The 72,089-nt window shown below is 45.9% G+C and overlaps 1 protein-coding gene across 2 annotated transcripts; it reads right to left on the reverse strand.

Annotated features, from left to right (window-relative positions):
- Positions 1–17,830: 17,830 nt before the first annotated feature.
- polr1f (RNA polymerase I subunit F) lies at positions 17,831–39,920 on the reverse strand. Of its 2 annotated transcripts, XM_078538858.1 has the most exons (5): positions 39,599–39,920; positions 36,331–36,408; positions 35,804–35,945; positions 33,986–34,188; positions 17,831–18,771 (listed from the first exon to the last, which is right to left on the reverse strand). In XM_078538858.1, the coding sequence occupies exons 1-5, from the start codon at positions 39,829–39,831 to the stop codon at positions 18,438–18,440; spliced, it is 990 nt and encodes a 329-aa protein (XP_078394984.1). In that variant the 5' UTR covers positions 39,832–39,920; the 3' UTR covers positions 17,831–18,437. The 2 variants fall into 2 exon arrangements, with proteins under 2 accessions (XP_078394984.1, XP_078394986.1); XM_078538860.1 differs by lacking the exon at positions 36,331–36,408 and having other exon boundaries at positions 39,599–39,874.
- Between the last annotated feature and the right edge of the window lie 32,169 nt (positions 39,921–72,089).

Raw genomic sequence — 72,089 nt, forward strand, 5'->3', positions numbered from 1 at the left:
ATCTTCAGCCAGAAGTGCCGAGTGGATGATCTACCTCGGCATCCTCTGGAGGTCCCCAGCATCACAGATGCCAGTCTTCAGCCAAGTCGATTCACTCCACGTGATGTCAAGAAATGGCTGAAGGTACTGGATACTGCAAAGGCTATGGGCTCTGACAATATTCCAGCAATAATACTGAAGACTTGTGCTCCAGAACTAGCCGCGCCCCCAAACAAGCTGTTCCAATACATTTACAACACTGGCATCTACACAGCAATGTGGAAAATTTCCCAGGTATGTCCTGTACACAAAAGGCAGGGAAAATCCAACCCAGCCAATTACTGCCTCATCAGTCTGCTCTCCATCATCAGTAAAGCAATGGAAGGGGTCATCAACAGTGCTATCAAGCTGCATTTGCTTAGCAATAACCTGCTCACTAATGCTCAGTTTGGGTTCCACCAGGGCCACTCATCTCCTGACCTTATTACAGCCTTGGTTCAAACATGGACAAAAGAGCTGAACTCCAGAGGTGAGGTGAGCGTTTGACTGAGTGTGGCATCAGGGAGCCCTAACAAAACTGGAGTCAATAGGAATTGGGGGAAAACTCTCCGCTGATTGGAGTCATACCTAGCACAAAGGAAGATGGTTGTGGTTGTTGGAGGTCAGTCATCTCAGCTTCAGGACATCACTGCAGGAGTTCCTCAGGGTAGTGTCCTCGGCCATCTTCAGCTGCTTCGTCAATGACCTTCCTTCCATTGTAAGTGAGGATGTTCGCTGATGATTGTACAAAGTTCAGCACCATTCAGCACCGCCTCAGATACTGAAACAGTCCATGTCCAAATGCAGTAAGACTTGGACAATATACAGGCTTGAGCTGACAAGTGGCAAGTAACATTCACACCACACAAGTGCCAGGCACTGACCATCTCCAGCAAGAGAGAATCTAACCATCACCCCATGACATTCAATGGCATTACCATTGCTGAATTCCCCACTACCAACATCCAGAAACTGAACTGGACTAGCCATATAAATACTGCGGCTACAAGAGCAGGACAAAGGCTCGGAATCCTGCAGTGAGTAACTCACCTCCTGACTCCCCAAAGCCTGTCCACCATAAACAAGGCACAAGTCACGAGTGTGAGGGAATACTCCCCACTTGCCTGGATGAGTGCAACTCCCACCACAGTCAAGAAGTTTGACAACATCCAGGACAAAGCAGCCCACTTAATTGGCACCACATCCACAAACATTCACTCCCTCCACCACCAATGCACAGTAGCAGCAGTGTGTACCATCTGCAAGATGCACAACAGGAACTCACCAAGACTCCTTCGACAGCACCTTCCAAACTTACGACCGCTACCATCTAGAAGGACAAGGGCAGCAGACACATGGGAACACCACCACCTGGGAGTTCCCCATCCCGACTTGGAAATATATTGTTGTTCCTTCACTGTCACTGGGTCAAACTCCTGGAACTCCCTCCCTAACAGCACTGTGGTGTACCTACACCACATGGACTGCAACTCATCAGCATCTTCTTTAGGGCAATTAGGGATGGGCAATAAATGATGGTCTAGCCAGCGATGCTCACATCCATGAATGAATTTTTAAAAATGTTTGGATGGCTCAATTCTGGGGAACTAGCTTCTAATATCCATGTAATAAAACTTAGATTTTGCAATTCATTGTAAAACCTTAAATCAATACGTTTTCACAAGATCTATTGAGCATCTCATTGTTCATATGAATGGTTGCATTAGAAAGTACTGTTTCACCTTTTCTAAACTCTATGCAACCTCAGAATATGTGACTCTAAAGAATAATGGACATTGTGGAGGAGGTTATAAGGCTATAATTTAATAAAGAGGTTTGGATAGTGTCCTGATTTGCGAGTGCTTTGAATGTTGTTTTATACAATATAAACTAACTGCATAGTCAACTACAGTTCACAAACACAAGCCAATATATTTCACGTGATTTAACCACAAACATTTCTGTCTCATGGACTTGGCAGAAAGCTTCCTTGATTGATTTGGAAAAGCCACCCCTCCCCCCACCCCACAGCAACCTCCCATACCTTCACCCCACCCCCCAGCAACATCCTACACCCTCCCCCCATCCCCCCATCCCTCCAGCAACATCCCACCCCCTTGCCCCACCCCCCAGCAACCTCCCACATCTTCTCCCCAGCAACCTCCCACTCCCTCCCCCCACCCCCCAGCAACATCCCACCCCCCACACCCCAGCAACATCCCACACCCTCCCCCAACCCCCCAGCAACATCCCACACCCCAGCAACATCCCACACCCTCCCCCAACCCCCCAGCAACATCCCACCCCCCACACCCCAGCAACATCCCACACCCTTCCCCCACCCCCAACCCCCCAGCAACATCCCACACCCCAGCAACATCCCACACCCTCTCCCCACCCCCCCGCCCAATAAACTAGATATCTCTCTCCACCTCAGATATCCTACTCAATACTGACAAACTGAGCACAATCTGAAACTTAAGTACAAGCCATGGCTAGGATCCGATTTCAGTTTTATTAATTGAAAGTCCAGTATTTCAGACCGATAACTACTAGGCTATTTTAGAAGGATGAATGAAAGAGGTTTATGCTGTGGACTTGTATTTTAATGAACTCCCTGTTCAGTTGGTGACAGTTTTTTTGTTTGAAAATATGAGTTTTGTGCATATACAAATATACAACCTTCAAATTGAAGCAAATCTTTTGGCAATTTTAATCCCCAAAATGGGTGACTTTGGGTTGGGTGGAGAGCTGAAAGGTTAAGAATATGAAGCAGGAACAGCCCCCCCTCCCTGCGCCGGCCTCAAACTTATCCACTTCTGGTTTTAGTGGAGACAGGACGAAGGGTGGGAGGACAACCAGCCCATTCCCAAGGCGTATGTTAGTTATTGAAACCCGTCAAGGAGGCTGCTCACCTCCAATTTAACCCAACTTATGGGAAGAATTTTACGGCTCCGTTTCAGCAGGGACGGGGCCATAAAATGCGGCGAGTCATTATAATCCCCATTGACTGCATCAGGAACATAAAATCCCGCTGCCATAAAATTCTGCCCTATATTTTTAACCAAAATCGGCTGGGTTTCACAGACCTCAAGAAACCCATATGAGAAGGGTTGTGTCCATCTGGTAAACCTCTTTACAGCATTGCTTGTGGGCCAGGAGCAGCAGGAGCATTTCCTCACAGCTCAATAAGCTTACCTATAAATCAAACCCCCAAACACCTTCACAATCTCCCATTACACCCCACCCCATCACCAAAATTCCTGTGATCAACAACCCCCGCCACAATCACTGATCCCCAGCTCTGCCTCTCCCAACTGCCCCCCATCTCTGCTCTCAATTTCCAACATCTGACCTGATCTCTCCATGATCTTTCTCCATCTTCACACCCCCAGAGTCACTCCTGACTCTCTCAGCCATGATCTACCCCACCCTAACAATCTCTGCATGTATTAAATGCACCAGCAACTAGTCTACAGGCTTCTCTGGAGCACTACCCATCCAGCATGCAGCCAAGCCTGTCAATCATGCTGGCTCCTGGGTGGAGGGCCTGTTAAAAAAAAAACACAAATGCCATGGACTTAAAACTCCACGGCTTAATTGGGCAAACCTTGGCTTCCAGGTGCCAATCATAAACCCTGTTCTCCACCACGCCAAAGCCCAGTAAATATCGGGGCCTTTGAATCTGTTTCTAAAATACACATGCTCAGATAAACCATTTCCAGCTGCTTCATCAATTAACTTCCCTCTGTCATAAAGCCAAGAGTGCGCCTGTTCAGTGATAATTCCCCACTGTTCAGCTCTATTTAAAACTCCTCTGATAATGAAACTTGCTGTTCTGATCTACAGCAGGAACTGGATAACATCCAGGTTTCAGCATAGAAATTAGTTTTGGCCTGTTTTGATGTGCCAAATGGTCACAGGGAATGAGCCTTGCACCTGCCCTATGCCTGAAGCCAGAGGCCCATGGGTCACGACCCTGGGCCTTGTCTACAATATCACACCAAGCTGCCAGTGCCTGTCACAATTCCTCAGGCAACTTATCTGACTGAAAAATACAATTTCAGGCCACTTGCCTAGCTGAAAGGGACCCTCAGACAGATCCTGATGGAGGGATGGTGGGACCAATTGCAGACATCAGACATGTTGTGGAGCCAGGAGGAGTGCACTTGCTTTTCCTGGATCGACATAAATATTAAAAAATTCCAATTACCTTTCAGCTGCTGTCTAGACTGGTCAAAATCCAGAAAACCTGAGGAGACCGATGCCTGTCATGGTAGCCCAAGTTGACAGAATGGCCCTTAACCAATCATTTGCATGTGTTAGCATATGCGAGGAGACTAAAACCTGTTTTAGCTACACCCCTGATCCAGAAAAGTGATAACATTTTTTTTCAGAAGTGTCCTTGGGGCCTGGCTATAAAATGGGCACAGCAAGGTTTGATTTCTACCCCCACGGCTGAAAGGTGGCAGGCAACATTCACACCACTTAAGATCTTGAACAACAGGAGACCCAGCCACTTCTCTTTGACCACTATCACCAACTCCACCACCATCAACATTTTGAGGCAAGCTGGGGGTGGGTGGGGATGGGGGTTGTCACCATTAAGCAGAAGTTTCACTGGGCCAGCCATATCAACACCATGGCTACTAGAGCAGGGCAGGGACTGAGTATGCTGTGATGAGTTGTTCACTACCTGACTCTCCAAAGCCTCTCCAACATTTATTTTCTCTACAAAGTCACTGAAAACGCCAGCAGATTTTCTTTCTGAACCAATGCTCCATCTTGTGGCAGAAGTTAGAAATTATTTTAAATTAATTTATTTTCTTTTTAGGTTCCCATGAGAAAGGCAAAATGAGTAAGCCATTTATCATAGAGTACTCAGTCTCTACTCTGCTCTTATAGCTATGCTGTCGATCTGGTAGGTTCAGATCAGTTTCTGGTCAATGATTCTTTTTTTCACTCTTTCATAGGATATGGGCATCATGGGGATGACTAGCATTTGTTGCCCATCCCAAATTGTCCTTGAAAAGGTTGTGGTAAGCCACTTTCTTGAACCGCTGCAGGCCATTTTGTAGAAGTTTCATACAACTGAGTGGCATGCTAGGCCATTTCTGAGGGCAGTTAAGAGTCAGCAACATTGCTGTGGGTCTGGAATCATGTGTAGGCCAGATGAGTTAAGGATGGCAGATTTCCTTCCCTAAAGGACATTACTGAACTAGATGGGTTTTGATGAGCTCCAGGATGGTGATAAAGACAATAAATTCCAGAAATACTCAGCAGGTCAGGCAGCATTTGAGGTAAGGGAAAGAAACAGAGTTCGTGTTTCAGGCTGATGGCCTTTGATGAAAGGTCATCATCCTGAAATGTTAACTCTGTTTCTTTCTCCAGATGGCTGTCTATGGTTGTCAATTACCTATTGGTTGTGGACCTGCTTAGTTCTGTCTGTAGCCTGCTAATTTTGATGATTGGAATGCAGGTAGCCCTGTATTGTGGCTTTATTAGATTTGTACATTTTCCTAAGGTAGGCTTGCGGGTGTTGCTTTTATAATGCTTTATACTATAGTTAACAAATAATTCCCAAACCATTATTTTCAGCGTTCTGCCAAAGATGAAGTGCTGAAAGGCAAATGATAAAAGCAGAAAAGAAAAATCTTGTCAAAGTTTGCAAATGGTAGTTGAAGTTAGATGGAGGAAAAACTCATTCTGCATGAAACCAGAAAGGTAAATGCACTGTTAGTAGGACCTAGTGCTAAATTTTGGAAAGGATGTCAAACTGTCCAAGTATCAGTTGATCACTGACAGAAGCAGTGTACTGGCTTAGATGTTATGCTGATAATTAGCTGGCTGGCAATTCAGAACCATTTCTGTTCTCAGACCTGATCCTTGCTCTCAGAGTTATTCCCACTGTAACACATGACTGACATCATCATTCACAACATTCTCCCAATTTCATAGTCAAGCTGGCCCTTCACAGCTGTCACTGAACATGAGATGTTGTTACATGCATTCATAGAAATGCAAACATTCACAATTTACATTGTATAGTATTCTTGTCAAACACGTGCAGGATAGAATCACATTGTAAATAAGCCTGTCAGACAAATTGGCTGCATCCACACTCTAATGCAAAGATATTTGGGTAGATCTTGACTCTGTGCACTGGGGTAAAATAGATTATAGTAAATTGACAGCCCATTTTACATTTCTTCCATTTTTTAATTTCCATTGGAGTCAAGTATGCCAACATTTTAGTGAGATTGTTATTTGATAATTAATCTGTTTTGTTTGGTATGGACTAACCAGATCCCTATAAGAACACAACAGACAACTTAATCATATTTCCTTTAATTTTTGGCTTTCTATTTTAATGCTCTCCATGTTTATTTTCCTTTTTACCTGCCTAACCAGCTGTTAACCCATTCCTTCAATTTCTCTGTTCTGTCCTATCTAAATTCTTCCTTGTCCATGAAAAATACTACAGGACATCAATTTGGATATTAGAATCCTCAATGAAATTATTATTTGTTTGCATCAAGGAGTCCTAGTGAAACTGGAGTCAATAGGAATCAGGGGGGAAACTCTCCACTGGTTGGAGTCATACTTAGCACAAAGGAAGATGGTTGTGGTTGTTGGAGGTCAGTCAATCTCAGCTCCAGGACATCACAGCAGGAATTCCTCAGGATAGTGTTCTAGGCCCAACCCTCTTCAGCTGTTCATCTGTTTCATCAATGACCTTCATTCCATCATAAGGTCAGAAGTGGGAAGTTTGCTGATGATTACACAATGTTCAGCACCATTCACAGCTCCTTAGATACTGAAGCAATCTGTGTCCATGTGCAGCAAATCCTGGACAACATTCAGGATAGGGCTGATAAGTGGCAAGCAACATTCACACCATACAAGTGCCAGGCAATCACCATCTCCAACAAGAGACATTCCAACCGTCTTCCATTGACATTCAATGGCATTACCATTGCTGAATCCCCCACTATCAACATCCTGGAGGGTTACCATTGACCAGAAACTGAACTAGACCAGCCATATAAATGCTATGGCTACAACAGCAGGTCAGGGGCTGGGAATTCTGCAGAGAGTAACTCACCTCCTGACTCCCCAAAGCCTGTCTAACATCTACAAGGCACAAGTCAGGAGTGTGATGGAACTTTCTAATTGCCTGCATGAGTGCAGCTCCAACAACCCTCAAGAAGCTCGACACCATCCAGGTGTCACCAGCCAAGGCAGAAATTGGATAGGCTAGGGTTGTTTTCCTTAGAACAGAGTAGGCTAAGAGGTGACTTAATTGAGGGGCTTAGATAGGGTACACAGGAAAGACTTGTTTCCCCTAGCTGAGGGCTCAATTACCAGATGGCATAAATTTAAAGTGATTGGTCGAAGGATTAGAGGAGACATGAGGAAAAACTTTTTCACCCAGAGGGTGGTGGGCGTCTGGAATTCACTGCCTAAGTTGGTGGTTGAGGCTGAAATTCTTAACTCATTTAAAAGGTACCTGGATCTGCATCTGAAGTGCTGTAAGCTGCAAGGCTACAGATCAGGTGCTGGAAAGTGGGATTAAAATAAGCAGCTAGTTTCTTTTTTCTCTTTTTGGCCAGCGCAGACATGATGGGCTGAATGGCCTCTTTCTGCACCGTAACTTTTCTATGGTTCTATGGTTCTAAAAGATAGTCGTTTGGAGGTACAGAACTTGAGTGTTGTTGAAAAAAGACATTTTGTTGAAGCTTTTCCTCTTGCACTCATCAGGACAATCGCAAGAATAACAAAATCAGGGGAAGCAACAACTTTATACTATGAGAAGAGAGTGCTGATTGGTTGACAAGTGGATTCTGATTGGTAGAGGCATGGCATGGAGAAGGGCAAGGTATCTCAAAAATTTGAGCAACAGGTGAAGCTAGCTGTTTCACGCTGCTACTATGCAATAGCAACATGAGTGGTATTCACCACTAACTTGATGCTGCCATCAAGCCAAAAAGACATTCGGCCTACCTTACAAATGAGTAATGTGCTATATGAATTTCAGTGCCAGTGTGATGTTAGGTATGTAGGCCAAACGTCCCAAAGATTGGCGGATTGTATCAAACAGCATGTCCCTTCCGGTGTTCGCAATGAGTAAGGTACGGACCTTACCCAACCAGCCTGAGCTTGCAAAACGCAAAACGCAGTGTCCAACATTAGCTGTGATTGGACAACATTTGCTAAATAACCCTCAGTGTGCTAAAAATGACGATGACAACCAATTTAAGATTGTCAGTCAGGCTCGCAGTGCAGTGCATTTGTGTGTACTGGAGGTTACATATATTAATACACAGGCCCTGCTCTTTGCAGACAGGAAGAACATGTACAGACATTACATTTGTTGCAGCTAAACAAATTAAGTGCTAGCCACTCGCTGGTTCATTCCTCAGGCAATGCCTTGATCAATTAGAGTCAAGCTGCCTGGTTTAAATTTTAAACAATGCTTGGCAGTTAACTGTCAGTCACAATTAACTGGTGCATTCTCCATGGCAATGCCTCTACCAATCAGAAACCATTTGCCAACCAATTAGCACTCTCTTTTCATTCAGGATAAAGTTGTTGCTTCCCCTGACATTGGTATTCTTGCAATTGTCCTGATGAGTGCAAGACAAAAAGCTTTGCCAAAATGTCCTTTTTCAGTAATACTAAAAGATAATAAAAAGGCAGAAAGCAGAGTATGAGAAAAAGTGAGCTAATAATATAAAAACAGACAGTAAGAGTTTCTACAAGTATTTGAATGGGAAAAGAGTAACTAAAGCTAGTGTTGGTCCTCTAGAGAGTGGGGCTGGGTAATTAATAATGGAAAACAAAGAAATATCAGAGGCATTGAACAGATATTTTGTGTCTGTCTTCACGGTGGAAGACTTAGGAAACTCCCAAAGATTAATGGAAATCAAGAGGTGATAAAGAGGGATGAATTTAAACAATCACCATCAACAGGGAAAAGGTGCTAGGAAAACTATTAGAGCTAAAGACCGACAAGTCCCTAGGACTAGATGGCCTGCAACCTAGGGTCTTAAAGAAAGAGGCGGCACAGATGGTAGATGTATTGGTTATAATGTTCCAAAATTCCTTAGATTCTGGAAGGGTCCCAGCGGACTGGAAAATAGCTAATATAATACCTTTATTCAAGGAGGGAGGCAGAAAGCAGGAAACTATAGGTCAGTTAACGTAACACCTGTCACAGGGAAAGTGCTAGAATCCATTATTAAGGTTATACCAGGATAATTAGAAAATCATAATGTGATCAGGCAGAACCGACATGGCTTTTTGAAAGGAAAATCGTGTTTAATAGAGTTTTTTGACGGAGTAACATTCAACGTAGGTAAAGGGGAACTGGTAGATGTGGGTAACTTGGATTTCTAAAAGGCATTTGATAAGGTGCCACATCAAAGATTACTACACAAGATAAGAGCACCTGGTGTAGAGGGTAACATATTAGCATGGATAAAGAATTGATTAGTTAACAGGAGGTAGAGAGTAGGGATAAATGGATCTTTTTCAGATTGGCAAGCTGTAACTAGTAGATTGCCACAGGGATCAGTGCTGGGTCCTCAACTTTTTACAATCCATAACAGCTACTTGGATGAAGGCGCCTAATGAATGGTACTTATATTTTCCGATGACAACAAAGTAAGTAGGAAAGTAAGTTGTCAAGAAGAGACAGAAAGCCTACAAAGGGAATATAAAAGAGGAAATTTTACTGCAGCTGTACAGGGCCTTGGTGAGACCACATCTGGAGTAGTGTAGTTTTGGTCTCCTTATTTGAAAAGAAAAATTTGCTTCAGAAGCAGTTCAGAAAAGGTTCACACAACTCATTCCTGGGACCAAGGGCTTATCTTATGAAGGAAGGTTGTACAGATTAGGCCTGTACCCATTGGGGTTTAGAAGAATGAGAGGTGACCTTATTGAAACATGTAAGATCTTGAGGGGACTGATAGGGTGGGTACCCAGAGGATGTTTCCTCTCATGGGAGAAACTAGAACTCGTGGACATAGTTTAAGAATAAGAGGTCTTTTAAGATGGAGATGAGAAGATTTTTTTTTTCTCTCTCAGAAGGTCATTAGGGTGTGGAATTCTATTGCCCAGAAGATAGTGGAGGCTGGGTCTTTAAATTTATTCAAGGCTGAGTTAGATAGATTTTTTAGACACAGGAGTCAAGGGTTATCGGGGACATACAGGAAAATGGAGCTGAGACCACAACCAGATCAGCCATGATCTTATTAAATGGTGGAGAAGGCTAAAAGGGCTGAATGGCCCACTCCAGCTCCTAAGTACCCCAAAATCTAATGCTATGACACTCACACAAATACACTTGAGGAAAGTAAAGTTGAAGAGAATAGAACACTTTTACAAGCTACAAACAAAAGGAATAGTTCATAATTCATGTGATTGTCCTGTTCTAGAAAACATGAGCTGCAGGCATGATGGAAAAGGCATCTTCACTCCTGAAGTGCAGTTTAGGTAGGTTCAACAGCTGGAGTCAAAGCTGGAATCATGTGCCAAAGTCATTTTCAGGATTCTCTTGAAGGGATGTACTTTCTGCAGGTCACAAAATTAGTTGCTTGTAGTCACGTCACCAGGAGGTCAGTTTGCTGTATTGGTGCGCCTGAAAAGGAACGGGCTTGGAGACCTTGCAATATTACAGTCTCTGGTTCTTAAGGCATAGATGTTATGGCTCTTACTACTCCTGTGTTTTTCTGCAGGCAGCACTTAAAAGTTTAAAAGGGAGACCAACATGACTGCCCTACCATATAGCTTCTCACAGTCCCCTTTTCCAAATATTGTGTTGGTCTTAGGTTGGTTAACCACAAACTGGTTTATTGTTTAAAGACTTTCATGCTGAGGGGGATTGAGACAATCACTGTCTGTGTTTCAGGAAAACCCATTCAACTCAGGGATGTCTTTTGGATGGTGTCAGGGTATGGGTGGTTGACACCTCTTAGTTTGGAATGCATCCTTTTGTCCTTGTGAGACGGGGTAGCAGTTTTTGAATTCACAGATCAGGTCAGATGACCGTCTGTGGCCATCTTTTGTTGACATATTGTCTATTTTAAAAGAAAAGCTCATTCCAAAAGATTCCACACTGAGTAAAGTTCATGTTTTAAGAATTATGAATGTAACACGTCTTTACTGGGCATGACAACACAGATCATTAACATTAGAAATAGTGCACCAGAACACAGGCCTGTTTCAAAGCATGTTAGCATTATTGGAAGAAATAGTGACCATAAATCATCTATGTGCTGTCTTAACACAAGAAGACCGCTTCACCTTCAGGAATTAACTTCACCACATGCAGAACCTTGGAAACAGAATGTTATTTTTATGCTAGGTTGATCCCAGCTAATTCCATGTTGTTATAATGCAAAAAGCATTGTTCTTGTTGCACTTATAATTTAGGTTCTTTTGATTTATATTAATGTACTACTTCATGCTATTTCAAAATTCATGATGGTACTAACTATAGTATACTAGAGCCAGTTCAACACTGCATGTGTTAAAAGCACATCCCATGTTAGTCCTGGATGTATAAGATAAGCTATGAATTAAATGACACTTTTGACTATTGTCCTGCAGTCTTACTGATTGACATAGTAGTTGGGACTTTATAATGTGTATTGCTTTCCAAAATGTATCATTGAGTCAAATTAGCCATCATATATAAAGCCTTTTGATGGAATCAAACATCCTGATTTATTTGATGAAAACAAAATATTGCAGATACTGGAAATGCAGTTCCAAAGGAGTCATATTCAACTCGAAACGTTAACTCTGCTTCTCTTTCCACAGATGCTACCTGACCCGCTAAGTATTTCCAGCACTTTGTTTTTACCCTGATTTAGTTCTTCTATAAGCTATTAACTGCCCTTCAATGACTCCCAAATCTGGTATAGAAAGGTTTGAATATGTCAGCAGTTTTAGTAAATGCACCTCTAATTCATCTTGATTTAGAAGGGCATTTGACCCTGTTAATAGATAGAGTCAGTTATACAGCACAGAAACAGGCCCTTTGGCCTGTCATGTCTTTGCCGGCCATCAAGTACCTATCTATTCTAAACCCATTTTTCAGCACATGGCCCATAGCCCTGTATGCTAAGACATTTCAAGTGCTCATCTAACTACTTCATAAATGTTGAGGGCTCCTGCCTCTAAAACCCCCCTCAAGCAGTATGTTCCAGATTCCAACCACCCAGGTGTAGGAATTCAAGACACCCTACCAAGTAATAGGGGTCAATTGTGAAGGCAGATTTTTAGTCTGCTGTGGTGGTTGGATCCACTGAATCAAGCAGAAACCCCACCATACCTATCAAGGATCCCTATGGATCCAAAGAACCATGTCCATAAGATCTTTACGATTTTTAGTATGCTTTGGTGGTTGGATCCACTGGATCAAGCAGAAACCCCACCATACCTATCAAAGGATCTCAATAGATCCAAAAAATCATATCTATGAGCTTTACAGAAATATTTATTCATAAATATCAATTGATTTTGTAGATTGGTGGAAAGATTCCCAATAGTCACTTGGAGAAAAGGTATCCAAACAGTTATGTCTATGGACCAAATGCTTATGTATCATGGAGCTGCAGTGAAAGACATGGGAAGCTTAAATCCCATGGGCTGAATTTTACAGGCCAATCATGGGCAGGAAAATAGGCAGTTGGACCTGTAAATTAGGATGCTATGCCATCAGTGGCATACCCATGGCAAGTACACCCTCCCTGCCGTGATTTTACAGGTAGCTGGGGAGGCATCGGGTGGTTGCTGATTTGTGGCCCAATTGAGGCACTAAGTGTGCAATTAATGCCCAATTAAGGGCCTCATCCCACCACTGTTCTGATGTAATATGCAGCAGGAGAGGCGTATGCCTCTTTAACTTTGCAGGTTGCTGGCCAGCGAAAGACGGGAGGGGGTGACTGAGAGGTGAATCGGAGGCCCCCTCCCAATTTTGCCTCCCCACATCCACTTGGCCCCTTGCCCTGTCCAAAATCCAACCCTGTCTCTCCATGAGCCCAACATCTTAGACTTACCTGATTGCCTGAATCTATCACTAAATGCCACCTCCTTGACCTACCTGTAGCACCAGCAGTGGCCACTGCTCCTGCTTGGTGCTGCAGCCTCCAATTGCCCGACAGCTCGGTCAGGCGGGGCACCCTCCTGCAGATGAACAGAAGTCCTGCCTCGTACTCATTAAAGGGCTGTCCCCTGAAAAATTAAAGCTGGGAGAGCCGGCTAAACGGAGGAGGCTCATTCCCTAAATTTATGCTGGTGTGCAGGGAGCCCACCCTCAGTGTAAAATCGAGCCCCATGTTTTTTGTTAATCTTTAGATATCTCAAATTGCTTATATTAACTGCTCTAAATGTTTCCAACCCTTGAGTACAAATACAACAAACAGATCATGTGCAACTAGAATTCAGTTGTCTAGCCTGCAAAGGACAGATTATCGACATGCGAGGGCTGCACATAGCCCTAGTTACAGGTTGGGATATCCTGATTTAAAGAATGTGTCAATGTTAAGCAATGACAAAGGTATATTTGATTTTTAAATAAGCACTCAAAATTGAATCTATGGTCATAAGTCAAAAGCATCACATTATTCAAGTAACTAAAGAGTAATGGGACTATATACCAGATGTGTGGTTATAAGACACCTACCCTGGAAGACTTCCCACAAAATTACACCTATCAGCCGGACTTTTTCTCATTCTTGCATTTTACAACACTCCCTCTCCATACAGCTACTCAAGTTTACATCCGAAAATCAATAATTATTTTTACACAAGATTGAAGTCACAAGAAGGATCTGTAGTTGCTCATTCTGCTTAGTTTTCTTCTTGAAATAGAGGCAAAATATTTTCCTCTTAACAATGATCCACTCCTAACATAAAAACAGAAAATGCTGGAAATACTCAGAAGGTCAGACATGATCTATGGAAAAAGAAACAGTTAACATTTCAGGGACGACGACCTGTCACCAGAACTGGAAAGAGATAAAGATGCTTCAGGCTTTTGCAAGCACAGAAACAAGGAAGTGAGTGGTGATTAGGACAAAATGTAAAGTCTGGCATTGAATGGAAAGCAGGAGAGATAAAATTGCAAAAGAGGTCTCAAGGAGGTCAAAAGGTACCAACAGAACAAGGAAAGAAACAAAAGGAGGATCTAGACAAAGTGTAAATAGGAAAAGCAAAATCACCAACAGCTCATGTCCAGAAAACATGGCGCAGAGGTTATGATCTGTAATTTGTTGAATTCAATGACGTGTCCAGAAGGTTATAAAGTGCATAATTGATAGACGAGGTGCTATTCCTCAAGCTTATTTTGCGTTTTATTGGAACAGTGTAGAGGTCCAAGGGTGGAGGTAAGAGTGGGAGTAGGTTGGAGAATTTAATTAAATTCATTGTTTTATCCCCTTTTTTCATCCTTTTTCCCCCACCCCCAAAAGGCCATCTGTTACTTGTTCTATGTTATTCTTTCAGAGTGCTCACCCTTGTTCTATTAACACATTCTGCTTTCTTACATTTATAACACTATCAGCACCTCCTTTAGTCTATACCACTACCATTAACACTCCCTTTGTCTTTTCATCCATGACATCTTTGTCAATCTCTCCTTAGCCCCCACCTATCGCTGGCCTTCTTTCCAGTTTCACCTGCTCCATCCCCTTAAACAGTATAAATTTCATCACATTTCTACCTCTCTTTAGCTTTGAAGGGTCACACAGACTCAAAATGTTAACTCTGTTTCTCTCCCTGCAGATGCTGTCAGACTTGAGATTTTCTAGCATTTTCTGTTTTTATTTCAGATTTCCAGGATCCGCAGTATTTTGCTTTTATGGAGAATTTAATTGACGGGCAACCAAGTAGCTCAAAGTCACACTTGGGACTGCACAGATGTGGTCCACAAAGTGGTCACCCAATCTGCATTTGGTATCCCCAATGTAACACAGCCTAAGTTGTGAACAACGAATTAAGATGTTATAGTAAATTTAAAGAAGTATTAATAAATTGCTGTTTCAACTGGAAGGAATGTTTTGAGACCTAGATCATGGGATATAAAAGGGCAAACATTCTATCTGCAGCACTGGCATGAGAAGGTGCCATGAGAAAGGGGAGTGGGTAATGGGGTTGGTTGAGTGGACCAGGGTATCTCAGAGAACAGAAGAATGGTGAAGGGGGAGAGGAAGATGTATGCGTTTAGTGCTGGCATCACACTGTTAAAGGATCATCCTTCACCTTTTCTGCCAACTCCAGCACAATGCCACCCTCAAACACATCTTCCCTTCACTCCATCGGCATTCCGTAGAGACCGTTCCTTCCAGGACAGCCTGGTCCACTCCTCCATCACCCCCCCCCCCCCCAACCCCAACACGGCACCTTCCCATGCAATCGCAGAAGGTGCAACACCTGCTCCTTTACTTCCTCCCTCCTCACCGTCCAAGGGCCCAAACACCACTTTCAGGTGAAGCAGCGCTTCCCCTGCACCTCCTTCAATTTGGTCTACTGCACCCGCTGCTCCCAATGCGGTCTCCTCTACATTGGAGAGGCCAAGCACAGACTGGGTGACCGTTTTGCGGAATACTTTCAGTCTGTCCATAAGCACGACCCAGACCTTCCTGTCGCTTGCCATTTCAACACACCATCCTACTCTCATGTCCATCCTTGGCCTGCTGCAATGTTCCAGTGAAGCCCAATGCAAACTGGAGGAACAGCACCTCATCTTCCGATTAGGCACTTTACAGCCTTCCGGACCGAACATTGAGTTCAACAGCTTCAGGCCATTGAACTCTCTCCTCCATCCTCACCCTTTTCAATATTTATTTTTATCCACTCATGTTTATTCATAGGATAAAAGCTGGGGATAAAACTATTTTAGATTTTTTTCCCACCACCGTATCCTCCCCCCCACCCCACCCATCTGTCATTTGTTCATTCGAAGGTGCTTACCCCCTTGTCCTATTACCACATTCTGCTTTCTGACCTTAATGCCACCATCAGCACCTTCTTTAGCTAGTACCACTACCATTAACACCCCATTTGTCCCTTTGTTCATGACACCTCTGTCAATCTCTCCTTTGCCTCCACCTGTCACTGGTCTTCTATCCAGCTTCACCGGCTCCACCCCCCTTAAACAGTATAAATTTCATCACATTTTTACTTCTCTTTAGTTCTGAAGAGTCATATGGACTCGAAACGTTAATTGTCTTTTTCTCCACAGATGCTGTTGGACCTGCTTTGTCCAGCATTTCTGTTTTTGTTTCATCACTTTACTATATACATCTCTGAATAAGTACAGTATATTAAGCAATATATTGAAAAGGTGTGTATAGCTTAACAGTGGAAATTATGGGAGTCTCAGCAATGCACACATTTTTACCGGTCATACTGATTACTGCCGTTTCTCACAATTGAAAAGAAAATTACACTACAGATCAACAAAACTTTATTTAAGGTACATAATACAATTTTCTTTTGTGGTCACTTGTCTCTTACAGCATGAGAAACAAAAGTTACAACTAAACTTTTTGCCTCAAGTACACTGGTAATTGCATTAAAATTTTTTGCAAACTTGAGATAGTTAGCATGTACATGTTTACACTGTCTCCACATGCACTCTGATACCACACTATTATTGGTTATTTCCCCTTCCAAACTTCAGCTGCATTTCAAACTTTTTGAGTACTATAAGAATTGGGTGAGGTAGTGGTTATGGAGATGAAAGAATTTTTTTCTCAGAGGGTCGTGAATCTTTGGAACGCTTTCCCTGGAGAGCAGTGGAGACAAATTTTAAGGCAGAGGTAGATAGATTCTTGACTAACAAGGGAGTCAAAGGTTATCGGGGATAGGTGGAATATGGAGTTGAGGCCACAATCAGATCTTGTTGAATGGTGGATTAGGCTCAAAAGGCCGAATGGCCTACTCCTGTTCCTAATTTATATGTTTTTATGTTTGTCAGTGGTGGTAATGGGAGGCAATTTGGGACAAATTAAAAGAACCACAACACATTTAACACCATATAAAAATATACTGGCTACAATATAATTTTTCCTATAGCACATTAATTCCAATATGCTGGTACACACTGCAGATGCTTCTTGGTTTTGTTTTTGAGTAAGAAAAACTGCTTTACCTATGTACCTCATCCAAGTGTAATCAGATAGGAAATGACCATTCATTACATATTCAAAATTAAAATAATCTTAGAAATATAAAAAGCGTGGAAAAATACACAATGCATGTAATTCTCCGATATGGTCCCATTGTAGATCATTTGTTTGTGGAAGGAACTCAGTAAAGAGCATTTTGTCAATGTAAGAGCAGACAAAAAATTACTAACTAAAAGCTTAAAGCTTTAAGAGTAGGCAGAGAAAGAATACCAGTGTAAAAGGGGTCTCCAGTAGGCACATCATTTACAGGGAACACTGGTAATTCATTTTTCTATTGCAAGTTAGCTCAAAATACTGTGCTAACCTGGAAAGAACTGTGCCAGTTTTTCAAAATATTCAGATATTTTAAACATAGATAAAATGCTTTGTGCAATGTTATACAGTTGGCTCAGAATGACTGGATGGAACGACTGGATAATAAGTTTCTAGAAAACAGAAGCAACCTTAGAGACAATTTTCAAAGATGAAACTGTAAAGTATGGATAATTAACTACTTAAATGCTGTAAACTGCTAACCACAAATTTGCAATATTTAGAATATATAAATAGTGCAATTTGCAGAAGCACAAGGAGGTACATGCAGCTACTTTTTAATAATTTTTCTTCAGTCAAAAACCAATAACTATAAAAATCACATCACTAGATTATTTCCTTAACATTTGACTCCATCCTTGGAGCACGAGCCAAATGCCCCTTTCCTTGAAACGCAAACATCACCAAAGCAAAAACATTTTTTTGTAGAACAGTTAATACTTGTTTCAGCACATGTCCAACCTAGTGCAAGAGAATGATACAATGAGTGAATCACAAAATAAAAATGCAGGGTTTGGGAATGTTCTGCAAGGCAATATTCAGTTTTCCAATTAAGCCTTTGGTTCCCATATTTTGGTTTTTCGTGTTTGAAACATTGATAATAGTAAGCAGGTACATGGTATAAATGCTTCATATTAGGCCACTATAACTTGTAACATAGGTTAGTAAGATGGTTCTGTAGCTGGAAACGTAATAAAAAGTTTTAATTTATCCAAGTACAATAAAGAACAGCATTCCAGAGAGTCGGTTATCAGAATGAAATGGTCTTCCTTTTCTCACTCCAAGGAGGTGCTACGGCATCCCTGCAGTAGTCTGATGAAGCAGTTTTTAAGTATATATTTTTAAATCATTTTCTTTTTTTTGAGTTTTGGTTTTTGTGCATAATCAGTGGGTTCTGAATCACCCTCAGACAATTTTCTTTTTTTTTTTAATTGCTTTGTCACTGTGGTAATCACTGTCATCCCTCCCACGGATTTCAGTGTCGTCTGCATTTAATTCCACAGTACTCCGCTTTCTCTTTTTGGATTTCTTACTGTCTAAAATTATTTCAGCATTTCCCATTCCATCTTTATGATGACTCTCATCTGAAATCTCATAGCTCTCAGCCTCTTCAGCTGTCCCTTCTCCAATACATTTTTCACCTTTCTGCTTTTTCTTTCTCTTCTCTCTTACGATATCTTGTTCTTCACTATTCTTTTCCAGCGGTTCTTCAGAATCCACACCATATGTTGCCTGCAAACTGGAATTTAATGCAACAAATCATTTCAGTATACACCAAATAAATCAATAAGAGAACATTTTTAGTTTTTGATCATAACTCAGTCACATGACAATAAGTAAACTTATCCATGTTTTTGAGCTCTCATTGGCTTTGTTCCATGGCTAGCCTGGGGCCCAGGCATATGTTCAATATTCTAGAATTAAATAGCAGGCCTGAATACATCAACAATAATAGTTTCCATATGGTTAAACTGGTAACCAAATGAGCCAATAACAAACTCTATAGCATAGAGTCTATTTTTAATCTTGGGTTATGAACTTGCTAGCATTCTGTTAAGAATCTTTTCTGCTCAGTTTGTAACTTGCTTTGTCCATATCCAAATCCTTCAGAATGCAACTTTTTCCATTGGCAATGAAAAACATAAATTTGTTTCTTATTAAATTCATTCTCTGGAGGCACGACGTGCATTTATTGCCCCTCCTGATATGTACTGAGAAAGTTGGGGAGGTGGGGCTGCTTCTCGAACGACTGAGTTAATAGTTGGTATAACTTCAGACGGCAGTTAAGAGTCAACAACACAGGTGTGGATCATTAGTAAATCAATTGGGCTTTTATAACTACAAATGCTTCATGGTCACTGTTACTGATATGCTTTCAAAACAAAAGAACCAAATCACAACTGAATTAAAATTCTCAAACTATGATGGGATTTGAATTGGTGCTTCCTGATTAATAGTCCAGTGGTATAACCAATATAATAGCACAACCCCCCCCCGGTTATCAGTGTACCTCAGAGTCCTTAACAGTGCAATTTATACTTAACTTCTCAATTTCTATGCTAATAACTTGAATGAAGGGACAGAGTGAAGCCAACTTAGCTGATGGTACAAAGATCGGTGGGAAAGCAATGTGTGGAACATACAGTCTGCAAAGGGTTACAGGTAGGTTAAGCAAGTAGGCAAAAATTTGGCAGATGGAGTATCATGTGGGAAATGAGGTTCTACATTCTGGTAGGAAGGCCAAAAAAGTAAAGTATCATATAAACTACAGAATGTTGCGGCACAGAGGATGTGGATGTCCTTGTACACAATATCCAAAAGGTTGGCTCTTTAAAGAGTAGATACTTCAGGTGTAGACAATGTACATTCCCACGAGTTGGGGGAAAGGTAGGAGAAACAAGCCAGAGCTCCCTGGATGACGAAAGATATAAAGAATAAGATAGAGCAGAAAAAGGGTGCGTATGACTTATGTCAGGTTGATAACACAAGTGAAAACCAAGCTAAATATAGAAAGTTAAAGAGTAAGTGGAAAAATAATCAAGACTAACAAATAGAGACTGGCAGCAAACATAAAAGGGAATCCAAGTCTTCTGTAGGCTTATAAACTAGTAAATGGGCAGTAAAAGCATGGCTGATTAGGGATCAAAAAGGGGATTTACACATGGAGGCAGAGGGGCATGGTTGAGGTACTAAATCAGTACTTTGCATCTGCCTATACCAAGGAAGAAGTTGCTTCCCAGGTCATAGTGAAAGAGGAGGTAGTTGAAACACTGGATGAGCTAAAAGTTAATGAAGAGGCGATATTAGAAAATTAATAAGCCAACAGGACTGGATCAGATGCATCGGAGGATACGGAGGGAAGCAAGGGTGAAAATTTTGGAGGCACTGGCCAAAATTTTCCAATCTTCCTCAGATACAGGGATCGTTCCAGAGGACTGATGAATTGCAAGCATTACACCCTTTCTTGAACAAGGGTGTAAAGTTAAACCCAGCAACTATAGGTCAGTCAATTTAAACTCAGTGGTGGGAAAGTTTTTAGAAATAATAATTTGGGATCAAATTATCATTTGGAAAAAGGTGGATTGATTAAGGAAATCCAACATGGATTTGTTACGAGCAAAAATCATGTTTAACTAATTTGATTGAGTTTTTCTGATGAGGTAACAGAGGGTTGATGAGGGTAACACGCTTGATGTGCTGTGCATGGACTTCCAAAAGACATTTGATAAAGTGCTACAAAGAGCCTTGTCAGCAAAGTTGAAGCTCTTGGAATAAAAGAGACAGTGCAGTATGGATATGAAGTTGGCTGAGTGACAGGAAAAGGAATAGTGGTGAATGTTGTTTTTTCAACTGGTGGAAGATATATAATGAGGTTTCCAAGCGGTTGGTATTAGGACCCTGCTTTTCTTGATCTGTATCAATATCCTAGACTTGGATGTGTAGGACACAAACCTTGGAAGTATTGTGAACTGTAAGGAGGATAGTGATAAACTTCACGAGGACATAGACCAGTTGGTGGAATGGGCGGAAACTTGACAGATGAATAGTTTGCTCGTTAGAACATGGAGAGAGAATATAAAGGGTAGAACTCTAAAGGGAATGTAGAAGCAGAGAGACCTGGGGGTATATGTGCACAAGCATTAAAGATGGCAGGACAAGTTGAAAAAGCAGTTAATATAGCAAACGGAATTCTGGTCTTTATAAATAGTGGCATAGAATATAAAAACAAGGAAGTTTGGGTGAACCATGAAAAAATTCTGGTTTGGCCTCAACTGGAGTACTGTGTCCAATTCTGGGCACTGGGCACCTCACTTTAGGAAGGATGTGACAGTGTTTGAGACAGTGAAGAACAGATTTACAAGGATGAAGTCTCTCATCCCCAGAACCAGTTAAGTTGATACATTGGTGAAGCTGGAGCTGTTCCTCCTTATCGAAGAGAAGGTTGTGGGGAGATTAGATAGAGGTGTTCAAAATCATTAGTGGTCGGGATAGAGTAGATAAGGGGAAACAGTTCCCATTGGGAAGGTTCAAGAACCAGAGGATACTGTTACAAGATGACTGACAAAAGAGCCAGAGTTGACAGAAGGAAAAAAGGTTTTATGCGGCAAGTGATCAGGATCTGGAATGCAGTGCCCGAGTATGTGATGGTGGCAGATTCAACATTGGCTTTCAAAAGAAAATTGGATAATTGTTTGCAGTGAGAAAAATTGCAGAGCTATGGAGAAAAGGCTGAGAGTGGGACTAGCTGAGCTACTCTTACAGAGAACTGACAAGACACAACAGGCTGAATGGCCTCTTTCCGTGATGTACTATTCTATGATTCTAGGCACAGCAAGTAATTAGGAAGGCAAATGGAACGTTGGCCTTTATTGCAAGGGGATGTGTTAAAAATAGGGATGCCTTGCTCCAACTGTACAAGGCATTGGTGAAAAACACCTGAAGTACCATGCACACTTTTGGTCTCCTTACTTAATGAGAGATAACTTGCACTGGAGGCAGTACAGGGAAGGCTCATGAGATTGAATCCTGGGATGAAGAGGTTGTTTGATAAGTTGAGCAGGTTGGGCCTATTCTCACTGGAGTTTAGAAGAATGAAAGGTGATCTTATTGATTTGGTACATAAGCTTCTGAGGGGGCTTGACCGGATAGATGCAGAGGGGACGTATCCTCTCACAGGGGAATCTAGAACTTGGGACATAATTTCAGAACAAGGCATCGCCGATCTGAGGAAGAGATGAGGTGGACTTCCTTCGCCAAGAGTCATGAATCTTCGGAATTTTCTTTCCTAGAGAACTGTGGAGGCTGTGTCACTGAATATACTAAATGTTGAGACAGACAGGAAGGGAGTCCATGGTTATGGGGAACAGGCAGGAAAATGAAGATGAAGCCAAGATCATTGACTATAATTTTATTAAATAGCAGAGCAGTTTCGAGGGACTGTACGGCTTCCTCAACAACCTTTATTATGTAGTGCCTTTTATATAACAAAACATCCCAAGGCACTTCTTAGACGCGTTATTAACAACATATGACACTAAGCCACATAAGGAGAAATTAGGTAAGATGACCAAATGCTTGGTCAAAGAGGTATGTTTTAAGAAGTGTCCTAAAGGAGGAATGCAAGGTAGAGAGGCGTAGACTGGGAATTCCGGAGCTTGGGATCCAGGCAACTGAAGACGCAGCCGCCAAAGGTGGGGAAATTATGATTGGGAATGCACAAGAGGCCAAAATTAGAGGGGTGCAGGTATCTCGAAGAATTATGGAATTGGAGGAGATTACAGATCGAGGGAGAGTGAGGCAATGGGGGAATTTGAAAACAATGACGAGAATTTTAAAATCAAGACACTACTTAGCTGGGAGCCAATGTAGGCCAGCGAGCAGAGAGGTGATAAGGGAACAGGGCTTGCTGCGAGTTAAGACAGAGGCAGGGTTTTGGATGACATCAAGATTATGGAGGGCAGAATGTGGGAGACTAACCAGAAATGCATTGGGTTAGTCGAGTCTACTCATGTTCCTGTTTATGTTCTTACTCTTGTCATATAATTTTTAATGGGCAAGAAATTCGGGCTACGAGAACAAAATATCACCTAATATGCTATTTCAATACAATTGTGATCAGATAATGTCAAAGATAGCCCTCTTTTTCAAGAACAGTAAACATAGAAACTAGGAGGAGTAGGCCATTCGACCCTTCGAGCCTGCTCTGCCATTCATTATGATCATGGTTGATCATCCAACTCAATAGCCTGTTCCCACTTTCTCCCCATATCCTTTGATTCCATTCGCCCCAAGAGGTATATCTAATTCCTTCTTGAAAACATGCAATGTTTTGGCCTCAACTACTTTCTATGGTAGCGAATTCCACAGGCTCACCACTCTCTGGGTGAAGAAATTTTCTCCTCATCTCAGTCTTAAATGGTCTACCCTGTATCCTCAGACTGTGACCCCTGGTTCTGGACTCCCCACCATCGGGAACATCCTTCCTGCATCTACCCTGTCTAGTCCTGTTAGAATTTTATAGGTTTCTATGAGATCCCCCCTCATTCTTCTGAACTCCAGCGAATATAATCTTAACCGACTCAATCTCTCCTCATATGTCAGTCCCGCCATCCCAGGAATCAGTTGGGTAAACCTTCGCTGCACTGCCTCTATAGCAAGAACATCCCTCCTCAGATAAGGAGACCAAAACTGCACACAATATTCCAGGTGTGGTCTCAGCAAGGCCCTGTATAATTGCAGCAAGACATCCCTGCTCTTGTACTCTAATCCTCTTGCTATGAAGGCCAACATACCATTTGCCTTCATTACCGCCTGCTGCACCTGCATGCTTACGTTCAGCGACTGGTGTACGAGGACATCCATGTCTCGTTGTACATTCACCTCTCTCAATTTATAGCCATTCAGATAATAATCTGCCTTCCTGTTTTTGCTACCAAAGTGGATAACCTCACATTTATCCATATTATACTGCATCTGCCATGCATTTGCCCACTCACTCAGCTTGTCCAAATCACACTGAAGCATCTCTGTATCCTCCTCACAGCTCACCCTCCCACCCAGCTTTGTGTCACCTGCAAATTTGGAGATATTACATTTCGCTCCCTCATCTAAATCATTAATGTATATTGTGAATAGCTGGTGTCCCAGCACCGATCCCTGCTGTACCCCACTGGTCACTGCCTGCCATTCGGAAAAAGACCCGTTTATTCCTACTCTTTGTTCCTGTCTGCCAATCAGTTTTCTATCCATCTCAATACACTACCCCCAATCCCATGCGCTTTAATTTTACACGCTAATTTCTTATGCGGGACTTTGTCTTCTGAAAATCCAAATAAGCCACATCCACTGTGAGCCCCCTCATCAACTCTACTAGTTACATCCTCGAAAAATTCCAGTAGATTTGTCAAGCATGATTTCCTTTTCATAAATCCATGCCGACTCTGTCCGATTCTGCCACTTTTTTTCCAAGTGCTCAGCTATTAAATCTTTTATAATGGACTCTAGAATTTTCCCCACTACCGACGTCAGGCTGACTGGTCTATAATTCCGTTTTCTCTCTACCTCCCTTTTTAAATAGTGGGGTTACATTAGCTACCATCCAATCTGTAGGAACTGCTCCAGAGTCTATAGAATCTCAGAAGATGACCACCAATACAAATCCAGTATTTCTAGGGCCACTTCCTTAAGTACTCTAGGATGTAGATTATCAGGCCCTGGGGATTTATCAGCCTTCAATCCCATCAATTTCCCTACTACTACTGATTTCTTTCAATTCATCCCTCTCATTAAACCCTGTGTTCCCCAACATTTCTGGTATGTTATTTGTGTCCTCCTTTGTGAAGACAGAACCAAAGTATGTATTTAGTTGGTCAGCCATTTCTTTGTCCCCCAATATAAATTCCCCTGTTTCTAACTGTAAGGGACCTACATTTGTCTTCATCAACCTTTTTCTCTTCACATACCTATAGAAACTTTTACAGTTTTTATGTTCCCTGCAAGCTTACTCTCGTACTCTATTTTCCCCTTCTTAATCAATCCCTTAGTCCTCCTTTGCTGAATTCTAAACTGCTCCCAGTCCTCAGGTCTGTTGTTTTTCAGGCCAATTTGTACGCCTCTTCCTTGGATTTAATACTATCTCTAATTTCCCTTGTAAGCCATGGTTTGGCCACCTTTCCTGTTTTACTTTTGCGCCAGACAGGAATAAACAATTGTTGCAGTTCACCCATAAACTCTTTGAATGTTTGCCATTGCCTATCCACCCTTTAAGTAACGCTTCCCAATCCATCATAGCCAACTCGCGCCTCATGCCATCATAGTTTCCTTTATTAAGATTCAGGACCTTAGTCTCAGAATCAATTACGTCACTCTCCAGCTTGATGAAGAATTCTATCATATTATGGTTGCTCATCCCCAAGGGGCCTCGCACAACTAAATTGCCAATTATTCCTTTCTCATTATGGCCTGTTCTCTAGTTGGTTCCTCAATGTATTGGTCCAGAAAACCATCCCGTATACACTCCAGGAATTCCTTCTCTACGGTATTGTTACTAATTTGAATGGCCCAATCTACATGCAGATTAAAGTCACCCATAATTGCAGATGTTTCTTTACTGCATGCCTCTCTAATTTCCTGTTTAATGCCATTCCCAACATCACCGCTACAGTTTGGGGGTCTATAATACAACCCCACTAACGTTTTTTGCCCCTTAGTGTTTCTCAGCTCTACCCATACAGATTCCACATCGTCAGAGCTAATATCTTTCCTCACTATTGCGTTAATTTCCTCTTTAACCAGCAACGCAACTCCACCGCCTTTTCCTTTTTGTCTGTCCTTCCTAAATATGGAATACCCCTGGATGTTCAGTTCCCATCCATGGTCACCCTGCAGCATGTCTCCGTAATCCTGAATATATCATACCTGTTTACATCTATTTGTGCGGTTAATTCATCCGCTTTATTGCGAATGCTCCTTGCGTTAAGGCACAAAGCCTTAAGGCTTGTCTTTTTAACATTACTTGTACCGTTTCACTATTTTTCAGGGAGGCTCTGTTTGATTCTTGCCCTTGATTTCACTGCCTATCACTTTTCTTATTCCCCTTTCTGTCTTTTGCTCTTGTCCTTGATTCCCCCTCCTCTGACTCCTTGCATAGGTTCCCATCCCCCTGCCATTTTAGTTTAAACCTTCCCCAACCACTCTAGAAAATATTCCCCCTAGGACATCAGTCCCGGTCCTGCCCAGGTGTAACCTGTCCAGTTTGTACTGGTCCCACCTCCCCCAGTACCGGTCCCTAATATTTACCATCCTTTGTTAAATTGGTAACAGATGGGTATATGGAGGGAAAAAAAAGCTTGTTCAGTACAATATCAAAATTATTTTGGAAGGGTATCATTCCATATCATCTGAAGTGTACTGACAAATCACTTCATGATAAACAGCATTTCACTTAGTCTTACACCAAGAGAATGGTAATTTCATAATGAATCAAGATACTAGCAACTGAACTGCATACTGTAAAAAAAATGGAAGACAGAAATTGATCTTTAAAAGCTTATATAGAATATACAAAGAAGATTAATTTAACTGAATGGTCAATCATTCAATGGTCATCTTGGTCTACGTCTCAGCTTTTGGGAAAAACTTATAGGTTATTACAGAACTACCTTTTTTTTTGCAACAATCCCTAGTCCTAGTGTACAATATTAACCAATAATAGTAAAAATTTTCTAACATAACCTCCTCTGATTAGTTATATGTGGTGGCCATTGTGGTTAACTATAAACTCATCAAGATGACTGCAATATTATAACTCAGCTGACATAAATGATCCCATGAGTTCTTCCCACAGTCCTGGTCAATATTATCTGTCAACCAAAATCACTTAAAACGGATCTCATTGCAGTTTGAGAGATCTTGCAAATTGGTTGCCTCCATTTCATACAATGCAAAAGTGCCTACACTTTAAAAGCACTTCATTGACTGTAAAGCACTTTGGGACATCCTATGGCTATGAAAGACACTATCTAAATGCAGCATCTTTCATTTCATGCCACAGTCATTCTATTCACCTTAACAAGCTAAAACTGATCAAGGTGTCAACCTGTCAAAATTCTTCCATTATTACTATGTCAGATTATCTTCTGGTGTAGATGGGCAATAAGTGCGGGCCTAGCCAGTGATGCCCACATTCCATAAATAATTCTTAAAAAGCCGACACCTAAATCATCTACATATCCCTATAGTACCCAAACTAACAAAGTGCTTTAAAAACAGAAAATGATAGAACTACTTTGTAGATCGGGGAGCATTTGCTGGAGCGAAATAGTAAATAACAATTGAAAAGAAATACCTTCGCCAGACCCATCTTTTATAAGTTGAAATGGCAGAATCATTACCAACACCTCTTGAAAAAATGGGGTCAGAGGTAATGATTTGAAATTGCTGAACTTAATGTTGAGTCCAGAAAGCTGCAAAGTGCCTATTAGGAAGACAAGTGCCATTCTTTGAACTTAGGTTAACTTTCATTGGAACAGTGCAGGAGGCAGAGAATAGAGAGATAAGATTCGAATTTTTAACCTTCCTATGGTCCATCGCCGACTGTTCCCTTCCTCTCCTCAGCTTCTGTCTCCATTTCTGGAGATAAGCTATCAACTAATATAGTAATCCACAATAAGCCCAGGAACCCTGAGCAGAATTATGTATGCCCACTAGCAGCAGGCATGATGGGTGGTGTTAGCGGACAATACGGCATGATAAGTTCCACGATGGTGAGAAGGCAGGTCGTAATTGTCCGCTCAGCCCACCGACAGCGGGCCGGGTTTCCTGCCATCAGTCGTCAGGAACCTCATTGTAAAACATCAGCATATTAATCGGGCCATCCCTCCAGGATCTTGCACCCCAGCTGGATCGTCCGTCCACATCTGCAGGAAAGTACGCCAACATGTTTCACAACAGAGGCGACGTGCACTTGGCGGCCTGCACTTTGGGTGAACTGCAGTTGAGTGCACAGCAATGTTCTGCAGAGCTCGCCAGGGTCGCCTGCTGCTTTGCAGGCTTCGGGGGAGCCGGGGGAGGGCGGTTGGAGTTAAGTGCTGCTCTGCCTCGGCGGCAACTTGTGAGGGCGAGGGGGAGGCAAGTGCAGCCTTGCCGTTGAGGTGACTGGTGACGGGGGGGGGGGGGGGGGTGGGCAAGGGCAGCCCTGCCGTTGAATATAACGCACAAGCATTCGGGGTGGGAGCGGTAGGGTGGGTGAAGGAAGTGGCCACGCATCCAGGACGAATCTCTGGCCATCCAAGTGGTGGCCAGCACTTTCCAGGAAGCATTAAGGGGCCATCGCACTTAACCAGGGCAGGTTCTTACTACACTTATGCTAACCATGTGTCTCTCTCATCCTGCAGGAGGACGACATCAGGATCATGGAGCCTGGTGAACTAGCTATATGCCTACTGGCCTACAGAGTACAAAGACGACAGAGGAGAGAGCAACTGAGGGTCCTGGCTGCGCAGAGGCAGGAACAGCAACCTCAAGAAGGGGTGGCTGGGGCTCCCACGCACGTCACCCAACAGCCACAGTGAGCCATCACTGGTCGACGCCTAGTGACACCCAGGGTCTATAGATGCTGCCTGTTATTGTTGCAGATGACTAAGAACCGGTGTTGCCAAAGACTGCGAATGTCTAGGGAACTGATTGCTCACATCTGCCAGTTACTGCAGGATTGGCGCCACGGTGACATGGAGGGCATCCACTGCCAGTGGTTGTGAAAGTGACCGCAGTGCTCAATTTATGTGCCAGTGGCACCTTTCAGGGCCCCACAGGTGACCTCTGTGGGATCTCTCAAGCCTCCACCCACAAATGCATCCATGAGGTCATGGATGACATCTTTGTGAGGGCACACAAGTTTGTGCATTTCGCCCGGGACCAGGACAGCCAGAGTACAAGAGCGACTGGATTCGCCCAGATCTCAGGTTTCCCACAGGTGCAGGGTGCGATTGACTGCACTCATGTGGTGCTCAGATTTCCGTCACAACACACAGTGGACTACATCAACCACAAGGGATCCATTCACTGTATATGCTGCAGGTGTGTGCACTGTTTCCAAGGAGTGTGCGTGATGTCTATATCCTCAATTGATCACAGATCCCTGGAGTCTTCCAGGGTTCACAGAAGCTGCAGGGATGGCTCCTCGGAGACAAGGACTAGCCGCAGAGGCTGTGGCTGATGACACCCATGCGACAGCCTCAGACTGCAGCAGAGCAACTGTATAATGAGGTTCATGCTGCAGCTCGCAACTTGGTGAAGCAGACCATCAGAATGTTGAAGATGAGGTTCCGGTGCCTGGACCGGTCTGGTGGGGCCCTGCAATACAGTCCGCAGAGGGTGTCACGCATCGTCGACATCTGTTGCACCCATTACAACCTGGCGCTCCAGTGGGGAGACGAGTTGGCTGAAGAGGAGCTGCATGTCTCCTCCGATGAGGACACCGCCGATGGGGATGAGGCTCAGGAGTCCTCGGAGGTGATGACAATAGGAATGAGGCCTTCACACTGGCCAGACGAGGCAGGGGCGCTCAGGAGGCTCCCATAGCTGCTAGATTTGTGGAGGATGACGACGACATGCAGGAGGTGACCCCATAGTTCCTTACATCACATTTGTGAATGTTTGACTCCAGTCTGAGAATGCTCCTGTCATGGAGATGCAGTGGAGGCCCTAATAGTCACTTGATTGCAGGAGGACGATGACGACATTCATTCAGGACACTTCATAAATCTTCTCTCAGCCTCTGAGAATATCTGAATCTTGTCACGCTGAGGGCAGCTCACTTGTGCTCCAAGATCAGGGTCATATTATAGAGATGGAATCATTAAACTTTAGAAGTATCTGATGCTTTGTCCACCTTCAGCACCTCAGCCCTTCAGGAGCAGCATCAGTGGTAACAGATAGATAGGGGCCAGACCCACCTTAAAAGGTACTGAGAGCACATTGAGAGAATGAGAACACTCTGTGGCGCCTGCCCACTACATTCTGGCAGCAATGACCAGCACCGCCGAGATGCAGGCATCAGTATTGTTTCCAGAGAGGCCGGACCATCACTTTGGTGTGAAGGCTGCACAGATTACAGGGAAGAGGCCCTGGAATAAGACACCTGCCTTTACCTTGCGCAAAAAGGTTTCATATCGGAGTGAAAGAACACTGCTCATCAGAACAAGGAGCCATAGGCAGGGAGACATTCTTGGCAGTTTATTGCCAATAGTGAACAGTAGGTACAAGTGATCAACACCCGTGCCCAGGCTGTGAAACTAATTCTCCTTAATTGTCCTAACCCTGCACTACGTCTTGGTGCTCCCTGAACACCAACAGTAGAGGTGGAGGCAGCCTGCTGACAGCGAGGCCGTGTCTGTGTTGACTTTGGCGGGCGTCCTCTGGAGGGCTGAGACTTGGAGGGCTCCAGCCTACTCTTAGGGTCCTGCTGTGTGGCAGTGGCACCCTCCTCAGCCTGTGGAGCTAGAGCTGCTGAGGTCACAGGAAGAGGGGGGTGGAATGGGCCGGACACTCTTGGAGTCGCCTGGATGGATGGGCCCGGAGTATGCATCTGCAGATCCCCCTCCTTATGGGTGCCCAGGGGCTCCCAGGCTGACACCTTGAGGAGCAGGGGTAGATGGAGTGAGATCAACTGCCCGGCATCCGTCTTGCGTACACACTATTGGAGGCCAACATCAGTGATGGAGTTAAGCCTGCGCAGCAGTGCAGGAGCGAAATCCTGGACCAGGGTCCCAGTGGAGGCCGCCATCCTGCCAGTGTTGACTTCAGTGCATTGACATGCCTGCACTGTCACCTCAGGCTGAAGGATTCCTCCATCGTGCCTTGCAATCTGAGTGCAGCGGACATCCCTTCTAGATGTCTCCAAGCTTGCCTTTGCAGCTCCAGCAACTGTGACGTGACCGAGTCCGGAGGTTCTTCACCTGACTCGGACTCCGCAGTCCTTCAGGTGCTGGATACCAGCGGCTCGGGAAGTCCCTCCCGCCACCTGCAGTGGATCAGACAGTGTGATGTGCTCACCAGGTTGTGATCCCGAAGCTACTCTAAAGCTAGGTCCCACCGAAGGGTGTGTCTCTGCGTTGGTGGAGGGTGTGGGTGAGTGCTGTGATGGAACTTCAGGGAGGGTGCCTCCAGATTGCTCTTCAGAGGTTTCTTTGGGGCTTGATTGGAGGCCCTGGGTCATAGACTCTGTCGACTGGCAGATATGCCTACTAAAGCAAGGAGAGATCATTAGTGCATAGCATTGGCCTGTGAAAGAGGACACATCACTCACAGCATGGTTGTCTGATGGATGTTGCACTGCTGGATCCTCACTTGGAAGGGCAGCACCGAACTCACTGTCAGCACAGAACCAGTCCAGAGCCTCTCCGGCCAGCTGACTGGCTCTGCTTTCAAAGTCCATGAGGGCCTCGATTTCAGGCATTCCTCCGCCGGTCTGCAACCTCTCTATCTTGTTGTGTGCCAGCTTGTCCTACATGCATAGAGATGGATAAAGTGTAAGCAGGACACCTGCTGGGCCAGGTGATAAATGTGCCTGGCCTGTGCAGGTGGCGAGTGATCCCATGGACGGGACAATGACGGTAAGTGTGAGAGAGTGACTAGTGATGTCCTTTGAACTGGCAGTGAGTGAGGGCCCTGCGGATGTGCACTGGGTTTGTGAATGTGCCGTTGAGAGTTATGAAGAGAGTGACTTACCCTGGTGGAACAGAGGGCATAATTCATCCTCTTCCAGCACTGGGTGGCTGTCCTCTTCTGAAGGGCGTTGGCGCTGAACACCGCTGCCGCCGCCTCCCAAGTCAGACTGATCACGTTGCTGCCCATCCTGCAGCCAGAGCAGGGGTACAGGACATCCCGGCAGGCCTCCACAGCATCCAGCAGTCGCTCAAGGGACCTATCATTAAAACCAGGGGGCCACAGTCTTCTTACCTTTGAGGGCCATGTCTGCAACTGTGGTGAGCTGGAAGCAATGAGCACTATGCTTGCGGGTGGCCTTTAAACATGGCGCCTGGCATGATGCAACAGTGGGGTGATGGCGGGTGGGCGTATGAGGAGCCCGCCCACCATGGAAATGGCACGTTTCTTCGGAGTACATAAATAATGAGGCTTGCTCAGGACGATATGGCATGAAAGCCCACCATTTTCATCTGCGGGTAGCATGCCGTTTTATCCGCCCACTACCGCATTAAAATTTGGGAAAATTTTGCCCCCAGGTTACTTTGCCTGTCCTCCCACTCACCGCACGATCTACAAAGACTCTATTCCATTCTCCCAATTTCTCTGTCGTGTTGTAATGATGATGTCACCTTCCATACCAGTGCTTCCACTATGTTCTCCTCTCTCCTCCAGAGGATTCCCCTCCACTCTGGTTGGTGGAGCCCTCAATAGTGTCAGTTCCTTTTCATTCACTTCTGCTTTCACCTCTTCCCTTGCTCCTCCAGAACCACGATAAGGTTCTTTTTGATTTCACCTCCCAACCAGTCAGCCCTCACATTCAATGGATCATCCTCCACCATCTCCAGCGTGATGTCACAACCAACCAGTTCAAAGGGATCATCCCCTCTGTGATACCCTGGTCCACTCCTCAGTCACACCAACATTGCCTCTCTTCGCTTCCCTTCCCACGGAAGTACAGAAAGTGCAACATCTGCACTTTTGCTTCCTCCCTTAAGGATCCCCAAACACTCCTTCCAGGTGAAATTGTGATTAACTTGTTCTTCTCAATTGAGTGCACTGTATTGATTGCTCAGAATGCAATCTTCTCTACACTGGGGTGACTGCTTTGCAGAACAGTTCTGTTCGGTCTGTAAGTATAGTCCTGAGCTTCAGGTTGCCTGTCAATGGAATTCTCCACCCCACTCCCAACTTTAAGTTCTGATTTGGCCAGCTATGTTGTTCTACTAAGGCTCAATGCAAACTTCAGCAACAGTACCTCATCTTTCAATTAGGCACTTTACTGCCTTCTGGACTCAACACTGAGTTGAACAATTTCAGATCATAACCTCTGCTCCCGATTTTTTTTGGATGACAGCTGTTGGTGATTATTTCCATTTACATTCTCTCTAGATCCATCTTTTGTTTCTTTACTCATCCTATGACCACTTCCTGTTGCTTTGCATTATAATTTCAATTCTCCTGCCTTCCAACCTATAACGGACCTTCCCTTTTATTCTCCATTTCCCTGCCTCTGTATTTGCTTATAATCTGTTACATTTCCAACTGTTTCCAGTTTTGAAAAAAGGTAATCAACCTGAAATGTCAACTTTGCTTCTCTCTCTACAAATAATGCCTGACCTGCTGAGAATTTCTGGCATTTTCTATTCTTTCAGGTTTCCAGTTCTTGCAGTATTTTGCTTCTCATCAGAAAAGTGGCAACTGCTTTTGAATCCAGATAACTTAGTGTGTGCAATGTTCTAACTGCCTTAAGAAGCTATTACAACATTGAACATAAATCCAAACAGAACTGACAGATATGCATGTGCCTTGTGGAGTTCAAATTACCACAAAAGGCACAAATTAATTTTATTGACTTATATTTTTTATGCATTTATCAAATTTTGGATTTTGCATTCACACTGACTATATATAAAGCTATGGGCTATGGGGTAGGTGAAATTATAATAATCCTTAACAGGAGTTGTATAGGAAGGTTGAAATTAAATGGCAAAAGAAATGACAAGAATGCCCATTCTCTCTTCTTAATGACCAAACAAAATTGCAGAAAGCTGTGACTTTGAAAAGTGAAAATTTTATCAGGTCATTAATTATGGTGAAAAGGAGACATTCTCCCAGTTACAAGGTCCTATGTGTCAAATCTGATCAGCATTGAAAAGTCTGTCAAAAATTAATCTCTGCAGCATTTGCATACTCCCATTCAATACTCATACAATATTTCATCACTAATTAAGTGTAATTACCAGTACCTTTTACTCAACCGTCCTCGAATGCATAGTACACCAGCAACATCAGCATCCAGCTGCAGAACTTTAAACTTCAGGCTATCTCCCACAGTTACTGCAAAACCTGGCCAAGTTCCATTTGCTTGATGTGGCTTGGGTATTGAAGCATTGAAACACCCATGTACCAGGCAACCAAGATGACTTGGAGCAACTTTATTCACAATACCCTGAAAAAGTTCAGTACACAATGTGATTAACCTTTTGTCCTCGTGCATTTAAAATCATTGGAGAAAATAATCAATAAAGTGTCAACTTGTGATGTTATGCCCCTTTTTAAAAGGTGCTGGCTGGCACTCACTGTATAATTAACAGTTTGATAGTGCTTGTGACGGCCTGTGACCCAGATTATCCTGCCCTCTTGGCTGAAGATAGTGGTAGCTCCTTGAAAAAATAAAAAGCTATATCTACCTTAGAGCAAATCATTTTGTTTTAACTTTTTAAAACTTTAAGACAAGCACATTCAGATTTACAAACTGAACAAAAGAAGTCATCTTCAGCCCCCATTACAAATTCTGCACCCTCACTAGCGACTCCATTCCCTCTCCCCAGCAACTGTCTCAAGCTGAAAAAAGCTGTCAACAATCTTGGCATCCTTTTCAACCCCAAGCTTCTGATCCTATGTATTTGCCACCACAAATACCACCTACTTGCATTTCCATAACTTTGCCAGCCTCCCTACCTGTCTCAGTCCTTCTGCACCTGAAACCCTCATCCTTACTTTTGTCACCTCTAGACTTGACTATTCCAATCTTATGAAATTTGTATTCCCTCAAAAGCTGTGCTATTTTCAGGTTAAGTCCCTATCCTGAAAAATCAGCAAGCCATAAAAATAATGCACATGATACAAGCCTACCTTTTCCAAATAAACTAATTCTCTTTTACTCCACTGCAATTTTAAGCAACTTCTTTCCACCTTCTTAAAAAACTTTTCTAGTTACATTCCAAAGTAGAAAGGAAGGCAGCAGACATATTTCCATATTTTCACCTATGCTCTTAAACCAGCCACTAGGAAGTGAGTGAGATTAACAGAGCATTTGCCTCACACTTTGGTTCCTTTTAGATGAATAGGAGCTATTGAACTAATTACAAGTCAAAATGCAGTAGGAAATCCCCTCTCTCTGGTTCAGAATCTTGGTGGACAAATATGTTGATCCATCAAACTGCAAACAAAATATTACAATATGTGTTTGATCAATGAGAAAAGCTCATTTGTCAAACAGCCACTGCTTTTAATGTACCAGATGCATGGTTATCCATTCTACTCAATGACTTCATCTCCTGATGGAGATAAATAATTTGAGCCATACAACTTCAAAATGGTTGTTCCACCTTAAACCTGCAGGCAGTTAAGCAGAAAAGCCTGGGATTTCATTCTTGTATTATCTAATCCCAATAGGTCTCATTCCACAAATCATATACCTTTACTCAGTACAGGCCTGAAGCTGTGCTCAAGCACCCTAAAAATCTTCAATCCTTCCAACAACCTTGTCTACTAGTTGTGATCCTACAATACTTGTCTGACACACTAACATAGTTCTTTAACCAACATCTTTTAAGTATTAAATAATTTTGATGGCAGTATATTCTTAAAACCTACTTTCTCAACAATATCTGACCTCGCTCAAGCCTAAAATTTCAAGTGTTGTTCTCAAGAAATCCCCTGGTTCTAAATCAGAGATTTATTTTAAAAATCTATACTATCTTAGTCTTTCTGCTTTCTCACTGCATGCAACTTATTCCCTTCTCAAGTTTTTCTTTCCCCTCCCCAATGAAACAACTTACCACCAGCTTCTGTCCAGTTTTAGGCCTGAAGATAACAAAGTCTGCTTCAATGTTGAGATGTATATACCCTTGGTCGTCATAGATGTCGCCTAATTCACCAATTAATCTGACTTTATTGTAAGCAATTGGGACACCCTGCAGACTAACAAACAGGTTGAGGTTATACAATCATTCCAACAGAACCTGTCATGTAAAAACTAAATACACAATTAATTAAATAACTGCAATGAGTGTTTAGAAGCTAATTTGTAAAAAAATGCATTTAAAATTCCAATCTGAACAAAAGCAGGCGTTTTATACAAGTGGAAATTGCTAGAAGTATTTTTTCCTGAGTATTACTATAAAATCATAAGGAGATGAGTGAAGGCACAGCATACGTGATGGATTTTAAAGCTTAAACTCTCCAATTCCAACAATTACAAAACGTGCAGCCTAGACTAAAATTGCAAGCATGAAAGGCTAGCTTACAATGGACTCCACAAACGATGCAATTCCCAGTCTCAAAGTGATGTTTTCTCTCAGCTTACCCAAGAGAATCAGTTTCACCAGTTTTGGCCGGATTGTCAAACACATCTTCTGGAACAAAAGAGCAGCATTGATGGGATCTGTGGAAGTAACCACAGGTCAGGATGTTGTGTCCAATTGAACAGCTTCTTTTCCAGAAAGAGATTTATTTTGTTTCTCCATTCTTCCTGAGAGCGAAGTACTGATTCCCAGGCATCAGTAGGACTGTGTTACTTCACCCAAGTGACCACTCATCATGAGGTGAGCTGCAGACTATGTACTATGAATGGCGTTAACAGGCTGATCTGTCATCTACATACTGGCCTTCTTAAGCATTTTTCCTATCCTGGTGACATGTGCTGGGCTAACTGTAACAACCCTCCTGTTTGCTGCTGAAAGCAGTTAACTCAATACAGACTGGGAATCACACCTGGATCTTCTGTTTGATACAGTTTAATACTAAACCGGGTGGTGCCTTTATTCATTAAGCCACATCTAATTAAAAGTTGATGTGAATTATACAGTGAATAGTAGAACCATAGGTTTCCTTACAGGCAATCATTTCATTAAGGGTTCCAGATGAGATCAGAAACCACAAAATTGAAACTCATGATCTTGAATAATTATCTGAATCCAAGATAAAATTACTGCCTTTTAATTAACTTCATATATCTAATTATAACATATGCAGCACAGATCGCATGGGCAATTTTATGGCACTTTGGGTTTTTTCCCAGCTGCAGATATCCATGTGATGTCTACACCAAAAGGAAATCAAAACGTGAATCATTTATTTTTCCTGCTGGAAAATCAACAGTTGATTTCCAAAATGTTGGAGAGAGAAGAAAGAGTTTCTATTTATCTAGTGCCTTCAAAGATCTCAAGATGAGTCCTTCAATCAGTGAAGTACTTTTGAATTGGAGCCACCATCGTAATACAGGAAATGCATCAGCCAATTTGTGCACAAGGTCCCATGTTCAGCAATGAGAGGGATGATCACACAATTTGCTTCAGTGATATTGGCTGAGGAATAAGTGTTGTTTTCTTCAAAAAGCACTAAGTTTTTACACATTAGATATGGCAGCCAGGACCTCCTTTGAATGGCTTATCTGAAGGCCTGCACCTCCCTCAGTGCTGTGGCACAGTGTCAGCTAAATTATGTGACTTGACAAGGTTGGCGTGGAAAGGATATTTCCTCTTGTGGGTGAGTCCAGAACTAGGGGGCACTGTTTTAAAATTAGGGGTCACCTTTTGGGGCAGAGAAAAGGAGAATTTTTTTCTCTTTGAGGTTTGTGTGACTTTGGAACACTCTGCCTCAGAAGGCAGAAGGCGGTGGAGATGGGGTAATTGAACATTTTTAAGGCAGATGTAGATGGATTCTTGTTAGGTAAGGGAACCAAAGGTTATCGGGGGTAGATGGAAACGTGGAATTTGAAACACAAGGTTAGCCATGATCTTATTGAATGGCGGAACAGGCTTGAGGGGCCAATGTTCTACTTCTGTTCCTATTTCTTATGTGTCTTATGTAAGTCTATGGAATGGGGCCTGAACCCATAACCTTGCAATTCAGAGGCCAGAGTGCTACGATTAAAGCAAAGCTGACAAAAACAAAAATTAAATTAAGTATAATCTGCCCAGTTTTCACTTATTGGGCTACATTATCTGAATAACCTCACGGTTGTAATATGGAATTAATTCATACATTTGATGTATACCTCCACATTTTTTTTATATATGGGATGTGTGCATTGCTGGCAAGGCCAGCATTTGTTGCCTACCCAATTGCCTAGAGAAGGTCTACTCCTGCACATATTTCCTGTAGCTCCTCCAAGACTGGGGTGTTAGATTTTCAATATTAGCAAATTAGACAACTAGATATTGAGCGGTTCTTTAAAAAATTGTAAACTCTCCCCTCCCTCCTCCTCCCTCTCCCCTCCCCCTCTCCTCCTCACCCCCCTCTCTCTTCCTCGCCCCCCTCTCTCTTCCCCTCTCCCCTCCCCCTCTCCTCCTCTCCTCCCCCTCTCTCCTTCCCCCCTCCCTCTCTCTTCCCCCCACTCCCTCTCTCCTTCCCCCCCCTCTCTCCTTCCCCCCCTCCCTCTCTCCTTCTCCCCTCCCTCCCCCCCTCCCTCCTTCCCCCCCTCCCTCTCTCCTTCTCCCCTCCCTCCCCTCCCTTCCCCCCCTCCTCTCTCCTTCCCCCCCCTCCCTCCCCTCTCCTTCCCCCCCTCCCCCCCTCTCCTTCCCCTCCCCTCCCTCTCTCCTTCCCCCCCTCCCCCCCTCTCCTTCCCCTCCCCCTCCCTCTCTCCTTCCCCCCCCTCCCCCCCTCCCTCTCTCCTTCCCCCCCCTCCCTCTCTCCTTCCCCCCCCCCTCTCTCCTTCTCCCCTCCCTCTCTCCTTCCCCCCCTCCCCCCCTCCTTCTCCCCCTCCCTCTCTCCTTCCCCCCCTCCCCCCCTCCTTCTCCCCCTCCCTCTCTCCTTCCCCCCCTCCTTCTCCCCTCCTCTCCTTCCCCCCCTCCCTCTCTCCTTCCCCCCCTCCTTCCCCCTCCCTCTCTCCTTCCCCCCCCTCCCCCTCTCCTTCCCCCCCTCCCCCTCTCCTTCCCCCCCTCCCCCTCTCCTTCCCCCCTCCCTCCCTCCTTCCCCCCCTCCCCCTCCCTCCTTCCCCCCTCCCTCCCTCCTTCCCCCCCTCCCCCTCCTTCCCCCCCTCCCTCCCTCCTTCCCCCCTCCCTCCCTCCCCCTCTCCTTCCCCCCCTCCCTCCCTCCTTCCCCCCCTCCCTCCCTCCTTCCCCCCTCCCTCCCTCCCCCTCTCCTTCCCCCTCCCTCCCTCCTTCCCCCTCCCTCCCTCCTTCCCCCCTCCCTCCCTCCCCCTCTCCTTCCCCCTCCCTCCCTCCTTCCCCCCCTCCCTCCCTCCCTCCTTCCTTCCCCCCCTCCCTCTCTCCCTCCTTCCCCCCTCCCTCTCTCCCCTTCCCCCCCCTCCCTCCCTCTCTCCTTCCCCCCCTCCCTCCCTCCCTCTCTCCTTCCCCCCCTCCCTCCCTCCCTCTCTCCTTCCCCCCCTCCCTCCCTCCCTCTCTCCTTCCCCCCCTCCCTCCCTCCCTCTCTCCTTCCCCCCCTCCTCTCTCCTTCCTCCCCCTCTCTCCTTCCCCCCCCTCCCGCCTCTCCTCCCCCCCCATCCCCCGCCTCTCCTCTCCCCCCCATCCCCCGCCTCTCCTCTCCCCCACATCCCCCGCCTCTCCCCCCCCCCCCCACATCCCCCGCCTCTCCTCGCCCTCCGCCCCTCTCCCCCCAAATCTCCCTCTCACCTCTCCGAGAACCTGAGCAGTTCAGTCCGGAGCTGCCTCTCGATGCCGGATCTCTGCCGTTTCAGGTACAGGGGGGAGAGGGCGATGTGCCTCCTGCAGGTGTCCAACACCAGGCACGAGTACGGGCTCTTTATCAGGGCACAGGCCTGTTGAAAGGAGAGCTGCTGACTGATCCCCGAGGCTGGATCTGGATCCAGATTCTCGGTCCCCCCGACTCCCCCTGACATCGCCATGCTGCAGAGCTGCCGTAAAGCCGTATGAAGTTAGACGGCAAGGCGCTGTCGCGAACTGTCGCTAATGGCGGTTTCCAGCCGCCGGCGCCGCTGTAACGCGCCCCTGTGCCGCCAGGTGGCGCTGCCTCCATTGTGCTGTGAGGTTGCAAACTGCAGATGCGGGTGGTGATTGAGAGAGGGTATTTCACTGCTTTTCCATACCTGTGGATTCAATGGTGTTCATTAGATAAATGTCAGAATTGTAAGTGGCTTTGAAAATATATCCATATCTATGAATAAAAACATTATTTCTCTGTATACTTAGAAGCAAAGCGTTGTTACAGCACAGAAGGAGGCCATTCAGCCCTTCATGTCCTTTTGTCACCTCTGCAGATGCAGTTTACCTAGAGCTACTCCCCTATCTTTTCCCAATTGCCCTGCACAATTTGCCTTTTCAGATAAAGATCCAGTTCCATCTTGAATGCCTTGATTAAACCTGCCTCCACCATGCTCAGCGCATTCCAGATCCTAACCATTTGCTGCATGAAAGTTTCTCCATGTGTCGTCATTTGCCTTAAACCTGTGCCCTCTTGTTCTTGATCATTCCACCAATGGGAACAGTTTCCTTCCATCTGTTCTGTCCAGACCCTTCATGATTTTGAACACCTCTATCAAATCTCCTCTCAATCTTCTCTTCTACAAGGAGAACAGTCTAACTTCTCCAATATATCTATGTAACTGAAGCTCTTCATTCCTGCAACCATTCTCATTAATCTTTTCTGCACCCTCTCTAATGCCTTCAAATCCTTCCTAAAGCATGGTGACCAGTGACCAGGATAGGACTCAATACTCCAGTTCAGGTGAACCAGCATTTTATACGGGTTTTGCTTTTGTAGTCTATGCCCCTATTATAACACCCAGGATGTCGTATGCTTTATTAACCGTGCTGTCAATGGTTTATGCCCACATACACCCAGATCCCTCTGCTTCTGCACCCACTTTAGAAATGTATCCTTTAATTTATGTTGTCTCTACGTTTTTCCTACAAAGATGAATCACTTCACATTTCTCTACATTAAATTTTATCTGCCACTGGTCTGCCCACTCCACCAACCTGTTTATGGTCTTTTTGAAGTTTAACACTATCCTCCTCACAGTTCACAATGCTTCCAACTTTGGTGTCATGAGCAAATATTGAAATTGTGCCCTGTATCCCAAGGTCTAGGTCATTAATAGAAATCAGGAAGTGCAGGGTCCTAACACTGACCCCTGGGGAAATCCATAAACCTTCCTCCAGTTCAAAAAACAACTGTTCATCACTACTGTTTCCCGTCATTCAACGAACTTTGTATCCATGTTATCAGGGTGCGCCATCATAAAGCTCATGAACCCTGCACCACTCAGACACTCATATTTCAGTGGCACCAAAAAGGAAGAGAGTCGGATTCTCACCTCATGCCTCACAAATCACAAGTGAGCAAGGGCAGAGGATGGAGACAGGGACAGCAGTAGGGGGTTGGTGTTGGAGGGCGCAGCAGGCTCTGAGTTCTGCTCAGCTGGTTGCAGGTGCTGAATCTTGAGGGTCGTCGATGAAGAGGATATATCTGGAACATCAGCAAAGAACATGCAGTGTTTCAATTGTATATCAGTTGAGGATTAATTGCATTCAGATGGTGGGCATTAATTGGGAACTCACCTGCTTTACTATATTTACATTATATTTATATATATATATATATATAGGTTGGCTTAAAGTATGTTTGTTGGTTGCAGGTGCACAATATGCTTCACTGTAAATAAAATTTGTAGTGTATAAAAATTAGACTCCAGTTCTATTGCTCACTGCCTGTATACATTTGCAGAGTGATCGGAGGAGATCATCCATGAGTGACATGGTCATGGGCCTTTCTGATGATGCCTTTATTCATAAAAAGAGTGGCCCCCTGTATGGAGCATCAAACGTGCAATCACATGAGGGCATGCCAGTCATCACCAAGGGTTTGCACACAATGAATGCAAGCTTAACCAGGATGAATAGGCTTTGATATTCATTGTCCCTGAAAGTGTTTTCCAGCTCATTGCTATCAGGGAAATGTGGAGGGATCATAAGGGAAATGATGATGAAAGGGAACATAGAAGTGGGACTCTGCTCAATGTGCTTCCACTTCTCACCCATTGCTTCACCCCCTCCCCCGCACCCCTCAGTCAATACCATAAATGCTGCCTTGTGTTCCAATGGCCAAGTTTGCTTCTGAGCAGGTTCAGGTGGGCCAATCTTTGGCGGGGCCTCACAGGTTCCAAAACCCCAGAGGATGTCAGCTAAGAGCATCTCCTGTGTCAGAGCAGGGATATGAGCAGCCTGCCTCTGCCTCTGCTGAAGTCACAGGGGTAGAAGTGTTCGGAAGAGGAAGTGAAAAGATTTTAGTTGCACAAGCATGGGTGCAATACACAAAGCTAGATTGATAAGTTTCTGTTTAATTTATGAGCTACATAAATATTATTTGTTTGCACCAAATATCCGTCTTGCCCATTTTTAGCTGCTGCCTGATTGAGTGTCCTCATTTGTAGTGAATGGTAAGATAAGACTTAACACTGAGCAATGTGGGACAGTGAAAGGAACATATGGTTGAATTCAGAATTGTTTTGTGTTGGGAGAAATGGGTTTAGTATGTGTCTGTGTGATGGGTGGACAGGTACAACCGATTATGAGGGCATCCCAGGCAGCAATGTGCCCCTCACATCACATTACTTCTTCTCCTCTTCCTCTTCTGAAGATGATCTCTGCTCTGCACCTTACTTCTCCTGAAGTTCCAAACCTTGTTGCTGTGCAATGTTGTGCAGAGCACAGCACATCATGACCATGCTGGAGACCTTGGCCGCTGAATATTGAAGGATATCTCCAGATTTGTTAAAGCACCTGGGGCAGAATTTTATGTCCCGCAGCGGGCACGGACCCGACCCGATCGAGCGTAGAATAGCGCGTGATGACATCGGGCGAGCGTCGTAATGGCATCGCGCACTTGTGCGATATTTCGGTCGAACCGCGCGCATGAGAGTTGGAAATGCGCCCACCGACAATTAAGAGGCCTATTAAGGCCATTAGTGTATTAATTAAGAGCAATTTTTCACTGCCCGTCCAACCTTATGGTTGGCGGGCGGGCAAATTGGCCGGGTGGCCTTTGGATTTTTGATGAAACGTCATCCACAGGCAGGATTAGGTTTTCAAGATTAATTTTAAAAAATAGAAATGTTTTGATGGAATTCTTATTATCTATTTGTTCAGGTGAGTGAGCTCTATGTGGGGACATTTTTTTCTGCATTTCATAATCTTTATTTGTGTTTTTAAAATTCTTCAGCTCTCTGAGACAGCTCTTTGCCTTCAGGGATCTTACATCACACACTCCCCCATGCCTGCGCTGGCTTCAGCACTCACCCTCCTCCCAACGCCACACCGGTAGTGCTGAGCTTCTCAGCGTGCTTTTCATGCTAGCTGGCCGTTAATTGGTCAGCCAGCGTGAAATTAGGTTGGGGGGGCCGATTGTGGGCGGCGGCTGTTTCCTGGCCCGCCCACTGCGCCCGCCCACTGCGCCCGCCCACTGCACCCGCCCAATGACCTGAAAATCCTGCCCCTGACGTATATACTCATTATGTCGATTGTTTGCTTAATTACAGGTCTGGGTCTCATATGGCTTTCATTGCAGTGCTCCTGGGGTTGGTTCATTGCTTAGGTTCCTCATGGATGTCATTAGCCAGGATTTAAGTTGTTTCCCTCGTCTCCAAATAGCCAGCCAATAATTCTGCTTCAGCGTGAGAAGAGATCAGGGTGGGTGGACTGGTGCACGACAAAAGCATCATGGCCGCTGACCAGGAGTTTTGCACACACCTGCATAATGATTCGTTTGTAGTTGCACAGCAGCTGCTCATTGGTGGAAAGTCCTTGTGATTCCTAAATGTTCCTGGGTAATTTGGAGATGCCATAATTGCCACCGTGTGTGCAATTAATGACACCCTGTGCCAGTGGGAAGCCAGCTAGAAACGCAAACACAAGCACCCACTCATTCTGACTGGCATCATCAGTGCCAAAGTTTATAAAATTGTGGCATTAATCACCTGTGTAATGTAATTATGGGTGGCTGACTTTGGAAGTAAGTAAGATGCCAGTGAATGTGTGATGGCCTTGTGAGTGTGTGAGCTTAGAGTGATAAGATGGTTGCCTTACCCTGGCAGCATGGATGAGATTATTCAACCATTTTCTGCACCATCCTCTTGTGTGCAGCATTGGCAGTGACCACCTCTGCCACCACCTTCCAAGCCGGAGTGGTGAGACTGATGGGTCTCCTGTGACCAGAGCGGGGGTAGAGGACATCACGACGGCCTCCACAGCACCCAGAAGGCGTCTCTGGGATGTGTCAGTGAATGGGGGGTGGCTGGCGTTGCACCCTTCTTGGCTTTTGGGGTCATGTCTTCACCGGAGCAGTCCTGGGCTGCAAGCATTGAGAAGCGTGCGCGCAACTGCAGTTTAAATAAGGCGTCCTGCATGAGGAAGCGACGAGGTAATGACGTGGCGGGTAAATCGGAGGCTGCCTGCCAGCGAGATGGCACGTTTCCTGCGGCTGCTTAATTAATGTGGCAGGAATGGGATGATACGGTGCGAAAACCCGCCATTGTGGCCGGCAGGTAAAATGACTTTTTTCCCACCCGTTACTGCACTTTGTGCAAATTTGGGATGATTCTGCCCACTAACCTTGGTCAATATTTTATCATCAGACTGCCTAATGTACGTAATTGTAGATTCATTGACACTATTTCCTGTCCAACATGGTAACACTAGCGTCGCTTTTCAGCCTATCTAATATTGTCACTTTTTCAGCAAGTGTCATCACTTTTCTAGGGTGTTTACTGCTTGGTTGAGATTTACTCATTCTTCAGTAATGGTGACTTAAAGATTGCCCAGATACTGTACTGTAGACATGAATGAAATTGTAAGAACTATGAACATCCAAATGCAAATACTCAGTAAGCAACATGGCAGAAGGTGCATGTGCAGTGCGCACCATCCCGTCCAGAAAATACCTCATGGACATCTGCATCATTTTTTAAATATTCATTTAGGTGCTTTTCCTATTTTATGACATTTTCTCCAACTTTTCCTCTAGCTTTTTTCTCGGAAAACTGTAGATAAGTGAAAGTTGCACCTGCAATCGGCAAAATGGTGTACATAATGGCCCGAATATTACCCTCGAGGTATGTCCGAAGTCAGCACGCCAAGAAGCGGATGTAAAACCCACTCCTGGCCAAGTTCACGCTGTGAACATGACCTTATGCTGGGCGGCCAATTAAGGCCCGCCCAGTGTGAAATGTGGCCGCTGGATGTGTTTTCCGTGCGCGGGGGCGGGAATGCATCAGCACCGGGTCCAATGGGGTGTTCAAAAACGGAAGAGGCAGCTCCCTGAAGGCTGCCAGGAGTTTTTGTGGAGAGTGAGAAAGCTGTCTGAAAGCTGTTCAAGAAGTGTCCTGGTGTACAGACATGGCCTCAGCACCTGGTGTTCATGGAAGGTGGGAGAGCAAGTCGGGTGGGCTCTCTGCCCCCCGTTTCTCAGATGAGCACCTGGAAGTGCCGGTCGAGGGGGTCAGTGCCAAGTGGCATATCTTAATGCCCAAGGATGGCAAGAGAAGGCTGCCCCACCTGACCGAGAAGGCTTGGACACAGGTCGCTGCCCAGGTCAGTGGGCACGGTGTGGTGTGCCGAACATGGCTTCAGTGCCACAAAAGATTCAATGATCTGCTGCGATCAGCAAGGGTAAGTGCAGAGATGGTATAGACCTGTGCGGAGAACTTTAGTCGGGTGCCCGTTGATTGGAACGTTTAGAGGTCTAAGAGTGTGTATGCAAACTGGCACTGAAGTCTGCCCTGCCAAGGCTGGGGTGTCAGCAAGACTAGCCTCAGTGCGTTGTAGGGTGAGGTGTGCCACAGTGACACGGCCCACCTAATGCCCGGATGGGAGGATGGGCAGGAACCAGGAAAGGACCTTCAGGGAGACGGAGTAATAATGAGGCTATTTTTAGCTGTCAGGAGAAGAGGAGTCATAACTATGCGGAGCGCCGAAGAACAGGTGGAGGAGTGCCAAATCTGTGCTTCCTCACTAAACACGAAAGCGGTGCACTGGAGCTGGAATGCTACCGGCCAGCTCGCTCCTCCAGTCACGGTGAGGACGGGGGTCTCAGATGACGGTAAGATTGCAGGTGACAGATTTGTGTGCGGTGGGTACTGGAAACATAATGGGCTCCTCTCATCAAACTGTCCTAGTCAGAGAGCCCAGTGAAGCTCCAATTGAGTTGGCACCATGCAGCAGGTCTCCACTGTCTCCTCAGCCCGCCTAGCATGCAGAGTGACTTTGATGATTGAATGTACTGATCGTTTGCCTTCCTCCCTCAGATGCGCCACCCACAGGAGCCACCGGTGACCCTGAGGACACCCCCCCCATTGAGCTTAGAGGAAGACATCACACCTGCACCAGTGCAACTCTGCCTCTCTGAACCAGGCGCTAGCACAGATACTCACACATCAGTGGGCATTAGGTATTCAGCACTGTGGGTAACGCACAGTGGTGAGGGTACATCACACTCGAATGAGGAGCTGGCAGAGGCAGAGTGGTCCTAGGGAGCCGACAGTGGGAGCCAGGACCATGCTGCTTCCTGGGTAGATGATGAGCCTCCATCAAGCAACAGATGCTGGATGTCCAGCCGGGATGTGCTGGAAGAACTGGCGGAGATCCGTGAGGGTCTGCGTGTCATGGTCTTAACACCTAGCGCACAGCCTTCTCTATTGAGAGAATGACGACTCTCATGGAAAGTAAACTTCAGGAGCAGACTCAGGGGTTCATGGGGTAGCACTCGGACCTGCAAGTCCTTACACAGGCATGATCTCAGGAGGTCACTGCCATTGTGAGAGATGGATGAGGCACCTCTTCTCTCGGCTAGGCCCCATCCATCAATGGTGAGCAGGGAAGTGCAAATGCACCTCACACTGGCACGTTGCCTGTTGTCTATATGGGCTTCTCTCAGGGCATTCTGGATGAGGGCACCAGCTCCTCCGCCCCTCTGCCAGTGGCTGTTGCATCTGATGATGCCAAGACGACTGAGAAATGCTCAGCTATGTGGCTGGATGCACCCTCCCAGGCAGAGCCTGCTCTGCTTCCAGCGGCCGGAGGATGACCACCAAGGTAATCAGGACCACCAGGACAGCAGAGTCAGCAGACTGCCTCCAACGCCACTGACAGCGATGGGGGGGGGCACCAATATGCAGCACCGCAGACATAAGTTGAAGGCACCTGGAGCACAGCAGGGGCGTGTCACGGGTGACCTTTTTTTCGTTAATTATTTTGATGCCTGTGTTAGGGATGGACACTTTGTTTGTTCTTTGTTTGTCCATGTGAAGCAACATAAACATTTTATATGACTTAACCGGGCTGAGTTGGCTGGATGGTGTGAATAGGTGCCAGATGCAGCACAGGCATGGAAAAGCATGGCGTTGTGTGGTGCTAGTGTAACGTGTTGGGTTCTCATTTATTGATTGTTAACAAAGGAGACAGCGCCATTGGCTTGACAAGGCATCGATGCCTTGGATGCCTAGCAGAAGGTTCGCTGGATCAAAGCATCCCTAGTGTCCCTGCCTCCATGAGGGTTCCTGTCTCTGCTTTGAGTTCCTCACCCTGTGCCTCCCCAGGCTCTTCCCCTGAGCCATTACTTGAGTCATCCTCCGTGGCCTGCGGAGCTGCCTCACTTTCCTCAGCCTCCAATGGGTCCCCCCTTGCCAGAATCAGGTGGAGGGCGCAGCATGCAACAATTATAGGGGAGACATGCTCTGGAGGATACTGTAATGCCGCACCTGACCGGTCCAGGGCATCTTCAGCAGCCCAATGGTTCTCTCCATCGCTGCCCTTGTGGAGGCATTACCCCAGTTGTATCTCTCCTCAGCCTCAGTTCTTTAGTAACTGAGTGAGGTCATCAGCCACCTCTTCAGGTGATATCCCTTGTCACCCAACAGCCATCCATCCACTCATGCAGGAGCCACAAACAGCCTTGGTACCTGTGAGTGTCGCAAGATGTAAACATTTTGTGTGCTCCCAGGGTAACGGGCACAAACTTGGAGAATCCGTGTCCTGTGATCACAGACGATCTGAACATTCATTGAGTGGAACCCCTTTCAGTTTACGAAAGCTCATCACTCACCTGCTGGTGCCTTGATGGCCATGTGAGTGTAATCTATTACACCCTGGACACAGGGGAACCCAGCCATCGCAGCGAAGCCTCATGCTCTCTCTGCCTGGCTCGTCTCGCCTGTCCGGAAGTGGATGAACATGCGGACGTGTCTAAAGATAGCATCAGTCACGAGCTTGACACAACTGTGTGCAGCTGATCGAGAAACTCCGCACAGACCCCCCACTGAGCCCTGAAAAGAACCGGAGGCATAAAAGTTGAGGATCACTGTGACCTTCAAAGCCATCGGCTTGGGGTCACCGCCCACACAGTTGGTGGTGATTTCCAGACCTATCTTTTTAAAAATTCATTCATGGGATGTGGGCTTCGCTGGCTGGGCCAGCATTTATTGCCCATCCCTAGTTGCCCTTGAGAAGGTGGTGGTGAGCTGCCTTCTTGGACCGCTGTAGTCCATGTGGTGTAAGTACACCCACAGTGCTGTTAGGAAGAGTGTTCCAGGACTTTGACCCAGCGACAGTGAAGGAACGGCGATATATTTCCAAGTCAGGATGGTGAGTGACTTGGAGGGAAAATTCCAGGTGGTGGTGTTCCCATCTATCTGCTGCCCTTGTCCTTCTAGATGGTAATGGTCGTGGGTTTGGAAGGTGCTGTCTAAGGAGCCTTGGTGAATTTCTGCAGTACATCTTGTAGATGGTACACACTGCTGCTACTGTGCGTTGGTGGTGGAGGGTGTGAATGTTTGTGGATGTGGTGCCAATCAAGCGGACTGCTTTGTCCTGGACGGTGTCCAGCTTCTTCAGTGTGGTAGGAGCTGCACTCATCCAGGCAAGTGGGGAGTATTCCATCACAATCCTGACTTGTGCCTTGTAGATGGTGGACAGGCTTTGGGGAGTCAGAAGGTGAGTTACTCATCGCACGATCCCTAGCCTCTGAGCTGCTCTTGTAGCCACAGTATTTATATGGCTAGTCCAGTTCAGTTTCTGGTCAATGGTAACCCCCAGGATGTTGATAGTGGGGGATTCAGTGATGGTAATGCCATTAAACGTCAAGGGGTGATGGTTAGATTCTCTCTTGTTGGAGGTGGTCATTGCCTGGCCCTTATGGGGCGTGAATGTTACTTGCCACTTGTCAGCCCAAGCCTGGATATCGTCCAGGTCTTTCTGCATTTGGACATGGACTGCTTCAGTATCTGAGGAGTTGTGAATGGTGCTAATCATTGTGCAATCATCAGTGAACATCCCCACTACTGACCTCGTGATGGAGGGAAGTTCATTGATGAAGCAGCTTAAGATGGTTGGGCCTAGGACACTACCCTCAGGAACTCCTGCAGTGATGTCCTGGAGCTGAGGAGACTGACCTCCAATAACCAAAACCATCATCCTTTGTGCTGGGTATGACTCCAACCAGCAGACATCTTTCTCCCTGACTCCCATTGACTCCAGTTTTACTAGGGCTCCTTGATGCCATACTCGGTCAAATGTTGCCTTGATGTCAAGGGCAGTCACTCTCACCTCACCTCGAGAGTTCAGCTCTTTTGTCCATGTTTGAACCAAGGCTGTAATGAGGTCAGGAGCTGAGAGGCCTTGGTGGCTCCCAAACTGGGCATCGGTGAGCAGGTTGTTGCTAAGCTAGTGCCACTTGATAGCACTGTGGATGACCCCTTCCATTACTTTACTGGTGATGGAGAGTAGACTGATGGGGCGGTAATTGGCTGGGTTGGATTTGTCCAGCTCTTTGTGTACTGGATATACCTGGGCAAATTTCCACATTGCCAGGTAGATGCCAGTGTTGTACTTGTACTGGAACATCTTGGCTAGGGGTGCGGCAAGTTCTAGAGCACAGGTCTTCAGTACTATTGCCAGAATGTCGCAATATCCAGTGCCTTCAGCCATTTCTTGATATCACGTGGAGTGAATCGAATTGGTTGAAGACTGGCATCTGTGATGCTGGGGACCTCTGGAGGAGGCCGAGATGGATCATCCACTCAGCACTTCTGGCTGAAGATTGTTGCGAATGCTTCAGCCTTATATTTTGCACTGCTGTGCTGGGCTCCTCCATCATTGAAGATGGGGATATTTGTGGAGCCACCTCCTCCAGTGAGTTGTTTAATTGTCCACCACCATTCAAGACCGGATGTGGCAGGACTGCAGCACTTAGATCTGATCTGTGGCTTGTGGGATCCCTTAGCTCTGTCTTTCGCTTGCTGCTTATGCTGTTTGGCACACAAGTAATCCTGTGTTATAGCTTCACCAGGTTGACACCTCATTTTTAGTTATGCCTGGTGCTGCTCCATTGAATCAGGGTTGATCCCCTGGCTTGATGGTAATAGTAGAGTGGGGGATATGCCAGGCCATGAGGTTACAGATTTTGTTTGAGTACATTCTGCTGCTGCTGATGGCCCACAGCGCCTCATGGATGTCCAGTCTTGAGTTGCTAGATCTATTCGAAATCTACCCCATTTAGCATGGTGGTAGTGCCACACAATACGATGGAGGGTATCCTCAATGTGAAAGCGGGACTTGGTCTCCACAATGACTGTGCGGTGGTCTCTCCTACCGATACTGTCATGGACAGATGCATCTGCAGTAGGCAGGTTGGTGAGGATGAGGTCAAGTATGGTTTTCCCTCCTCTTGGTTCCCTCACCACCTGCCGCAGACCCAGTTTAGTAGCTATGTCATTCAGGACTCGGCCAGCTAGGTCAGTAGCTACCAAGCCACTCTTGGTGATGGGCATTGAAGTCCTCCAACCAGAGAACATTCTGCACCCTTGCCACTCTCAGTGCTTCCTCCGAGTGATGTTGAACTTGGAGGAGTACTGATTCATCAGCTGAGGGAGGGCAGTGTGTGGTAATCCTTGCCCATGTTTGACCTGATGCCATGAGACTTCATGGGATCCGGAGTAGACGTTGAGGACATCCAGGGCAACTCCCTCCTGACTGTATACCACTCTGTCACCACCTCTGCTGGGTCTGTCCTGCCGGTGGGATAGGACATACCCAGGGATGGTGATGTTGGTGTTTGGGACATTATCTGTAAGGTATGATTCCGTGAGGATGACTATGGCAGGCTGTTGCTTGATTAGTCTGTGAGACAGCTCTCCCAATTTTGGCACTAGTCCCCAGGTGTTATTAAGGAGAACTTTACAGAGTCGACAGGGCGGCGATTGCTGCTGTTGTTTCCAGTGCCTAGGTCAATGCCGGGTGGTCCGTCCAGTTTCATTCCATTTTTGTGTCTTTGTAGCAGTTTGTTACAATTGAGTGGCTTTCTTGGCCATTTCAGAGGGCATTTAAGAGTCAACTATATTGCTGTCATGTGACATATTACTGTCACTGTATCCCTAGAGAGGTGGAATCTCCTGCGGCACTCGACCTCGGACATCTGGAGGTAGTTGAAGCGCTGCCTGAATGCTGTAGATGCTGGGTAGTGACGTCTTCTGCGTGACCTCCTGCCTTGACCTCCCTGCTGGCCCTGCACCAACTGAGCCCATGCCTCTCCTTTTTAAGGTCTGTCTCTGGGGTGCTGCCTGTGCCCACTTGGCCTCCTCTCCCTCCTGCCCCTCTCTTCCTCTTCAGAGGGGGTTCCACCAGTGGAATACACCATCCTCATTCGATGGGATGCAGAGGAGCAGTGCCTTGAAAATGAAGGAGCACTGTGCTGCAATACTTGGGGGAACCTTCCAGGGAAGATGAGGACCTCAGATGCTGAAAGGCAGGCTTGACAATCAAACGAGATGCCAAGAGACACTGGGAGAACTCTGTACTCACACAGCAAAGGACTGGCACTGACAGAGAAAATCCCGGCCTTCGATGAGGAAATGATAAAAACATGAATTCCACCCACCCATTTTGCCTGTGTGATGAGCTAAAAATCACATAGGCAACATAAAATCGTGGCCAATAGGCTTTTTAATGACCTTAATTGGCCCTTTAATTGTCTCCGACACCTGCGCGTGCCCGCTGACCTCAATATTACAAGCGTGTATGATGATGTCGGGACACACACCCGACTTCTTTTTGTGTAATTTTACGTGCATTCAGGTCGGGCATGCGACCGACCTCGGAACGCAAAATTCAGGCCAATGTTTTGCATGGGTGAGCGAATTTGTGAATGGTGAAGACTTGGCCCAATTTTATTGTTAAGATGGACTGGTGAATTACTATTGCCCGTTTTGCACTCCCCATTTTACAAGACCAATTTCAGCCCCACCCAACATGTTAAGTATTTATTAGAGGGGGTACATCAGGACGGGGGATTACGAAGCGGGGTGCCTCAGGCCTGATTATCGGGACCATTACATTCAGCCTCACACCCTTTATTTCCAAACACTGTTCATTCCACCAGTGCAGTAATGGGACAGCTCAATAAAGCCAATTATTGCACTCATTTGAAGAAACATCCTCTGTATCTCCAAAAAACAGCTGAAAGTAGTCTTGTGTTGAGTAATCCTTCATATAAGACATCTGATGGATAGCCCCAGGAAGTTGCTTTGCGGAACATTAAGAGCGGTATTTTAACAGCTTATTTGTTAATCTTTATGATTCCTCATTCTTTATCTATTTTCCCACTGAAAGGGTCGAGGCAGGGAAAATTTTAATATGTGCTTGGAGCGAAAAATTGTCTAAAAAGCATTCGTTTCTCAGGACAGCTATGGTTGTGGATCCATTGTTAGACAAGAGCAAATTAATATGCAAAATGAGAAGCTATTTCTCCCGGTTCTTCCTCAGGGCGATTCTTTAGCATATCTGCTACTCAGAAAGACACCCCACATTTCGATATATGAAAAACCCTTTTGACTTCAGCAGATACGTGAAAGAGTCATTTAAAAATCAGAACCCAGACACGAAAAATGCAGTCAGCTAGTCAAATGCTGCAGAAATGTTGGAGTAGCCAGGAGCCTGAAGGGAGGCTCCAAGGGGTTTGCTCCAAGACTGTAAGACAGGACACATTTAGTTTATTCTGATTAAGTAAGGTGACCCAATTAAGTAAAATAGTGACCCATGTTCTTCATTTTGTAATATTTTGTGATTGTAAATTTTTGCCCAGTAAATTAAGCAACTCATATCAGAGAGATTGAATGAGTATGCTTTTTTTAATTCGTTCATGAGATGTGAGTGTTTGTTGGCTGGAACATAGGGTAGAATTTTCCAAGCCCACTGCCTGCAGGTGTGATAGGTGGCGTGTGCAGAAAATATGGCACATGTTTCACGGCAGTTTGAAAGCAGGTCGTATACTAAAGTATATTTGTGACTCTTACAATGCACCTCATCTTAAAACCTTTGTTTTCCAGGATTCTCCACAAAATGGGAGAACAAATTGGCTTTGCCAACTTATAGCTGTGCCTCCTGACTGATTGAATTGACTGCAATTGACAACTTCCAGAGCAAGAGTGAAACATTGGCAAGTTGACATATGGGCTGAAAAGCTGACTCTCAGCTTAGAAAGCTGATGGGTGGATTACATTATGCTTATAAGAATACACTGATATATTTGGCTTTTTTGCCATGATTGCAAAGTTCAAAAATTAATATTAAACAGGAAGACAAATTGAATTTTGGAAGTTTCAGAAGAAATTTGCAATGAAGTGCAATGTAGAAATAGAAACATAGGGTGGAGTTTTCCAAGCCCACTGCCTGCAAGTGTGATAGGTGGCGTGTGCAGAAAATATGGCACGACATGTTTCACGGCAGCGTGAAGGCAGGTCGTGGTTGTCCGCTCAGTCCAGCGATGGTGGGCCATGTTTCCCGCCATCGGTCGGGGGGAGCTAATTCTAATACATCAGCATATAATTAAAAGGCCATCCTGCCAGGCTCTTGATACCCTGACGTATCGTCCGTCCACGTCGACATGTTTCACAACAGCACACAGGCGACGTGCACTTGGCAGCCTTCACTTTGGGGGAACTGAGGTGAATCAGCAGCAGCGTTCTCCACAGCTCATTGTTTACAGGCCTCAGGGGCGCTGGTGGGGCGGCGGGTGCCGGGGCTAATTGATGCCTGGCCACGGAGGCGACTGCTGAACGATGTTGGAGGGGTATCCGGGAGCAAGTGCTGACCAGCCTCGGAGGTGACTGCTGAGGGGGTGGGTGGTTGTCAGGGGGAAAGTGCTGGTCAGCCTCATAGACGATAGATGTGGGTCGGCGGGGGGATGCCTGTCTGGGTGCAAGTGCTGGTGAGCCTCAGAGGCAACCATTGTCATTGCGGGGGTCAAGTGCTGCCCTGGTGCTGCATCCCGCACGCAGGGAATCAAGGTAGGGGTCAGGGTAAGTGAGGGAAGTGGCCATGCATTAGGGGCACCTGTATAAATTGACCATGTCTCTGCAACTGAGACAGATCAGGCGCAGCCACAGTGATATGATTGGGGTCAGGCTCCTAGCCTGCCCGCCCACACAAACAATGCGGAGGCACCAAAGGGCCACCAAGCGCTCCATATCTTGCCCTCGTCCTGCCCCCCCACACCCCTGGCACAGACTTCGAGTCTGCCACCACTTTACTGGACCGCGGAGCAGTTGAACTGCACATGTTGTACAATCTCCTCGCCAACACCGGCCATGGAGCAGTCACTGCTGGAGGCGCTCACAGCCCCTTGCAATCTCAGCATCCCGGTTTGGACCAGTGTCCCCCATGTCGCAGGCTAACAGGGCAGCCATGCAGCGCACTCATCTCTGGCCATCCAAGGGATGACCAGCTCTGTCCGGGAAGCATTAAGGGGTGGTCACACAGGGCCAGGAAAGGTGCTAAGTACAGCCATGATAACCACATCTCTCTCTCTTTCATGCTGCAGGAGGACCACATCTGGATCATGGATCCTGGTGACCTAGCTGTATGCCTGATGGCCTACAGAGAGTGTAAAAGATGGAGGAGGGAGTGACTGAGGCTCCTGGCTGTGCAAATGCAGGAGCAGCAACCTCATGAAGAAGAGGCAGCAGGGGCTCCTGCACACGCTGCCCAGGAGCGACAGCGAGCCGTGGCTGGTCAGCACCTAGCGACAACCAGGGTCTATAGATGTGCCTGCCATTCCTGCAGATGACTGAGAACCAGTGTCGCCGACGACTGGGCATGTCTAGGGACCTGGTGGCTCACATCTGCCACTTACTGCAGGACTTGGCGCCAAGGGGACATGGAGGGCATCCACTGCCAGTGGCTGTGAAAGTGACTGTGGTGCTCAATTTCTATGGCAGTGGCTCCTTTCAGGGCTCCACAGGTGACCTCTGTGGGATTTCACAATCCACCACCCACAAATGCATCCATGAGGTCACGGATGCCATCTTCTCCATGGCACACAACTTTGTGCATTTCGCCCAGGACCGGGATAGCCAGGATGCAAGGGCCATTGGATTCGCCCTGATTTCGGGATTCCCACAGGTACAGGATGCGATTGACTGAACTCATGTGGCGCTCAGGTCTCTGTCGCTACACTCGGTAGACTTCATCAATCACAAGGGCTTCCACTCACTGAACGTGCAGCTGGTATGCGACCACCAGAAACGCATCCTGCAGGTGTGTGCACGGTTTCCAGGGTGTGTGTACGACGCCTACATCCTAAGTCACTCACAGATCCCTGCATACCTCCAGGGTCCACAGATGCTGCAGGGTTGGCTCCTTGGGGACAAGGGATACCCACAGAGGCCATGGCAGATACCACCTGTGCAGCGGCCTCAGACTGCAGCAGAGCAACGCTATAATGAGGCTCATGCAGCAGCTCACAACTTGATGGAGCAGACCATTGGGATGCTGAAGATGTGGTCGGTGCCTGGACCGGTCTGGTGTAGCCCTGCAATATAGTCCACAGAGGGTGTCACACATCGTTGTCATCTGCTGTGCCCTTTACAACCTGGTGCTGCAACGGGGAGAGGAGCTGGCTGAGGAGGAGATGGAGGAGCTGGAGGTCTCCTCAGATGAGGAGGACGCCGACTGGGAAGAGGGTGAGAGGGTCCTCAGTGGTGGCAATGACGGGGATGAGGCTCTCGCACTGGCTAGACGAGGCAGGCGCACTCAGGAGGCCCTCATAGCTGCCAGATTTGTGGAGGATGATGACGACATGAAGTGAGGTGTCCCCATAGATCCTCACACCCCAGCTGTGAATGTTCGACTCCAGCCTGGCTTATACCAATACCCAGCGCCAATACCCTCTGTGAGAATGCTCCTGTCATGGAGATGTAGTGGAGGCCCTAATAGTCGCTCGATCGCAGGAGGACGATGACAACATGCAGTGAGGACACTACATAGATCTTCACATAGCCTCTGAGAATGTCTGACTCCTGTCTGGCTGAGGGCAGCTCGTTTGTGCTCCATGATCAGGGCCATCTCAGAGACGTAGCCATGAGACTTTAGACGCACTTGATGCTGTGTCCACCTTCAGCACCTCAGCCCTTCAGGAGCTGGAGCACAGCATCACTGGTCACAGATGCTGGTGTGATGGGGGCCAGCCCCACCTTAAAGGTGCTGAGAGCACACAGAGAGAATGAGAGAACTCTGTGACGCCTGCCCATTACATTCTGGCAGCAATAACCAGCACTGCCGAGGTGCAGGCATCAGTAATGTTTCCAGGGAATGTGAGGCTGGAAAATCGCTGTGGTCTGAAGGCTGCACAGGGCACAGGGAAGAGGCCCTGGACTGAGACACCTGCCTTTTACCTTGTGCAGAAAGATTACACATCTGAGCGACAAGCACATTGTTCAACAGAACAAGGAGCCGCAGGCAGGGAGGCATTCTTAGGAGATTGACAATAGTTAACAGTATGTACAAGTGATCAACATCCGTGCCCAGGCTGTGCAACTACTTTTACTTAACTTGAGGTGTCAGCTGTGGCTCAGTTCATAGCACCCTCGCCTTTGAATCAGAAGGTTGTAGGTTCATGTCCCACTCCCGGAAACCAAGAACTGTGAATGTACTCGAAAGAGTTACAATCTGTGACTGTTGATAACTCGAAAGAGTTACTTTTACTTAACTTTCCTAACCCTGTCTTGGTGCTCCCCAGACATCCACAGCAGAGGTGGAGGCAGCCTGCTGACTGTGACGCCCTGTCTGTGATGACTTTGGTGGGCATCCTCTGGAGGGCCGAAACTTGGTGGGCTCCTCCGTCTGCTTTCGAGGTCCTGCTGTGTGGCAGTGGCACCCTCCTCAGCCTGTGAAACTGTAACTGGGGAGGTCACAGGAAGAGGGGATTCGGATGGGCCAGACACTCCCAGGGTCACCTGAGTGGATGACCCCGGAGTATGCACCTTCTGATCCTCCTGCCTGTGGATGCCTGAGAGCCCCTGGCTGACTCCATGAGCAGAAGCAGTAGCTGGAGTGAGATCGAGCTGCCCAGCACCCCTCTCGCATACAAACTGTTGGAGGCCAACTATGGCATCAGTGATGGGGTTCAGCCTGCGCAGCTTAGACATAATGACTGAGCTTCTATGGCCCTCTTGAGGTAGAGATTTCCAAAGATTCACCACCCTCTGAGTAAAGAAATTTCTCCTCATCTCAGTCCCTTATTTTCAAATTATGTCCCCTGGTTCTGGACTCCCCAACCAGGGGAAACATCTTACCTGCAATAACCCTATCTATTCCTTTAAGTATTTTGTAGGTTTCAATGGGATCACCACTCATTCTTTGAAACTCTAGAGAATACAGTCCCAGTTTCCCCAACCTCTCTTCATAAGACAGTCCCGCCATCCCCAGAACAAGCCTGGTGAACCTTCATTGCATCCCCTCTATGGCAATAATATCCTTTCTGAGGTAAGGGAACCAAAACTGCACACAGTACTCCAGGTGCGGTCTAACCAAGCTTCTATACAATTGAAGCAAGACTTCACTACTCCTGTACTCAAATTCTCTTGCAATAAATGTTAACATCCCATTAGCCTTCTAATTACCTGCTGCATCTGCATGTTAGCTTTCAGTGACTTATGGACAAGGACACCCAAGTCCCTTTGTATATCGACACTTTCTAATCTCTTACCATTCAGGAAACACTGCACATCTGTTCCTTCTACCAAAGTGGATAACCTCACATTTTTCCACATTATATTACATCTGCCATGTTCTTGCCCACTCATTAAGTCTGTCCAAATCCCCCTGTAGCCGTTTTACATCTTCCTCACAACGCACATTCCTGCCTAGCTTTGTATCTATTCATCTATTAAAAAATAGATAACTGGATGCAATTATAGGAACTGCGGTAGGCCATTCAGCCAAGCGAATCTCCACCATTCAATTAGGTACGGCTGATCTACATCTCAACTCCAGTTAACTGGCTTTATTCTATATCCCTCAATACCCCTACCTAACAAAATTTATCAAAATCAGTCTTGAAAATGTCAATTGACCCAACAGCCACAGACTTTTGGGGAGGGAGTTCCAGATTTTCATTGCTTTGGGGTAGAGTTTGTCTTTGGGCGATAGTGTGAAATGGATGATAGCGAGTTGTCAGCCTGTTTTACATCTCTCCCAAAGTTCATTTCTATTGATTTTGTAAGATTTTCTGGAAGTTGTGGGCACCTTTTTATGTGTAGTACCCATCACTGATTGAACTGTGTAATGGTGATCACGTGGAAGCAGCCTAAAGACTAAAGCTTTCAGCACATGCTTGATTGCCACACTTACCTGTGGGTTTCAGTTGTGACTGGACAGCCTTGTATCTTAATTCTTCACATTAACTAAATCAAAGTACTTGTGTCGTTTGTCTAACAGCGCCATCTAGTGTCGGTGGTTTGTATGATACCAGGTAGCACAGAATAAGGAGGCAGCTTTGAACCGTAGAAATCAATTGGAAAATGTAATAATATAATGTTGTAATTACTGAACTTTTCATTTTTATTAAATCTCTGATCCTCCTCCTGTGCTTTTGTCTCATTTTACCCATTTACTGGCCTCTTGTTCAACTAACTAACACAATAGGCGGAATCGTCCCAGATTTGCACTAAGCCTGGTAGTGGGCAGGTGAAACGTTGTTTTACCCGTTGGCCACAATGGTGGCTTTTCACGCAGCATTGTCTCAAACCCACCACATTAATTATGCATTCCCAGGAAAAACGCCATTTCCATGCCGGCGGCCTCTCATTCGCCTGCTATACCATCACCTTGCCGGTTCAGCTGAGCGCCATATTTAAAGTCCAGCCACGTGCACACCTCTCAGTGCTTCCAGCCCAGGACTGCTGCACAGAAGACATGGCCCTGAAAGACAAAAAATACTGCAGCCCCCAGGTTCAATGACACATCCCTCGAGAACCTTTTGGGCACAGTGGAAGCACACCAAGATGTCCTCTACCCCTGGTCTGGCCGCAGGATGTGCAGCAACCTCACTAACCCGGCTTGGGAGGCGGTGGATGCAGTGGTCAGCGCTAACGCACTTCAAAAGAGGACAGCCGCCCAGTGCTGAAGAGGATGAATGATCTCCTCAGTTCTGCCAGGGTAAGTCACTCTTCTCATCATTCTCAACTCACATACTCACAAACCCGTCACACATCCACAGGGACCTCACTCACTGCCGGCTCAAGGGACGTCACCATTCTCTCTTTCACACACACGTTCATTGTCCTCATCCCATCCATGGGACCACTCACCACTCACACAGGCCAGGCATACTTATCATCTGGCCTGGCAGGAGTCCTGCTTACACTCTCTCCATCTCTATTCATGCAGGACAAGCTAGCACACAACAAGAGAGAGAGGTAGCAGACCAGTGGTGGAATGCCTGAAATCAAGGTCCTCATGTTCTTTGAAAACGGAGTCATCTAGCTGGCCGGCGAGGATCTGGACTGGTCCTGTGCTGATGGTGAGGCCGGAGGTGATCTACCAGGTGAGGATCCAGCAGTGCAACGTCCATCAGACAACCATGCCGTGACTGATGTGTCCTGTTTCACAGGCCACTGCCATGCACTAATTATCTCTCCTTGCTTCCACAGGCACATCTGGAAAACAGAGTCCATGACCCTGGACCTCCAATCATGCCCCAAATAAACTCTGAAGACGAATCTGGAGGCACCTTCCTTGAAGCCCCATCACAGCGCTCACCCACACCCTCCGCAGAGGATGAGCGCAGAGACACACACCTCGGTGGGACCTAGCTTTACAGTAGTCTCGGGATCATCTGGTGGACAGATCGCACTGTCTGATCCACAGCAGGCGGAGGTAGGGACTGCCCAGGTGTCCGGCACCTGGAGGACTGCTGGAGGTCAGGGATTTGCTGAGTCTAAGTCAGATGACGAGCCTCTGGACTCGGTCATGTCACAGTTGCTGGAGCTGCAAACGCAAGCTCGGGAACATCAGGAAGGGATGTCCGCTGCACTCCTCAGATTGCAAGGCACATTGGAGGAGTCCGTCCGCCTTCAGACTGAGGTGATAACGCCGGCATTGCAAAGCACCGATGTCAACACTGGTAGGATGGCAGCTACCATGGAGACTTTGGTCCAGGACGTCGGTCCTGCACTGCTGTGCGGGCTTAACTCCAGCACTAATGCCATAGTTGGCCTCCAACACTGTGTATGTGAGAGGGGTGTGGGACAGCTCGATCTCACTCCAGCTACTTCTTCTCCTCAAGGAGTCAGCCAGGAGCCATTGGGCACCCATAGGGAGGAGGATCAGTAAGTGTATCCCCTGGGGCCATCCATCCATGTGACTCAGGGAGTGTCCACCCCATCTGAATCCCCTCTTCCTGTGAACCCAGCAGCTCCAGTCCACAGGCTGAGGAGGGTGCCACTGCTACTCAGCAGGACCCTGAAAGAAGGCCGGGGCCCTCAAGGTCTCAGTCCTTCAGAGGACGCCCACCATGGCCACAGACAGGGTGAAGCAGTCAGCAGGCTGCCTCCACCTCCATGTGGATGTCGGGGGAGCACCAAGACATAGCAGCAGGGTTAGGAAGGTTAAGAAGATACAGTTGAACAGCCTGGGCATGGGTGTTAATCTCTTGTACATAATGTTCACTCATGTTAATAAACTCCCAAGAATGTCTCCCTGTCTATAGTTCCTTGTTCTGATGAGCAGAGTTTCTGTCATTCAGATGTGAAACCTTTCTGCACAAGATAAAGGCAGGTGTCTCAGTCCAGAGCCTCTTCTCTGTGCTCTGTGCAGCCTTCAGACCAAAGTGATGGTCCGGCCTCACACTCCCTGGACACATTACTGATGCCTGCACCTTGGCAGTGCTGGTCATTGCTACCAGAATGTCATGGGCAGATGTCACAGAGTTCCGTCATTCTCTCTGTGTGGCTCTCAGCACTTTTAAGGTGGGGCTGGCCGACATCTCTTCAGCATCTGTGACCAGTGACACTGTGCTCCTGAAGGGGTCAGATGCTGAAGGTGGACAAAGGATCAGATGCTTTTAAAGTTTCATGGCTGCGTCTCTATGATATGACTCTGATCAGAGCGCAAGTGAGCAGCCCTCGGCCAGACAGGAGTCAGACATTCTCAGAGACAATGTGAAGATTTATGGACTGTCCTCACTGCATGTCATCATCATCCTCCTGCAATCGAGCGACTATTTGGACCTCCACTGCATCTCCATGACAGGAGCATTCTCACAGAGGGTTTTCGTGCTGCCATAAGCCAGACTGGAGTCAAATGCTCACAACTGCGATGTGAGGATCTATGGTGCCTCCTCACTGCATGTTGTCATCATCCTCCACAAATATAGCAGCAACGAGGGCCTCCTGTGCATGTCTGCCTCGTCTGGCCACTGCGAGGGCCTCATCACCATCATTGTTGCTTCAAAGACCTCCTCACCCTCATCCCTGTCGGTGTCCTCCAAATTGGAGGAGACCTCCAGCTCTTCCATCTCCTCCTCAGCCAGCTCATCTCCCCATTACAGCACCAGGTTGTAAAGGGAGCAGCAGAGGAGGACAATGCGTGACACCCTCTGTGGGCTATATTGCAGAGCTCCACCAGACCGGTCCCAGCAACGGAGCCTCATTTTCAGCCAATGGTTTGCTCCAAGTTGTGAGCTGCAGGATGAGACTTGTACGTTCATTCTGCTGCAGCCTGAGGCCCGCGTACAGGTGTCATCAGGTTTGGCCTCTGCGGGTAGCCCTGCAGCTTCTGTAGACCCTGGAAGACTCCAGGGATCTGTGACCGACTGAGTAGGAGTTATGGACGGTCCCTGGAAACCGTGCACAGACCTGCAAAATGCGTTTGTGGTGGTCGCACACCAGCTGCACATTCAGCGAGTGGAATCCCTTGTGGTTGACATAGTTGACCACGTGTTGTGATGGAGATCTGAGTGCCACGTGAGTGCAGTCGATGGTACCCTGCACCTGTGGGAAACCTGAGATCTGGGCAAATCCAATCGCTCTTGCATCCTGGCAGTCCTGGTCCTGGGCGAAATACACAAAGTTGTGTGCCCTCGCGAAGTTGGCATTCGATACATCATGGATGCATTTGTGTGTGGAGGTTTGTGAGATCCCACAGAGATCACCTGTGGAGCCCTGAGATGAGTCACTGGCGTAAAAATTAAGCGTCACTGTCACTTTCACGGCCACAGGCAGTTGATGCCCTCCATGTCTCTGTGGCACCAAATCCTGCAGTAGCTGGCAGATGTGACTGACCAGTTCCCTAGACATGTGCAGTCTTCGGCACCTCTGCCAGTGACGGTGGCATCTGATGAGGCTGCGATGACTGGGAAGATGCCAGCCGTGGCACTGGCCGCTCTCTTTCAGACGGGGCTATCACAGGCTCCACTGCCCAGAGGACAACCGCCAAGGTCATCAAGGCCAACAAGACAGCAGAGTCAGCAAGCTGTCTCCAATGCCGCTGCCAGGGAGGTGGGGCATCAAGACATAGCTTGATGTAAGATTCGTAAATGTAAGATTAAGGCACCATGAGCACAAGATGGACTGGTCATGGGTGATCTTCTGTTCTGTAATGTTTTGTTTATGTATACTGGTGTGAAAATTCACACCAGAGATGGTCAAGTTAATTTTTTTTGATTGTGAAAAGTACATAAATTTTGTTTTTGTCATAATGGCCTGAGTACGCTTCACTTTTTTTTTCTGGGCATGCCAGTATGTAATGCTGGATGTGAATAACTCTAAACTTTATTACACAGGCACTGAGTGGACTTTGGGTTCAAATGAAAGGGTCATTTCAGACGTCCTGGATTGGGACGGCAGCCCTGGCATGAGGTGAAAGCAGATCTTTGGCAGCCTAGCTGAAGGAGCATGAAGGAGCTGCCTCCCTGAAGGATAAGAGGTCTGTCTCCACACCCTCAGTGTTCTCCTCACTGTGCTCCTCTTCTGACTCACTACTGGAGTTATCCTCAATGGCCTGTGGAGCTGCCTCAAGATCTTCTTCCTCCAATGGGTCCCCCCTTGCCAGTGCCAGATTGTGGAGAGCGCAGCATGCAACCACTATCAGTGATACCCGCTCTGGGGGGTATCGTAGTGTTCCCCTTGAATGGTCCAGGCATCGGGAAGTGCATCTTCAGAAGACCTATGGTCCTCTCTATCACTGCCCTTGTGGAAGCATGGCTCCTATTATAACGCTGCTCTGCCTCTGTTCTTGGGTGGCGGAGAGACTTCATGAGCCTCCTCTTCAAAGGATAGGCCTTGTCACCCAACAGCCATCCATCCAGTTGGGCTGAAGCACTGAAGAGCTTCAGCATCTAGAAGTGTCTGAGGATATAAGTGTGATGGGGAGCTGCCAGGGTATCTTGCACAGACTTGCAGAATCTGTGTCCTATGGTCACAAACTATCTGTACGTTCTTAAGTGGAATCTCTTCCTGTTGATGAAGGCACCGGGCTCACCTAATAGCGCCTTGATGGCCATATGTGTGCAGTCTATTGCACCCTGGATGCGGGGGAACCCAGCAATCGTTGCAAACCCTCTGGCTCACTCAGCCTGGCTGGCCTTCCCTGTATGGAAATGAATAAATGTCATTACCCGCCTGAACAGAGATTCTGTCAGCAGCTTGACACAAGTGTGGACAGTTGATTGGGAGACTCCACAAAAATCCCCCACTGACCCCTGAAAAGAGCCAGAGGCATAGAAGTTGAGGGCCACTGTAACCTTCAGAGCCACGGGCATGGGGTGTCCACCAACACAGTTTGAGCTGATCTCAGGGCCTACAATCTGAAAAATGGAGGTCACAGTCTCTCTGGAGAGGCAGAGCCTCCTTTGGCATTGCACCTCAGACGTATTAAGGAGCTGATCACCGCCTGTAAACCCTGGCAGCAGGATAGTGGCATCTTCTGCAGTCCCTTCCGCCTTGGACTTCCTGCTGACTTTACGTGCCTGATGCCTGCACCTCTCCTTCCACAGGTCACTGCCCTGGAAGCTGCATTGGGACACCTGGCCTTCTCTCCCTTCTGCCCCTCTCTTCCTCCTCAGAGGAGGTGCCACCAGGAGAGGCCACAATCCCCATTACCAGGCTTTCAGAAGGCTGTCTGATACCTGGAAGGGTCAACACAGTCAAAATCCTCCTGGGGCTTTGGAGACACCAAGGAGTCCTGAAATAAAGAAATTAGAAATGCTAAGACTGAAGCTCAGAACAGAGATGAAACTGTCAAGTTCAAATATGCAACCAGCAGCAAACTATCTCCTAAACTCATCAATTCGCACAATGGCAATGCTGCTGAACGTATTTATCCTGCCCTTGGACGAGGCTTTGAAAAATGTGGGTTGTCCGCATGCCCGTTTTGCCCGTGCAATGAGCGTGAAAATTGCACGGGCAACGTAAAATCTGGATCAATTGGCTTTTTAATGGCCTTAAGTGTTTTTTTAATTAATGGCGGGTGCAGCTCTGAAAGCTGTGCCCGCCCGCCGACCTGAAGATTGTGTGCGTGGGATGATGTCGGGACGCTCATCTGATGTCTTCTCGTGCTATTTTACACTTTATTGGGTCGGGTGCACGCCCACCTGCGAGGCATAAAATTCTGCCGCATGTTTAGTTGGGAGTGTGCATTAACAGGACCTACATGGTTCAAAATGGAATATCATGTGCCAAATCACTGTTAGAGGCTGTTTCATGTCACAATGTGCTCACCCTCCATGCATCCATTGCATCTATGACATGCCTGTGCTAGCTCCCTGTCCATCTGATGCACTGTGCTGGCTGTGTCGGCCATACTGGAATAGGCTGGAAGCTCTGCAGCTGATATTTTTTGAGTTTTAGGCTTCCATAGTGCCAGCATTAGTGATATAGGAGCCAAATTTTGCAGTTCTCATCTCTTAACATCCCATCCCCTCCCTCCACCATCAGTGGCTTTATAAATCATCTATATTCCTCTCTTCCTATCTCCTTCTCCTCCTTTAAGATCCTTTTTAATCAAGCACTTTGATTAAGATTTTGGTTGGACCTGTTAGTATTTTGTCCTTTGTTTCAGTGTTCACTTTCCCCTAATGATGCCTCTTTAAAATGCTCTGGGGATTTTTTTCATATATAGTTATGTGAACTAAATGCAACTTGGTGTAATTGTTATTGCTTTCCAGTTTTTTATCTGCCTGTGATTCCACCCCAGATTAGGCCATGTAAACTCAGGGAGCTCGCTCATCCATACTAGTCTCCTGGGTTCAAATTAAATGAGCAGAAGTATAATCTGTAACATTGCGTATTGGCAGGTTGATCAATCATCGAGGGCATTGTAGCTCTACTTGATCCTGAACTCACTCGATGCCCACATGGGTAGAATCTTCTCATCTTAGACCCAAGAGGTATGGTGGGAACATTTTTCAGGTCTGGAAACTGACTATCTGAACAGTGCACCCCAGCGGTTTCTCTTAACCAGAGTAAACACAAATGAACATATGAACAAGGAGTAGGAGGAGTCCATTCGGCTGTTTGAGTCTGCTCCATTATTTAATAAGATCATGGCTGATCTGATTGTAACCTCAAATCTGCATCCCACCTACCCCCGATAACCTGTCACCCCTTTGCTTACCAAGAATCTATCCATCTCTGCTTTAAAAATATTCAAAGACCCTTCTTCCACTGTCTTTTCAGGAAGAGAGTTTCATAGACTCATGACCCTCTGAGAGAAAAAAATTTCACCTTATCTCCATTTTAAATGGGTGACCTCTTATTTTTAAGCAGTGACCCCTAGTTCTAGATTCTCCCACAAGAGGAAACATCCTCTCCACATCAACCTTGTCAAGACCACTCAGGATCTTGTATGTTTCAATCAAATCACCTCTTACTCTTCTAAGCTCCAGTGGTTCCAGCCTAGCCTGTCCAACCTTTCCTCATAAGACAACTCGCCCATTCCAGGTATTAGTCTGGTAAACCTTCTTTGAACTGCTTCCAATGCATTTACATCTTTCCTTAAATAAGGTGACCAATGCTGTACACAGTACTCGAGATGAGGTCTCACTAGTGCTCTGTATAACTGAAGCATAACCTCCCTACTTCTGTATTTAATTCCCCCCGCAATAAATGATAACATTCTATTAGCCTTCCTAATTACTTGCTGTATCTGCATACTAGCCTTTTGCAATTCATGCACTGAGGCACCTAGATCCTTCTGCATCTCAGAACTCTACAATCTCTCACTATTTAGATAATATGCTTCTCTTTTATTCTTCCTGCCAAAATGGATTATTTCACATTTTCCCACATTATACTCCATTTGCCAGATCTCTGCCCATTCACTTAAACTATCTGTTGTGGGGTGGCCGAGTTGTGCTTTTAATAAATTTATTTACAATATACTGAGCAGCAACTACACATGTGCTTTCAACTCCAACTCTGCCTCGACACTGACTGTTTAGATAGGCCTGCACTACTCTCCTATTGGTTACTACAGATCATGTGATCTTCCTTAAGTGCTATTCTTAAGCGTGCATTGCACACCAAATAAAACCATAATTACTACATTCTTCCCCCTTTAACTCGACTATACATATTATATTTACAAGCACATATTTTTCAAGACAACATAATATTTACACTGGGTAAGGAATTTACAAGTTCAGTCTTTGAGGTGGTTTCCTGGTACATGTGGAACGTTGCAGCTCCACAACTTCAGATTCTTTGTCAAGAACCTCCTTTTCCGGAGTTGCCTGAACATCAGGTGTTTCGGTGGGCACTTGCAGTTCTGTATCCTCAACTCTTACAGGAACATCAGACATGTCAGTCCTGGGTTGAGTATCCTCAACAGGAAATGCAGACCTGGTCATGATCACTGGTGGAACCAAATCTTGGTGATTTGTCTCTCTCTTCCTTAAATGTTCCACATGTTTATTGATGATCCGGCCTTCCACCTCCACGTGGTAAGATAGAGGTCGAGTCACCACACTTATTTCACCTGATAGCCATTTTGGTCCTTCCCTGAAACTTTTCACATATACCGGCTGTTCCATGGTAAATTTCCTCCCATGACTATACCAGTCGTGACTAATTTTCTGGTTTCCCTGACTCCTTTCCACCTTCCTCTCTAAATTCGGCATTATTAAGCTTAATATCGTCCTTAGATGATATAACTTAGCAGGTGTGACACCTGTTGTTGTGTGAGGGGTAGTCCTGTAATGAAAAAGAAAGTGTGCTAACTCGGTTGCCAAGGAATCGCCAGTTAGCTTTCTCATGCCTGCCTTGAATGTTTGAACTGCCCTTTCGGCCAGTCCATTTGAGGAAGGTTGGTAAGGTGCAGTTTTCACATGAGCGATGCTGTTGAGGCTGATAAACCGTTGAAACTCAGCACTCATAAATGCCATTCCAGTATTGGAAAAGGCTACTTCTGGTAGTCCGTGAATGGAAAACTCTAATGTAGTTTCTCAATTGTAGCAGCCGGCGTTGGTGATTTCACCTCATGTACTTCCAACCATTTTGAATTGGGATCGACCATAAGCAGAAACATTGTTCCCAGGATAGGTCCAACGTAGTCAATGTGTAACCGCACCCTGGGTCTACCTAGCCACTCCCATGGGTGTAACGGAGCTGTCGCTGGCAACTTCTGCAGATGTTGACATTGCACCTAGTGCTTTACTAAACTCTCTATTTCGTCATCCATCCCAGGCCACCATAGATAGCTGCGTGCTATGGTCTTCATTCGGGAAATTCCTGGAAGGGCACCGTGTAGTTCAATTAAAAGTGGCTCCCTTCGCTTCAGAGGGACTATCACTCATGCTCCCCACAATAAGATGCCATCCTGGCTAGTTATTTCATGTCTTCTTTTGAAGTACGGTTTCATTTCGTCAGGTAAGGGCTTCTGTGACCAACCATGTAGCACTTGTTCTCGTACTTGAGATAGGGCCGGGTCCCAACTTGCCCAGTCTCTGATCTGTCAAGCACATACCGGTGAGGAATCTAAGAAATTTAACAGTAAAACAAGTTTCTGTGGAACTGGGACGCGCTCATCATTTTCTTGTAAAGGCAACCGATAAGGCATTTGCGATTTGATTGCCAGGCCAATGTAGGAAAGTATATTCATATGCTGCCAGAATTCAAGTCCATTGTTGTATTCTTGCTGAGGATATGGATGGTGAAGCCTTGTCCTCACTAAACAATCCTAGCAATGGTTTGTGGTCTGAAACAATTGTAAAATACATATACGGTATTATGGCTCACTTGGTAGCACTGTTGCCTCTGAATCAGAAGGTTCTGGGTTCAAAGTCCCACTCTAGTATTTGAGCACAAAAATCTGGGCTGTCACTCCAGTGCTGTCGTGAGAGAGTGCTGCATTGCCAGATGTGCTGTCTTTCAGATGAAATGGTAAACTGAGACCTTGTCTGCCGTCTCAGCTGGGCAAAGAAGACCCCACAGCACTATTTAGGGAAGGTGATGGTGTAGTGGTATTGTCGCTAGACTAGTAATCCAGAGACCCACATAATGATTCGGGGACGTGGGTTCAAATTCCTGCTATGGCAAATGGTGGAATTTGATTTCAATTTTAAAAAAATCTGGAATTGAAAGTCTAATAATAAAACCATTGTTGTAAAAACCCATCCAGTTCACTTGTTGGTCATCTAGAGAATGACAGTGGGGAGTTAATAGTAGATAATAAGGAAATTGTGGAATAAATGAACAAATACTTTGCTTCTATGTTCACTATAGAGGATACAAAAAACATTCCAGTAATAGGTGCAAATCAGGAGGCGAACGGGAGAAATTGAAATCACTAGGGAAATGGTACAGAGCAAATTGATGGAGCCGCAGGCTGGCAAGTCTCCGGGGCCCAATGGACTACATCCTAGGGTCTTAAAAGAGGTGGCTAATGAGGTAGTTGATGTTAATTTTCCAAAATTCGCTAGATTCTGGAAAGGTTCCATCAGATTGGAAAGTAGTAAAAAAAAAACTCTATTCAAAAAGGGAGGGAGGCAGAAAATAGGAAACTATGGGCCAGTTAGCTTGACGTCTGTCGTGGGGAAGTTATTAGAATCGATCATTAAGGAGGTTATAGCTGGGCACTTAGAAGAGTTCAAGGCAATAGGGAAGAGTCAGCATGGTTTTATGAAAAGAAAACGCCAATAAATTAGTTAAACAATTTCTTGGAGTTTTTGAAGGAGTAACATGCGTTACTGGATAAAGTGGATAAAGGGGAGCCTGTAGGTGTACTGTACTTGGATTTCCAGAAAGCATTAGATAAGGTGCCACTTCAAAGATTATTGCAGAATATAAAAGTGTGGTGTAGTGGGTAACATATTAGCATGGATAGAAGATTTGCTGGTTGGCAGAAAGTATGCATAATGGGTCTTTTTCTGATTGGCAGAATGTGACGAGTGGAGTCCCACAGGGGTTTGTACTGTGGCCTCAATTTTTGACGATTTACATCAATGACTTAGATGAGGGGAGTGAAGACATGGTAGCTAAATTTGCAGAAAACACAAAGATAGGTAGGAAAGTATGTTGTGAAAAGGACATGAGGAGGTTGCAGATGGAAATAGATAGGTTGAATGAGTGGCAAAGATCTGGCAAATGAAATTTAATGCAGGAAAATGTAAAGTTGTTCACTTTGGCAGGAAGAACAAAAAAGCAGAGTATTACTTAAACGGAGAACGGCTGCATAATTCTGAGGTGCAGAGGGATCTAGGTGTTCTATTACATGAGTCACAAAAAGTTAATCTGCAGGTACAGCAAGTAATTTAGAAGGCTAATGGAATGCTACCTTTTATTACGAGGGGGATTGAGCATAAAAGTAAGGATGTTATGCTTCAGTTATACAGGACACTGGTGAGACTGCACCTCGAATACTGTGTGCAGTTTTGGTCTCCTTATTTAAGGAAGGATGTAAATGCATTGGAGGTGATTCAAAGGAGGTTTACTAGATTAATACCTGGAATGAGTGGATTGTCTTATGTCGAAAGGCTGGACAGACTTCGCTTGTTTCCACTGGAGTTTAGAAGAGTAAGGGGTGATTTGATTAAAGTATACAAGGTCCTGAACTGCCTTGACAAGGTGGACGTGGAAAGGATGTTTCCTCTTTTGGGTGAGTCCAGAACTAGGGGGCACTGTTTTAAAATTAGGGGTCGCCCTGTTAGGACAGAGATGAGGAGAAATTTTTTCCCTCAGAGGGTTGTGCGACTTTGGAATTCTCTGCCGTCAAAGCTGTCCACCTCCACGGAGTGGGGTCACTGAATATTTTTAAGGCAGAGGCAGATAGATTTTTGTTAGGCAAGGGAATCAGAGGTTATTGAGGTTAGATGGGAATGTGGAATTTGAAACACAAGAAGATCAGCCACGATCTGATTGAATGGCGGAGCAGGCTTGAGGGGCCAAATTATCTACTCCAATTCCTATTTCTTATGTTCTTATTTCTTAAAATGGCAGCCATGTATGTACTGGTGAAATTTCTTAACACCAAAGATGATAGACAGGCCTTTTTTTTTCTATCTGCAAGTATCCTTCTTCTGCTGTGGTGAGTGTTCTTGATATGTAACCTATTGGCCATTCTGTGCCGTCTGATGAGAGAGCAGTGCTCCCACCCTGTAGGGAGATGCGTCACATGTCAACACTAATTCTTTCGTCTGGTCATAATGCAGTAATAGATTGGACAAGTGCAACAATTGTTTCACCTTTCTGAAAGCTTCTTTCTGGGGCACCTCCCAAGACCAATGTTGGTTCTTTTTGAGTAGACAATGCAGGGGGGCCAGCACTGCAGACAAATTGGGAAAGAAGCACACATAATAGTTGATCATTCTTAGGAATGATTTGAGCTCTGAGGCATTCTATGGTGCAGGTGACTCTCCTATGGCTCTCACTTTCTCCTCAGCCGGGTGGAGGCCCTGTCAATCTACCTGGTGACCCAAATAGATTACCTCCCTCACTTGAAGGGTGCACTTTTATTAAACGCACTCCAGCTCACAAGAAACGTTTAAGACTTCATCTAAGTTTGCCAAATGCTCTTTTTCAGTGAATCCTGTCACCAATATATTGTCTAAATAGACTACAACCTGGGGCAGTCCCTGCAGTGAGCTTTCAATTGTTCTCCTAAAGATGGCACAAGCAGAGGAGACACCGAAAGGCAATTGTGTATATTGGTACAACCCTTTATGGGTATTAATTCTGGAAAATTTTAGCCCATTCCAATAATTTCCTTTAACTAATTTTGTCCCAGAAGGCTTGGCCCTTCGCCTGCTACCACCATCAAGGGTAGCTTTGCCGATTGGCTTGCATAATGGACAGTTACTCTGCTGATGCCTTTTACTTGAATGTCTTCACCTGTATATGATTTTAGCTTGGCGGCTGTTTCTTTTAAACTTAATTGATGTGCACCATTATTCAAATATCTGAGAGTATGTTCCCCAATTACTGTAGTGGAAGCTCCTGTGTCCAATTCCATTCTAATAGGTTTGCCATTTACTTTCACTGTGACAAACATTGGTTCTGTCTTTCCAACTTTCAAATTAAACTATGGGTAAATGTCTGAATTTGTTGTTTCAGGCTCTTCTACATTGTAGATTTCATTGGGCTTCTTCTTTTGTTCACAAACCTGCCTGAATCTTTCCTTGCATTGCCTCATCATGTGCTCATTTCTATGACAATAGTAGCATTCAATTTTTTAAAACGGCCAATTGCTAAAAGACTGATTGTTTCCACCTCTATTAAAATTATTCTTCAATTTCGCTGCTAAGTTATTCTTCTTTACTCTTCAGCTAGTGGGGGCTGTTTCCCGCTTCTTGGCAGAGTCTTGCTTTTTTGCGCCTCTTTCAGCTGTG

Source organism: Cetorhinus maximus, chromosome 3 (genome assembly GCF_964194155.1).
Source record: "Cetorhinus maximus chromosome 3, sCetMax3.hap1.1, whole genome shotgun sequence".
In the NCBI taxonomy this organism is placed as follows: domain Eukaryota; kingdom Metazoa; phylum Chordata; class Chondrichthyes; order Lamniformes; family Cetorhinidae; genus Cetorhinus; species Cetorhinus maximus.

What these genes read in the sequence shown, in the direction of transcription:
- polr1f (XM_078538858.1), bottom strand. Translation starts at nt 39,831, where the DNA reads ATGGCGATGTCAGGGGGAGTCGGGGGGACCGAGAATCTGGATCCAGAT. An exon ending in CTGCTCAGGTTCTCGGAGAG is followed by an intron (nt 36,409 to 39,598) that starts GTGAGAGGGAGA and finishes TTACTTCCACAG; the next exon opens with ATCCCATCAATGCTGCTCTT. An exon ending in AAACTGGACAGAAGCTGGTG is followed by an intron (nt 34,189 to 35,803) that starts GTAAGTTGTTTC and finishes GAACTTTTTCAG; the next exon opens with GGTATTGTGAATAAAGTTGC.